This window comes from Pelmatolapia mariae, linkage group LG18, assembly GCF_036321145.2.
Source record: "Pelmatolapia mariae isolate MD_Pm_ZW linkage group LG18, Pm_UMD_F_2, whole genome shotgun sequence".
Lineage (NCBI taxonomy): Eukaryota > Metazoa > Chordata > Actinopteri > Cichliformes > Cichlidae > Pelmatolapia > Pelmatolapia mariae.
The window spans coordinates 9,267,605-9,332,192 of NC_086243.1; the positions used below are offsets into that span (position 1 = coordinate 9,267,605).

A 64,588-nucleotide genomic window follows, 5' to 3' on the forward strand; every position below is an offset into this window, starting at 1 on the left:
CTCAGTGGTAACATACTTCCTCTAATTTTTTCTAACGACAATATTTTTATTTACATTGTTTATTCTAACCCTTGAGTAGGCAATGGGCGGATCGCGGTCCGGATCTGGACCCAGATGACGTTCTGTGTGGAACCAGACCGTTTATATTTTACTCTGCGCAGCTTTCCACGTACTTACGGTAAGCTTATTTTTAATGTGCGCAGCTTTTTCTTTTGTATTTACGGTACTCGACGTGTGTACACAGGAAGCAAACGGGTTAATCGCGTACGTTATAAGCCATCCCACGTGACGTTACTCAACCAATGAAATAATTTCTTCAGTTGAATAGGCGCATTGCGTGTGTGCGAAAACAAAGTTTTGTACTGAATGTACACGTTATGACACTATCACCATAATATTAAAAAACTACCTACTGTTGTTAACATTTTGGAAATCACTGCTCCTGATAATTATACTTTTATATGAAAGGTGATTAAAAACTATTTGTAGTGAACCCTGCTACTGATAAATTAATAACTCAATAAATAAACACATGCTTTCTGTTTCAGTGCCACATGGTTGAGGACCTTCTCCCCTGCTTTTTTGTTTGCACAGATTAGCTCCAATGCCAGGAAATGTGTTTCGTATTTGATTCAGATCACTTTATTAAATTCATGCATATAATCAGGGCTTTGCGTTGTTTTTTTGTTTGTTTTTTAGTTTAATGCAGCTGATTATTCCAAATCTTTATACACTGGTGCTTCTGTAAAAATCTGAAATTTCTGTATCTATCACAGTATTTTCATATTTTAGCTAGTGATAAAAAAAAAAAAAGCTCAGGTTTGAATGCCGCAGCAGCAATAGTGGAAAAAAAACCCCAGTTTTCCTCATGGTAAACTATAGAAAGTCATTGACTTATTGTCATCATACGGCGCTTTTAACAAATGAACATCGTGAAAACAATATGATGACTTTGTAGATATCCGCTGAAAACGTGTTGATTAATCACAACAGCACTGCCAGTTGTAATAAGACGGCCACACCATGAACAAGGGAGGGCAAAGGACTTTTCTAGGTTTCATAATCCAGAGACCAGATGTCCCCTGCTAGGGAGTTGGCACAGGTCTGAATGGTCCAGGTCGCCTGGGCAAGCTGGTTGCAGAACAGCTCGGCGTCTGCGTCGAGGTCGGCAGTCGTCAAAGAGTCGAGGTGGTTGGTCAGACCTTTGAGGGTGTGGGGACCGGAGCCCAGCAGGATGTGACGGAAGGGGCTGTCTTTGGGAGAAACGTAGGGTGACAGGAAGTTCCTTTCCACCTATAGCAAGAAGACGGACATCATGAATAAGCTGGATAAAAACCAACAAATATATTGGACAACCCCGTAATTGAAAGGCAGAAAGCAGCAACTGAAGACTACCTACATCAACTATTACACTTTACTGTGATTAAAATGTGGTGTATCCCATTTAATATATGATCCAAAGGTAGCTAAACCAACACTAAAGTTGTAATTTCAGCTAATCAAAATCAGAGGTGGCAGCTTGTGAAATCAACTAAACTTGATGGGCTGAGTTTTTTTCCCTTACCGTCATGATGCGGTCATTGATCACGCGGCACATCTCGATGTCTTCCAGGTCGCTGTTCTGGATGTCGGCTGCCAGCGCGCTAGAGGCACGGCTGTAGGAGCCAGAGGCCATGATCAACCACCGCACTGTCAGAGCTTTGGGCAACAGCTGGGGCCGCATCTGCAAGCACACAAACATGCAGGGATGACTTTTCCCCCCTCAAACTCAAGTTAGTAAGCTGGACATTCAAGACCTGACCAGTTTTGTCTTCTACGATGAGGAGTAACCAGCCAAAACAAAAACTGATTCAAAACTGATCATTTTTAAGTTGAGTGATGAAAAACACGACAACATTCAAGTTGCTCCTGATTTCTGCAGCCCTGCTCTCAACAAGGTAAATACTACCTTGATTTACAAGGACACTGGTGAACACTCACCCTCTGAACATTCTTGACCCTCGCATTAATCTGAACCACGTGGCTGCGTATGAGTTGGTTGTACTTCTTCAGGTCCATCTGCAGCAGGTGGTCATGGACCAGCCTCAGCGCTATGTGACCTGCAAACTGGCCCGCTCTCACAGCCAGCTGAGGAACCTGGCTGGCTGTGACAGAGTTCAGGTTTTCTCGGGTGTCCAGGATTGTACCAAAGTACGGGTAGTCCTGAGGAGGAACACGGGATGTTTTCAGAATTACTCTCAGATCTACAAAGTTGGCATTAGTTAAAAGAGTTCAGAAACTATTTAAGAACTTGTAGTACAGAAGAATTCACTTACTGAACTTCCAGAGTGGAATCTGAAAGCGACTGAGGGAATGCCGGAGAAGGCGAGGAAAGGATACGCAGCACTGTCCATCCTCAGAGGCTCCAGACTTCAATATCAAACGCAAAAAAAGAAGAGTGAGAATGACAGCCTACTTTCAAAATAGAAGGCTGTGATAATCATCACTGGCTATACTTTGTTATCTTTAATTAGACAGACTCACATAGCAGACTCCCAGTTGTTCTTTCCAAACTGAGAAAGAAGAGACTTGTCCTTGTCATAGTTCACCTAAGAAGAAAACAAATGCTTTGATTAAACTCTTGTTTTATTTTACAAATAAAACTGACCAACAGAATTATTTCTACTGAAGAGATCAGCTGTGGAGTTACCTCTTTCAGAGCGTTTTGGACCAGGCTGTGCAACAACGGGCTGGCTGCTACTTTAAACCCATTCTGACCTAGAATAACAAGACCACTAATATTTAGTTATCCTGAAAAATAAGTGATGCTTTTTGCATGTGTATGTAAAAGTTTGACATTAAACAGCTTCATGGCTACAAGAAGTCTGCATCCATGGCAGTAAATACCTGTCACAATGCCGTCCAGGTTGATGTAGGTGAATGCTTTCATGCTCAGAGAGGACAGATAACCCTGGAACAAAGAAATATCCAATATATGAATGAGACAGAGCACAATCACTAATAATTATCCTCCTCAGAATAAGTGTATTCATTTACGTCTTCTGTAATGGGCATTTGTTTTTGGTCTACATCTTCTGACTTATTTGAGCTATCCTAAAATATCCTGATGTACGAAATAGAAGACATCCTGGGCTTTCCATTGACATCTCATGCATTTGGGGGGTCTCTTTTAGCACCAAAGACGAAGGAAATCGCAAAAAAGTTAAATGGGAAGATTTATTTTTGTTGAGTAAAAGAAAAATGCAGCTAATCTAAACCTTTGCCATGCACGTCTTACCTCCAACCACTCGGTGGCGCCAACACTCCCATACTCTCCCGCACTCCAGCTCGCAAACACAATACTCCTCCTCGGTTTGAATCCATCTATCAAAGTGGAAACACATTTAATAAAACTCATGAAGCCAGCACGTTCTTTAGCTGCTCAGTATCTGAGGTGAAGTGTACATCCAGCATTTTATTTGGAAATTAAAAACCAAACATCAGCTGCCAACAGCTGCTCACCGTTCTCCACCATGTCAGAGATGGAACGCGCCAGCTCAACGAGGACGCTGGTGCCCACGGTTGATGCTGCAAAGCCAGGGCCCCACGCATCCCTCTGGGCCCCAATGACCACGTATCGATCTGCAGACGGTCACAGGACATTCATCACTCACATCGTTTCCATATTTCCTGATCACAGGCTGTCTCAAAATTATTCATCTTTGCTGTACCTGCATCCACAAAGCCTTTGATGACCCCAAAGACATTATTTATCCTTTTCTCAGTAAGGACATTGTTGACTTCCACAGTAATAACATCGCTCTCGTCTCCGAGTTTATTGATGCTCCCCCAACCATTTGGCTGAGTTCTACCCCCGAGCTGCCTGTGGGATGCAGACAAACATCAACCCTTTATTGATGCCCTGTTTATTACAAGCTTCAACCATCTTTCTGATACCAGTATGATGTTTGTAAGTCTTACCTCAGAATCTTCATTCCCATGCCTGTTGTGATAGTCTGAGCCAAAATATTTGGCAGGCCTGAAGACTGCACAGGTGGAAACTGGGTGTGGTTGAAGGAGGGGAAGCCTGGGGTGTAGGGATCCCCAGAGCCCATGTGGACCTGTGGGAAACAGACAGATGGAAAGATGAGCTTTGAGTGGATCATGACATCTTTTCAAAGGTAGCTTTAATCAAACTAAACACATGAACCCCATTATTATTGTGGTTATCATTTAGATTATTGCACTGGTAGAGGAAGCACAACTACTTCCTCTTATGAACAGTGCTAGGTTTAAATGCACTTCACAACATGTGTATTGTCGACATGTCAAAAATCTGAGTATCTGAGGAGTAAAAACTGTCTTCACTCACATGTCCAAAGAGTGGAGTGCTCTCGCTGATCGAGTAATCAGCAGGGTCTGGGTAGATCAGCACAGCAGAGGCGTTCACTTTGGCTGCATTGGCTACCTATAAACAGAGAAACAAGGGAATGGGAAGCTAAGTTCACCAACTGTAAAACGCAGGTGTTAAAATTGTTGAAAATTCTCCTTTTTTTTGAATTCTCAGGAAAATGGAAAATTCTAATGGAATTCTACTGAAGGTTAAGAACAGATGACATCTACAAATATTGACAAGTACCGCAGGGAATAAAGTCCTGTTCAAATGATGTTCCATCTTATTTTGAAACCACCCACCTTCTCAGCAAAGCTGATCCTTCCAGCTCTGACCAGCATCACCCTGCCATTCATGTCGATGTTCATGTCCTTTAACTGCTTCAGGTCATCTTCCTGTCCATAATGGGCATACAGCACTGCACCCTGGAACCATCAGAAACAGAAATGTCACTGCAAGTGTCACTGTACATTTTTCCTACTCATAATTTAGCCTTCTGATTACCCTTGCTGTTCCACTGGCGCTGTAGGATAGGAAACCCGTTGGACGTTCCGCTGTTCCGTTCTTGAAAACTATTCTGTTGTATCCAGATGCTGGGGGATCCTGAACCTTGACAAAGTGCTCATCAGTCCAGGTCTTCATGCCGTACTCCTTAAACTTCTTGAGCACCTTGTTCCCCAGATCTTCATCACCAGGAGAACCAGCCCAGTGGTTGCTACTGCTCAGCTGACTGAGACAGGGAAAACAAAAAGGAATTACTTACTGTTAAAAATACAATACACATAACAAAATGTGTGCAGTGCTGCAGTGCATGGAGCTTCTATTCACCCAAGGACAGCGTCCATACTGGATGTAGTCAGTTTTTGAGCAAGAATCTTTTTCACATCATCCCAGTCCATGAGGGGAGCAGCACCGGTCTCATGGGCGACAGGAACATCTTCATAACGGAGAGCAGAGGATGCACAGGTGGGAGCCAAATCCTTATTCCGATGGACCAGGTAGCCAATCAAATAGCCTGAAAGTGGCAGTGATTCCAGATAAGGGATGGGAACAGACTCAACTGAATTAAGTGACTCAACTGAACATAAAACCACAGCTTCCTCTTTTAACTTGCTCTCTTACCGAAGATGAAGACGAGGATGATAGCAGCTGCTATGAAGCAGAGGACCTTGGGTGTACATCCACGTTTTTGAGGGACGTATTGTTTGCAGCTTGACTTGTGATTGAGGTGATCTCCAACCCCAAACAGCTCATTTATGCCAGATGACTCTATAATCTCCACATGCCTGGTGTCATCTTCCATATTCTGGGTAGGTTGAATCATATGTAGAAGTGTGGTTCACTGTTAAACTGACAAAAACCAAAAAATCATGGTAATCAGAATATATCACTTCTGTATTTTCCAAACGACATGAATGGTTTGTTGATGGGACCCATGACATCAGGACCCGGGTCACAATCTTTTCTTTTCTGTCAAGCATATTTGAAATAAAGGGTTTGTAAACCGTATCTAAAAGCTCTACCAGTTTAGTCATAAGACCAGCTTGTGATTTCCCACGATGTGAAAAATGTAATTTTCCTTCTTCATAAACATGCCTCTAATAAATAACTCATCATTTAAATGTGCCAATTGCAGGTGCTGTTTTAAAATCAGATGACAAGCTGTCAAAAATTATGAACACAGGAAAGCTGTCTCCTTTCACTTTCACAATCATCTACTCTTTCTAGCCCTTCTTTCACCTTCTCAGTCCTTTTCTTGAGGTAACTTGTCTCTTAACCTGCATATATTTCCTGTGTGCTCAAAGCACATCAGAGATAATGATGCATGAGAAAACCAGCAAAAAAAAAAAATTTGCTTGAATAGTGAAAATAAAGCAGAAAGATAATTCAATTCAATTCAATTTGATATAAAACAGCATCATATCAACAATTTGTCAAACAGTCTCCTCAAGAGTTAATAAACTGAACTTACTATTTGAGGTTCCCGAGAGCCTAAAAAAGGTGGATGGTCACCGTCTTTGGGGACAAACAAAAAGAAAGTGGGGATCTACTTCCTGGTTTTGCTGTATATTAAAAGAGGAGGTGGTGGGCAGGGATGGACCTTTTTACTCCTTCTGTTCTCCAGAATTGCAACAAGCTCCATTTCAGTTTTTACCGAAATGAAACTTGCCTTTCAGGTTTTTAATCTCCTTAGTCAGCACAAAGTTTAACTGTAGATTAATAGTTATCGGACACTGTGTGTGACTAAAATTGGCCAGGAATCTAAACAAGACGGGCTAAAATACACATTCAGGGGAAATTACCCAGCAAACAACAGAACTACCAGTAAAGTGTTTTTGTTCATTTGCAGACTTTGTCTCAGTGAACTTAACTGAAACCCTGACATTGTCTCCCTGCTCACAATGACTTGCTGCAAAAGCTGAACCATAGAGGGAAGGATGTTGGTGTCGTTTCCATGTAGAATAAGGATCTAGCGAGAGCGAAACAAAGCAAGAAATATAAATCAGATAACTGCTGCTCTGAATTCAAAATCCTGCTCCTCACATACAAGGTCTTAAATAATCAGGCCCCATCTTATCTTAACCCTGGAGAACCCTAGAAAACCAATGGGGTCGGCTCTGACCCCATGGGTTCTCCAGGGTTAATGACCTCGTAGTACTATATCATCCCATTAGAGCACTTCGCTCTCGCACTGCAGGCCTACTTGTTGTTCCTAGGGTATTTAAAAGTAGAATAGGAGGAAGAGCCTTCAGTTTTCAGGCCCCTCTTGTGTGGGACACCGAGGTTTCCTTATAATGGCATTCTGAATGTGAAGAAAAAAAACTGCACTTATGACATTTCAGCAGACTTTTAATTTGAAATTCAACAACAAAGTGATGTGATACTGACTGGGTAACACTGTAATGGTGTAAACATGACCTAAAGGGAAATTAGTCTGTATGCTTGTAATAGCTGTACATGCATTTTAAAAGACGGACCATTTTCTTCTACTTATCCAATTCAGGGTCGCAGGGGGCTGGAGCCTATCACAGCTGTCATGGGGTGAGAGGCAGGTTACACCCTGGAAAGGTCAAGGATTAGGGCCACTCACTTTTTTTCTCAGTGAATTCTGAAAAACCTCAGAAATGCCAAGAAATGTCAGAATTGTGAGATTAGTGTGAGAATTCTGACTTTTTGTTTTCAGAATTGTGAAAAGAAAAAAAAAACAATTTTCTTCAGCCCTAACCGTCTTCAATGGTACTAGGTACATTCTCAAATGCTTATTTTTTTCTCAGGACATTTGAGGCCACCAAACTGATAAACTCCTAATCAGAGAATGAGCTGCAGTTTTTGGTAATTTTATCCAGCTCTATCCCGGGACATAGACTTGAGTAAATTAATGCATAAAGTCTGTTTTTTGTTCAAACTCTGCTTTCTGCATCTCTGTTGTTTTTCATGCAAGTTGTGTATTGGCTGGCACACAAGTAGGTAGGTCAATCACCGAAAGCAGTTGCCTTAAAAAACAAAGCTACAAAGTTTTGCTGGGATTTCCCTTAAAAAAGTAAATAAACAAAAATAAAATGGAAATTTTTTTTTTTTTTTTTTACAAAAGAATAGTGAGTTGGTACACTTCTTTAATAAAAGGGTAAGGAACAACCAAAGTGTCACACATGGCCTGGGGTCAGCACAATGCACAGGCAGGCTTTATACCAACTGATTGGCTGCTACTTACAGACAAAAAGGTTTAACAGCAGGTGGTGGGGCTGCCGTGTAGCTAAGCTGACCATATACTGGACAGCTGCTCTCAGTGACATCATACAGAGCCAAAAGTAGAGCCTTTGCTGATAATCAGAGGTGGGTAGAGCAGCCAAAAATTGTACTCAGGTAAAAGTAGCACTACCTTAACATAGTTTTATTCAAGTAAAAAGTAGCCATCCAAAATTACTAATGTAAGAGTAAAAAAGTATTTATTAAAAAAGGCTACTTGCGTATTGAGTAACTGATCATTACATCTGATTTAATGTTAAAAAAATTGAGATAATCAGAGAGACAAGAACGTTTAAAATACCAAAATTTGCACTAAAGACAGAAAAAGAAATACTATTTATAAATAACATGATTACAAAATAATAAATCTAAGAAGAAACACTTTTCCAAATCATTATTAAACTAATATTTACAGAAGGTAATATAAATATATGGTGTTGCTTTGCCTCTCCAAATGGCACAACAGGCTCAGCAGATAGAATAATATTAAAACAACAAACTTTATGTACAAACAAGAAGTCTCATTTCGACATAAACTGTAGGTTTGTGTCTGTGTCTCATGCATTTTTGGTTAAAACGTGTTTATTATTCCTTTACTGAAGTTATTCACGCTGAGTAGAATGGCCAGAATTGTTTCTCAAGTAAGAGTAGTGATACTTCATAATAATATTACTCAAGTAAAACTACTCCGAAAAGTTATTTTTTTCCCAAAAAGTAAATGTAATTAGTTACTACCCACCTCTGCTGATAAGATGAGAGAAACCCTCATTGGGGGAGTTAGAGACTGAAGAGGACGCCAGACGACCATGAGAACCATGATCACCAGCACCATTAAGCAAGGCACCGAATAATGAAAAAGGTCATTGGTAGTTTTGTTTTAAGAACTAAAGCAATAAGCTAACGTACAATACAGTGCCAAATTTTATTAGTAGCCTAACAAACAAGATACAAAGTGTCCATGTTATTGAGAATGAATAATGAAACTAAGACTCCAATAGCTGTGATTGTTTATTGCAGCAATGAAACAAAACAATTGAAATAAAGCTAAGCAAATGTGCGCACAGTTTGAGAAAGGAAAAAGAACAAAGAAAAGAAAACCACGCACAATAATAATCGACCATTTTCAAACATTCTTTAACAAGGGTTACATTTTTCCCCTTTGATCCAAAACTCATCTGCTAATTCTTACAAGCCAGTGCTGAAAATGGAGTTGCAATTTCCAGAACTTGCCTCATTATAAACCAACAGGATTAAGGTAAAAATCACTCAAATGACGAATGGTTAATGCATCATGTTAACAAGTTTGGTGAACTACAATCAGTCAGATGGGTTTTGGACAGAATCCTGCTTTCAGTCATTTGAAATGGATTCACATCCATTTGTTTTCTGTCTAGCAACTCTGTTTTAACACCAGTTTGATTCTTAGAGAAACAGGAAAAAAAAATAAACTGAACCCTGATACATGAAAACTAAACAATCCAAGTATTCGTCAGCTCAGAAACAAAAGAAGAGGCACAAGGAAATCTTAGTGAATTCATCAAAAGAGAAGGTACAATGAACTTTAATTCATTAAACTAACTCCATAACACAGAGTGGGGGCTGATTATGGAGATACTGGACCACGCTGTTGTAACCACATTACGCATTTGTGCTTTCCTTAAAGCAAAGACACCTTCCATATGCAAAGAAAAGACCACAGCAGACCAGCGTTCGCTTCAAAACAGACCATCTCACTAAAAACAAGCACATCAGTTGCTTGGCCTCACTAATGACACAGACACTGATCTGTGATCAGGTGCTCGGGGTGCTAACCTGCCTGTCTAGAAAGGAACGCTGAAGAAGTTAGCATAGAAGGCCAGATGGGATTGCAAAGATGCAAACGTGTGCGATGTGTAGCTTTGTACTGTATATACACATTATGGGAAACACTGTCCCCGATAATAAAAAACATCCACCCCTACAGTGAAATATGGAGGGCACTGCCTCCGATACGGCACACACTGGTAGGCAAAAACTACCTTCTGTTTTTCACATTATGGAAATCACTGCTCCCGATAATGCCATCAAGATGAGAAGTGTACATGCGCCAAAGGACAGGTACGGGTAAATATTGTCAGGTGTGATGTGTGAGCTGGCATTGCTCAGAGACCAGTTCAGTGTCAGTTGAGAGAGGGGAAAGAAAAACTGTTGTGTACCAGCTGTCGGTGCACATGTACACTTCTTTTAGCAGATGCTGCTTTTGTCATTTCGACAGTATAACTGTCATAATTATGGAAGACACTGCCCCCGATAATTATACTTTTTTATATAAAACGTGATTAAAAACTATTTATAGTGAACCCTGCCACTGATAAATAAATAACACAATAAATAAACATACGGTTTCTGTTTCAGTGCCACATGGTTGAGGACCTTTTCCCCTGCTTTGACAGGTCTGCACAGATTAGCTCCAATGCCAAAAAAAATGTGTTTCGTATTTGATTCAGATCAGGTTTGTTTTTTTTGTTTTGTTTTTAAATTCTTGCATATAATTAGGACTCCCCCCCCCCCCCCCCCCCCCAATTTAAAGTAGCCAATTATTCCAAATCTGTGTGCACTGTTGCTGTAAATCAATCTGCACTTCTTTCAGCAGCTGAATGCCTGAATCTATTTTCTGACTGAGTTGTGTAGCAGAATCAGCACAGTATGAGATATTTTAGCTACCAATAAAAACCAGCTCAGGTTTGAACACCAAGCCGCAGCAGCAGCAGCAGAAATACCAGCAGTTTGCCTCGTGGTAAACAAATACAAAGTCATTAGCTTATTGTTATCATACTGCGCTTCTACGGTCTAAAGATCTGAGCTGGCAAACACAGTCTTTACTGTGATTCTGACCTGATACTGTTCTGGAATTAAAGAAAAAATCCAACTCCAACTCATTCAGAGGTAACACCAATTTAAAGCAGTACTTCCACATAACATTTGTTGACATTACTAGCACCATGGGATTTAAGACTGTGATAACTAAATACCACATGTTCAAATTCAAGATTCTTAGAGGGTTAAGTCCTTTTAAGGCAGAAGGCTTACAAACCACTTTGCAACATGTTTGGCTTTAAGAGAATTTTAGATAAAAGGAAAATGAACATCGTGGAAACGATATGATGACTTTGTAGATATCCGCTGAAAACGTGGTGATTAATCACAACAACACTGCCAGTTGTAATAAGAGGGCCAAACCATGAACAAGGGAGGGCAAAGGACTTTTCTAGATTTCATTATCCAGAGACCAGATGTCCCCTGCTAGGGAGTTGGCACAGGTCTGAATGGTCCAGGTCGCCTGGGCAAACTGGTTGCGGAACAGCTTGGCGTCTGCGTCGAGGTCGGCAGTCGTCAAAGAGTCGAGGTGGCTGATCAGACCTTTGAGGGTGTGGGGACCGGAGCCCAGCAGGATGTGACGGAAGGGGCTGTCTTTGGGAGAAACGTAGGGTGACAGGAAGTTCCTTTCCACCTATAGCAAGAAGACGGAGATCATGAAAGAGCTGGATAAAAACCAACGCTATCAACAAATTTATTGGACAACCCCGTCCTTTGAATAGCAGAAAGCAGCAACTGAAGACTACCTACATCAACTATTACACTTTACTGTGATTAAAATGTGGTGTATCCCATTTAATATATGATCCAAAGGTAGCTAAACCAACACTAAAGTTGTAATTTCAGCTTATCAAAAGCAGAGGTGGCAGCTTGTGAAATCAACTAAACTTGATGGGCTGAGTTTTTTTCTCTTACCGTCATGATGCGGTCATTGATCACGCGGCACATCTCGATGTCCTCCAGGTCGCTGTTCTGGATGTCGGCTGCCAGCGCGCTAGAGGCACGGCTGTAGGAGCCAGAGGCCATGATCAACCATTGCACTGTCAGAGCTTTGGGCAACAGCTGGGGCTTCAACTGCAAGCACACAAACATGCAGGGATGACTTTTCCCCCCTCAAACTCAAGTTAGTAAGCTGGACATTCAAGACCTGACCAGTTTTGTCTTCTACGATGAGGAGTAACCAGCCAAAACAAAAACTGATTCAAAACTGATCATTTTTAAGTTGAGTGATGAAAAACACGACAACATTCAAGTTGCTCCTGATTTCTTCAGCCCTGCTCTCAACAAGGTAAATACTATCTTGATTTACAAGGACACTGGTGAACACTCACCCTCTGAACATTCTTGACCCTCGCATTAATCTGAACAACGTGGCTGCGTATGAGCTGGTTGTACTTCTTCAGGTCCATCTGCAGCAGGTGGTCATGGACCAGCCTCAGCGCTATGTGACCGGCAAACTGGCCCGCTCTCACAGCCAGCTGAGGAACCTGGCTGGCTGTGACAGAGTTCAGGTTTTCTCGGGTGTCCAGGATTGTACCAAAGTACGGGTAGTCCTGAGGAGGAACACGGGATGTTTTAAGAATTACTCTCAGATCTACAAAGTTGGCATTAGTTAAAAGAGTTCAGAAACTATTTAAGAACTTGTAGTACAGAAGAATTCACTTACTGAACTTCCAGAGTGGAATCTGAAAGCGACTGAGGGAATGCCGGAGAAGGCGAGGAAAGGATACGCAGCACTGTCCATCCTCAGAGGCTCCAGACTTCAAAATCAAATGCAAAAAAGAAGAGTGAGAATGACAGCAAACAAGAAGGCTGTGATAATCATCACTGGCTATACTTTGTTATCTTTAATTAGACAGACTCACATAGCAGACTCCCAGTTGTTCTTTCCAAACTGAGAAAGAAGAGACTTGTCCTTGTCATAGTTCACCTAAAAAGGAAACAAATGCTTTAATTAAACTCTTGTTTTATTTTACAAATAAAACTGACCAACAGAATTATTTCTACTGAAGAGATCAGCTGTGGAGTTACCTCTTTCAGAGCGTTTTGGACCAGGCTGTGCAACAACGGGCTGGCTGCTACTTTAAACCCATTCTGACCTAGAATAACAAGACCCCTAATATTTAGTTATCCTGAAAAATAAGTGATGCTTTTTGCATGTGTATGTAAAAGTTTGACATTAAACAGCTTCATGGCTACAAGAAGTCTGCATCCATGGCAGTAAATACCTGTCACAATGCCGTCCAGGTTGATGTAGGTGAATGCTTTCATGCTCAGAGAGGACAGATAACCCTGGAACAAAGAAATATCCAATATATGAATGAGACAGAGCACAATCACTAATAATTATCCTCCTCAGAATAAGTGTATTCATTTACGTCTTCTGTAATGGGCATTTGTTTTTGGTCTACATCTTCTGACTTATTTGAGCTATCCTAAAATATCCTGATGTACGAAATAGAAGACATCCTGGGCTTTCCATTGACATCTCATGCATTTGGGGGGTCTCTTTTAGCACCAAAGACGAAGGAAATCGCAAAAAAGTTAAATGGGAAGATTTATTTTTGTTGAGTAGAAGAAAAATGCAGCTAATCTAAACCTTTGCCATGCACGTCTTACCTCCAACCACTCGGTGGCGCCAACACTCCCATACTCTCCCGCACTCCAGCTCGCAAACACAATACTCCTCCTCGGTTTGAATCCATCTATCAAAGTGGAAACACATTTAATAAAACTCATGAAGCCAGCACGTTCTTTAGCTGCTCAGTATCTGAGGTGAAGTGTACATCCAGCATTTTATTTGGAAATTAAAAACCAAACATCAGCTGCCAACAGCTGCTCACCGTTCTCCACCATGTCAGAGATGGAACGCGCCAGCTCAACGAGGACGCTGGTGCCCACGGTTGATGCTGCAAAGCCAGGGCCCCACGCATCCCTCTGGGCCCCAATGACCACGTATCGATCTGCAGACGGTCACAGGACATTCATCACTCACATCGTTTCCATATTTCCTGATCACAGGATCTCTCTCATTATTCATCTTTGCTGTACCTGCATCCACAAAGCCTTTGATGACCCCAAAGACATTATTTATCCTTTTCTCAGTAAGGACATTGTTGACTTCCACAGTAATAACATCGCTCTCGTCTCCGAGTTTATTGATGCTCCCCCAACCATTTGGCTGAGTTCTACCCCCGAGCTGCCTGTGGGATGCAGACAAACATCAACCCTTTATTGATGCCCTGTTTAATACAAGCTTCAACCATCTTTCTGATACCAGTGTGATGTTTGTGAGTCTTACCTCAGAATGTTCATTCCCATGCCTGTTGTGATAGTCTGAGCCAAAATATTTGGCAGGCCTGAAGACTGCACAGGTGGAAACTGGGTGTGGTTGAAGGAGGGGAAGCCTGGGGTGTAGGGATCCCCAGAGCCCATGTGGACCTGTGGGAAACAGACAGATGGAAAGTTGAGCTTTGAGTGGATCATGACATCTTTTCAAAGGTAGCTTTAATCAAACTAAACACATGAACCCCATTATTATTGTGGTTATCATTTAGGTTACTGCACTGGTAGAGGAAGCACAACTACTTCCTCTTATGAACAGTGCTAGGTTTAAATGCACTTCACAACATGTGTATTGTCAACATGTCAAACATCTGTCCTCTCATTTCATATTTAAACAACAGTCTTCACCTTTCCTTCAGTGTACTCATTTAAAGTATTTCCCAGGTGATTTACACCTGAGGAGTAAAAACTGTCTTCACTCACATGTCCAAAGAGTGGAGTGCTCTCGCTGATCGAGTAATCAGCAGGGTCTGGGTAGATCAGCACAGCAGAGGCGTTCATTTTGGCTGCATTGGCTACCTATAAGCAGAGAAACAAGGGAATGGGAAGCTAAGTTCACCAACAGTAAAATTATTTGAATCACATAATATAAAACGAAGTTTCATGCTAAAAAGGGGAAGCATGAGGCTTTGTTTACATAATTTCTTCTGCCATTAATAAAGTATGATTTTGATTCAGTTGGGGAGAAAGAGGATGAGATGGAGACGACAAGGAGAATGCAGTGATGGAGGAGGCAGAGGAAGGAAAGGAGAAGAAAGATTATGAGAAAAGTATGAAAATAAAAATCTGCAAATCTTAAAAAGGTCATATATTTCAGAAGGTCTCCCCTGTACAGAAAATACCACACACACACACACACACACACACACACACACACACACACACACACACACACACACCTAATGGAATTCTACTGAAGGTTAAGAACAGACGACATCTATAAATACTGACAAGTACCGCAGGGAATAAAGTCCTGTTCAAATGATGTTCCATCTTATTTTGAAACCACCCACCTTCTCAGCAAAGCTGATCCTTCCAGCTCTGACCAGCATCACCCTGCCATTCATGTCGATGTTCATGTCTTTTAACTGCTTCAGGTCATTTTCCTGTCCATAATGGGCATACAGCACTGCACCCTGGAACCATCAGAAACAGAAATGTCACTGCAAGTGTCACTGTACATTTTTCCTACTTATAATTTAGCCTTCTGATTACCCTTGCTGTTCCACTGGCGCTGTAGGACAGGAAACCCGTTGGACGTTCCGCTGTTCCGTTCTTGAAAACTATTCTGTTGTATCCAGATGCTGGGGGGTCCTGAACCTTGACAAAGTGCTCATCAGTCCAGGTCTTCATGCCGTACTCCTTAAACTTCTTGAGCACCTTGTTCCCCAGATCTTCATCACCAGGAGAACCAGCCCGGTGGTTGCTACTGCTCAGCTGACTGAGACAGGGAAAACAAAAAGGAATTACTTACTGTTAAAAATACAATACACATAACAAAATGTGTGCAGTGCTGCAGTGCATGGAGCTTCTATTCACCCAAGGACAGCGTCCATACTGGATGTAGTCAGTTTTTGAGCAAGAAGCTTTTTCACATCATCCCAGTCCATGAGGGGAGCAGCACCGGTCTCATGGGCGACAGAAACATCTTCATAGCGGAGAGCAGAGGATGCACAGGTGGGAGCCAAATCCTTATTCCGATGGACCAGGTAGCCAATCAAATAGCCTGAAAGTGGCAGTGATTCCAGATAAGGGATGGCAACAGACTCAACTGAATTAAGTGGTGCAAGCCAAACCCTGACTGAAGTGTCTTACTCAGATGACAGCTCAAAGCTAAGCCATGTTTTTCCAGATAAAATGACACATGGTAAGTCCCCTCACCACACCCACACACAGGAAAATTATATTAAAATAGCTGTTGGACAGTGAACTTCCACTTTTTCACAAGTAACATACAATCCAACGGGACAGATCCCCAAAGAACCACTCAAGTTACTGTGCACTAAATTAAAAAGAGTTTCTTCCTTCCTCCCTCTCTCTCTTACCGATGATGAAGATGAGGAAGATTGTAGCTGCCATAAAGCAGAGGTTCTTGGGTGTACGTCCAAACTTTTGAGCCACATAGGGTGTGCGATTAGAGTTGTGATTCAGGTGGCCGCCAACGCCATTTCCCCCAGTCTCCTCATCTATTTCAGATGACAGCTTCATCTCCACCTGACTGTTGTCACCCTCCATATTCTGGGTCAAGTTGAATCGTGTGTAGGAGTGGGGCTCCCCATTAAACTATCACAAATAGAAAAAGGGTAAGCAGATTAAATGATTTCAGTAACTCCCAAAGAACAGTAGTGGTTTGATTTCAGGATCTTTGCTTGGACTTACAAGAGGTTAAAGGTTTTTGCTTTTTTATGACCGAACAGAGATTTGACTGAAGAATAGTTTTAGATCTCAATTTATAATAAGTGCTTTACAAATCCAAAGATCAGCTAACTGGTGGACTTTCCAGTTTCAGTGTGGCTAGCCAAACAAGAGAAACCACCATTTACTAATTAAAACAAAATTTAATTATGCAATGTAACAGTTTAACATTTCAATGCATTTCTGAATATGAAACAACTGTATTTCTCAAGTTCTTCCTGTGTTTGTTCCCAAAATAGAATAAAAATTAAATTCTGGTCATGCAAGTTCTCATTTTTGCAATAACAGTCATTTCAGGTGTGGAAATGATGATGTCCCGTTTAGGATGAAAGCTTAAAGCAAAGCCTGTTATTGTTGGGTTTACACTTATACTCACAATCTTGGATATTGTTGACCTTGCTTGGTCCATTGTTGCTTCTCAGAATTCTAAAACGATAAGGAAGAAGAAAAAAAATAAGTTATACATTGCAGAGTAGGTGAATGCAGCCACAACTGAATCTATAAAGGGTGATGAACCAACCCTCTTCTTCACGTAGTGTGCGCCTTGAATTTTTTGTGCTTCAATTTCAGTTCCCTTACAGTGCGAGCAGTGTGTTACCGTTTTACTTGTGTGTTGTCCAAACAATACATCCCCACCTCTTGTCTAAACATCCACAGGGCTTCCTATCTTACTAACTAGAAAAACAGTGCCGTTTCCAGGCACAAAAGGCCAGTGTCCGTCAAAAAACACCATCTGAGACCCCTGTAAACTCCAACTGAATGCAAGACCACTGATTTCCCACAAAATCTTATGCCAAACAAAGCAAGGTGTCAATTTAACAAAGCCAACAAGGTTTGAAATACAAGTTCTCTACATACAATCTTAAATACTGGAATTCGCAGCATGAAAAAGAAGGACCTAAAAGCATAGCTTTTTGTCTTGCTATGCTTTACAAGGTAAAAAACTGACCAAAATGTAACTGAACAGTTTTAAAATCCAAGAAGTGGAGTTCCTCTTCATAGGAACCACATGCAGACAATGTGAAACAATGCTGCAACATTCATACTGCAATCACAATTTCAGGGGAAATTTCCCAACCATCAGCACCGCTACACAAAAGACATTTGTTGATAAGCTATGGCCACATTACAGAAACATTTTGAATACACACATTTTGATTGCCTAACATTTTTTCCCTGTATCAGAACAGGCCTTTGTGGGATTTGCTTATTCAAAAAATCCATTTAAACAAACAAATAAATTGATGGCTCAACGTCTCTTCCATTAGCTGTGCCCTCAAGAACAAAAAGACACCAAGCTAACTCAAATCTTGTCTCATCAAGAGTGGATCATTTTACTATGTGGAAATTTTAGAATCAGAGGGTTAAACCACTATCACAGTCACTGAACTTTGGCCTGATTAAAAACACTGAAAACATTGTTTTGTTGACGCCGACTTGAAATCCACATGCTCCAAGAGTTGGCATACAAATAAATTGTGCATTCGCGGGTTGATGCATTCTGTAATGGTATGGAAGTGTTTAACAATAACACTAAATACAAAGTCAAAACTAAAATAAAGACAATAGTGGTTATAGGTTATAATGTGTGCTGTGCACACAAATATCAGAAGAAACCCTATAATTATCCTTAGGACCGATTTGAAGCTACAGATGGGAGCTCGAGATGTCTAACTGGACAGTGCGTGTGGAAGGTCTGTGTGGGCAAATGCCAAGGGGACACAAACAGGCGGGCGGGCAGGCTCGGTCTAATTTGCAGCAGAAGAACACGACCTTAATAGACTTCGATGGCAAGCTTCCAAGACAGAATAGATAAAAAGCTTAATATTTCCACAAAGCAAATGAGAGCACAGGCAAGTTGGAACCTGCCCTCAGTAAGGTTGTTCAGGAAACACTGTCTATTCTCAGCACTATGAAGTAACTTTAGAGCATGGCTTGGCAGGACTACCTCGACTTGTACAACCTTCAGGGTAATAAACCAGAACCACACTGAAAAGCAGTAAAATCAGCTCTAAAAAGGACAACAAATGAGCAGCCTTATATTTTTCTTGCTCACAACTTTAAGTGTGACTGATGTGAGCTTTAGAAAGTAGAACTAGGCAAGGATTAGTTACCGTGTAAAGCTAATTGATCTCTAAGGTGGGTAGAGCCGTGTCTACAGCCTTACATACCAAGCATACCGGTTCTGAGCTAAGCCGATCCTTTAATCAGATTAGCTACTCTTTGAGACTTGGAAACATATGGATATTAATATTAAATAGAAATCAAGAATTCATATGTTCAATTTCAACAGCACTTTACTGAAAACAAGCGTTTTTACATCACAGGAGAAGTCCACTTCTGTACATCAGTTGCTGAACCATAACTATAGCCAAAAGGCACAAGCTGCATCTCCATTGAACAGGTTTTTGAACGTGTGTGTGTGTGCCCAAGAGATAGTGTGTGTGTCCCACCCTTCTGAGAAGGATACTGGCAGGCATGGTCCACCCCTCCTCCCCCCCACCAAGCTGTAACAGGAGATATTTGCCCCCTGTGAGCCCATGATCAAGGTTATTAAAACAAGATCTGGAACAGCGAGCCACTCTCACCAGTTATTTTGTGTTTTTCCACAAAATACAACACAGCATTTTGTCTCTTTTTACAAGTTTATCTTCCCAAAAAACATTCAAGCTGTCAGACACAGCTCCTTTTCGAGTATGCCTCAAGTTCAACCTTCAAGGACTGCACAGTCCTGCAAAAAATTGAAATGTCACTGTCAGGGTCAGAGAGGTGGAGTACAGTCTGGGTCTACAAATGCAACTTCCTCGTACAGAGTTCAGAACTGAACAAATCCCTTTGTCTGAAAAAAAGAAAAAAAAAGGGCTAACTGTTGCTTCATCATGAGGAACAATCTGGCAACAAGAACAGAACTGTTGTAAAGATGAGGGTGATTAAGAAGGACAAAAAGGTTGGAACACACCAATGTTTTACACAATAACTGAACCAGTCACTCTCATTCACCAGATTAACCGACCATTTTAAAATGCTGACATCACATAATTACTAGCCACTGCCACCTTAAATCTGACATAAGCATAACAACAGTCATTATGGAAATTAAAGCCCTCCTTCTGTGTGTCAAGGGCTCTTTATGCAACTTGTCTGTTTATGCGTATTCAGCTTCCAAAAGAAAAGAAAAAAAAAATCCCAATAGTAATCTAGTACTGGATCATTACTTAAAGCACAATTAGTTCATAAAATAATGTAATTACCACAATGCACTTGCACTACACCCCCTATGTTAATTACACATCCAAATACCACACAATTAGGTGGAAACCTCACCCAAGCACAGAGTTAACCTTAGCTGAAATAAAACCAGCATGTGAGAAACTTACCTGACCATTCACCAATGTACATGAAATGATGCACTTTATAGTTTAGACTGTATATATTGAAATATAGCTAAATGTTGCTTCCTAAGAGGAAAAGAACATGTGATCAACAAAAACAACCCCCCCCCCCAAAAAAAAAAAAGACAATAGTGGGAATAGCAGAGGACAAGGAGGTCAGCGGTGTATAGGAGTTATTGTAGAGTAGCAAATCATGTGAGAGTCACACTGGGGGAAAAGCAGGGCAGGCAAATCCTTTTTTTTTTTAAGAAGTATTTTTAAACAGCAGGAAATTCTGAATTCAAAGCATCAGGAGCGACACTGGATGCCCTTGAATTTACTGAACAGAGATTTCAGGAGAGTTTTGTTTCCTGTTCACTTTCACTATTGTGGGTTCTACTCTGATACCGCAGCGTGTGTCTCTTCGGCACAATTTAGCCCTCTATGCCTGTATAACAATCAGTACTACAGAGTATTGTCTGTAGTATTATGTTAAAACTGCACCCATTAAGATAATGACAGCTCGCAGTCTACAGGGCTGTCAAGTTCACCCACTGCTGCTCTGACAACTCATCCATAGCGAGAGCCAGCTCCACATGTTTTATGTGAGACAATTTGTCACCTTTATTTAGACCAGCGAGTTAGATTATCTGAGAAGTTCCTGAAAATCTTCCAAACATGTGCATCTGCATTATCTTATATTTAGCCGCCAGTTGCTTGTATGACAAGGTCAATGAGAAGGCTCGACACTGGCCCGGTTACCTCCACGTTACAGGAACGAGCCTGGCGTTAGCTTACACCGGAACAATACTCCGCAATGCTGGCTGAACGTGACAACCGGCCTGCTTCATTATGGCGCCCTGCAAGCTGCAGCGTGTAGCTCGCGAGACAAAGTGACAGGTGGCGTTCCCTAAGAGACCGGCTACCTACGTGCACGTGCTCGGATACGGAGCTAGCAAATTTGCTCAGAAGTTTGACACATCAGTAAACTGAATATGAGATATATAAACATTTTAATACATCGCACTCTGAGGAAAGCGACAGCTGGCCATGTGCCATCTGCATCGAGTCTTATTTATTTTAGCTACAATAAGCTTTAACACTTCCCCGACTTGAAATAGTGTAGCTAGGCCTTCATTTTTTTATTGTTATCGTTTCATTTCTTTTTTTAAAGCTCACCTTCTCTCCAGCACAACCCAACCTGAGTGACCTTCTGCTGTGTGACAGGACTAACACGCGGTTCCTTCTTCGGTCGGTGCTCTTCCACCCTCCAGCCGGGAGTTACACTGCACTCACCCAACTACCCCGCTTATTATTGGCCGTGCAGGATCTACGCACGCGTGACGTCACAAACCGGAAACGTCAAAGCGCCAATTTTTCTTTTTTACAGCCTTTATTACCATCAAATCAAACTATGAGCCAGTATAAAGCAAGGTATGGACATCAAAGAGGCAGTAGGTGTTGTGAAACAGAGAAGGAAAGGGGGCAATAAAGAACGACAGGACGGCAATAAGGTCGCTTTTTCTTTAATTTGTGACGAAATCTTCATCGTAAAGTACTGCTCTATTTCTTTCACAAAAAGTAGACCGTATTTTTTTCTGGCAAATGTACATTTGTGGATGTGGTACTTGGAAAAGTCTTTGTCACAACAATCAATGCAGCCAAATGAAATATCTTTACTATAAAGGAACAAAATGCCATAAAATAGCATCAACTATTAAAAAAAGAAGGGGAAAAAACCCAATAAGTAAATGACAAGACCAAAATAGAGGGACAAGGAGGTTATTCGCAGAACATGAAATTTGCTGTTCTGCTTCAATTTGCTTTTGTTTACACAAAAAGTATTTGGATAAAATCTATGGATCAGCTTAACTAAAATTTCAATGTGTATTCAATGTGTGTTTCATTGTTTTTATTAAGGTCAAAAATGCCACAAATGTGAGGATGGAATATATAGCATGTTTCTTCCTAAAAGAAAGGTAAAAGAAAAGAGAGGAGGATTTGCACTGCATGGCACATGAATAATGCCAGATTCTTTCTGCAAATACCAGCTGGTTCTGAAGGTATTCATCATGCAGTTGTGTTTATATATTTATAAGTATGAGGAGGCACTAACAAAGAATAACCTATTGTAGATGAGGGATTATGTGGTATAATAAAGCAACCAATCTTTAACTTAAACTAAAATGTTCCAAATCACACAAAACAGAAATGCATAAAGATGGAAGAAGGCCACTGTCAGTGATGGAGACTACTTGTTTGATAAAATATTTCTAGAAGCTAATGAACATAACCAAGTATGTGTGTATGAAAAGGTTAAATTTGCTCCACTTTGATAACTCATAATATTAAAGTTGTCAAAGAAGACTAATAATATTCTTCCAAGCTTCTCCATCTTTACTTGTACGTTTAAAGTGCAAATTATGGAAGATGCAAACCTTTACTGAAATCCAATCCTGAATTCTGCTGGATAAGCTTTTTTATAATAGCTTCAGCTTTTTTTTAAGAATCATAGTGTGCTGTGCTGTGGCCTTGTACCATATCTACCCTTCAAAATTATAGTTTATAAAGTCTAGAATGAATATTATAACCAGAAAATTAGAAATTACCATTTATATCTATGTAAGTAAATATACTTTTAAAATGTCCTAATAAAATATTATAACTGTACTTTTTTCCCTCTGGTATTTTTAGTATTTTGGTTGTGTTTAAAACCACAGTCTACCTTGAATGACCTTTCCAGATAAATCGTGGCTTTTCTTCCATCAACTGAAACCTTGAAATGAGGAACAGCAGACATGATAGCGGTCAGGACTGTTTTTTTGGGTTTTTTTTTTATATGTGTGTGTGTGTGTGTGTGAGTGTGTGTGTGTACGTGTGTGTTTTTTTTTTGGGGGGGGGGGGGGGGGGGGGGGGGGGTCATACACCCACAGTCCAAAAACAGTGTTGTCTTTGTGCTGCAGCTGTGAAAATGTCTAGAAGAAGAAAAGACGTGAAGGTCCATTGACTGTGGTCAGTGTCTGAAGTTTTCCCATTTCTGCTTTTCATTCCCACACAGCACAGAAGTAAAGACAATGCTTTATATTCAGAATTAATACAGAGGAGTATTCTACCACTAAGGCTTAGAAGTGCAACGTTTGGAAATTTCCACTGGAGCCAAAGTTGGTAAATAATTTAGTGCAAAGACTGATGCTGTCTGGCCTTTAGTAGCCAAAAAAGAAGAGGACATTGATAATTTGGTTATTATACTACTCACTGTCATGTTCATTCAGACAGGGTTGACCAATCAACAACCTCTGGGATTGGGCATTGGGGTGGGCAGCAGCAAAGCAGTCGCCACTGATGGTAAATTATTAGTAAATCTTTGTAAACAGGTCTTTGTAAACTTTTTTTGATGGCTGCTTTTGCAATCTCATTTATTTGCCATCACTTTTAATTATTGATTATTGAACCAAAACAGCCTTAGCGCGATTGTGAAATTGTCCCTGTAATTGCTCTTTTGGGTTGACTTAAGTAATTGCATGTTTATGCCCGACATCAGGCCGCTTACATGTATTTTGCAGAAAGCAGTCATTGGGTGACGAGAGTGCCGGCTTTAATAATGTTCCCACGGCATCATTTCCCCACATTTTTGTGTCATACCTGCTTTGGAAGTCCACTTGTTTGAGAACATTCAATGCTAGGACTCAGAAGCACACTACTGTGTATATATCTCTCTCTATACAAAACAGTGGACATGGGAAACGGTGCTTTCACGTTTAAGGATTTAGAGTTCTGAAAGTTCAAGAGCATTTATTACAGCAAGACGTCGTTGTAGTTCCGTGTTAGTGTAAGCCAAGAATGTAAAGTTGTTGTAAGAATTGTTTTCAGGCCGGCTTTTGTTGTCTCTTTTAATCATTACTTGGCACACTGATCCGTAGTGAGGCATCGGGTAATAATGCCCCAGCATGTGTGGTGTCTGTAACAATAATCCAACTGTGCAATAACAGAGGAGGAAATGTTTTCTCAGAAAAAAAGACAAGACAAAAACAAGATGTCTGGAATTTAAAAAACAAAACATTTACTAAGGCACACGTGTACAGTGTGCACACGGAGAGAGGCTGTAAGACTCAACCGCTTTTCTGAAATCATTAAGAAATGCCTAATGCAACTCCTTCCTTCCTTTCTACTCACAAAAACGTCGACTTCTGAATAAACAGAAGCAAATGAGGTTTCTTTTTGACACTAATGACATTTGATGGGTCCCTGACTTTTTTCTAAGTTAGAGAATATTTCCAAATAAGACTCCTGAATAGGTTTAATAGAGAGATCTCAGCAACTAGGCGTTGGGCTGCCAGACACGACATTCCTTGGAGAACAAATCCTGCAGACTCTGTTGAATATTACTGTAACTGCACAAGGCTGACATTTGTTTCTCTGAATAAAATACACCCATGTTTTCATGCACACCTGTACAATCAAATGGAATCCAAATCCAACCTGAGAGATCAGTTCTGTGTTTCTTATGAAGCTCATAATACTCCGATTTTGATGAAGCCGTCAGGAATGTTTGACTTTAATAATGTGCTTCTCACTGAGGTCACAGATAAAAATGGTGCTGTGCTGGCCTGTTTGCAGCTCATTGGCCCAGAAACACCTCTGAATATTATGTTACCCCATCATAAAAGTGCACTATGGTACAATAAATTTCTTTACCGCCATTTGCTCAGTAAACTAATTTGATATCTACTGATATGGATCAATGCCCATGTTTGTTCACACATCAATGGCTCCAAGAAGATCATAATGCATCTTATGATCCACTGACAGTTTCACCTGCAGAGGCTTGATTTCATTTCAGAGTTTGAATGAATGAATGAAGAGTTTGTTTTTTGGTGCATCACCGTGGCAAAATCGAGGTTTTGCCTCATACATTATGTTTTTTCCCAAGGGCTGTTTGGGAAATGCTAGCATGCAGGTGATTCAGGTAAATGCTACAAGCCACTAATATTTAGGATGTGCAGGTAGCAGGGACTTTTATTTCCTCCTCTAACATGCATCACCGTGCACACATTAATACAGACTTAATAAATTAGCCAGTAAGCAGAACAGTGAATGAGAGAAGTATCCTTTTTAAGTGTATTTTTTCCAAACTGAAAAGCAGCGCGGCTTTTTTTTCAAACTCACACACTGCTGCTAATGAAACCTTCATCTCAGGAGCTTCTTGGAAGCTTTCAGGACGATATGGGAAAGAATCATCCTGAGTTTCCCATATCACTGTTAAATCCCCTGAAAATAACTGCTTTGTGTCCTCTTTGTGCTTGTTTCTGGCTTAAAGTGAATTATAAGATCAAGCTTTGCAGGATGTACAGTCAGCAGTATTGATCCTTGTCTTTGAGAAAAGCAAATGAGGGTGGTCCCACAGCAGCTACAGCCCGACTTACAGCTCTTTATTCAGAGACGCTTGTGTTGTTGGATATGACAGAACAAACCTGTTAATGACAGCTTTGATGCCACGTATTGTACACATTCACTCAGAGAATAGAATCAGTTACACGAGTCTCCCCGCCAAAGCTTGGTGAAAGATACTTGTTTTTATTCTTTGAGTCCTCCAGTGACAGTTTGATTTTTATTACTTTATACCTTCAGATCGACAGGTGCCGAAACTGCCGGTGACTTCCAGACTTGTTGCTGTATTTGTAAGAGAGGAAGTGTAAGCAGAAGCACTGAACACCTGCACTCTGTGCAAAAGCAAAGTGAAGAAGGGGATTGATTTATTTTGCTGATATGTTGTTTCAAGCATGAATGAACTTTAGGAGTTCACAGTTAAAGATTGAAAACCTAGTGTAATATTTAGCCCAGGCACTGCAGACGTTCACCGCTTAATAACTGATGTGCATTACTTTAGTTTGACTCAAAGTTAAAGTCCAGCCATCTAGTTTATGGTTAGCTTGCAGTTCTGAGGGAATCAGCCCCAATGTAGGTGGCGGTGCATCTGTGTGACTGAGGGGGTGTTCCTGCAGAAACCTTGCTTCTGCAGCTGTTAACACACAGTCCAGCCCAACCATACAGTCACACCTCTGGCAAGGGTGAACTGAACCAACACAAACCAAAATATCCTCTGAAACCCTAACGGAAAAATCTGTTACAGTAAGTGCACAGATGAAACCAGCCATGGCCAGCATGTGTGGCAACATGGTGCAGCATAATTTTCTAATGTTAATTAGTACAACAAGAACGTATCAAATGTTGAAACTGAAATTTAATGGCAGTAACACATAAAAAAAAGCTGGAAGAGTCAGTTACCTATGAATTGTTGGAACATCTAACATCTGATGAGGTTAAATATTTGCATGATCGGAAATAGAAAAGCTATTTAATGTTGGCCAAACGTTCCTTTCTTATTTCATCAGGACAATGAAGACAGAGTGTTGCTAAAAGGAGAGGCGATGCCTTTGTACAATTTCCAGTAAACTACATATCTTGGAAATGATATGCGACATATCGCATTCTGCTATAATTTACATTTTTACCAAACCACACAACTTTCGTGTTAGAATACACACTAGAATGCAAAATCTGAGTCCGCCCGGCCGGTTTCATTATCATTTGTAGAAACAAAGCTCACACGCTCTTTCTCATCGATCCCGCCTTTTTAACTTTAATACTATCTCCGTGTGTCACCTTTGAAGGCCCAACAGTAAAGCATCATTTTCTAGGAAGAGATTATCCTTATCACTGCCTCCGCCCATGAGATGTGTGTGTGTGGGGGGGCAAACAGTCAGCACATGCATGAACATACTACAATCAGCATTAAGCTGTTGCAAAATGCATTTGTGAACTGGCTTCCATTTTGCCGCCACATGTTGACACTCTGTTGGAGCGGATTCAAGACTTAATGTCTCGTCGCACGTGTTCCAGAACGGAATGAAGGAAATCTAAGTGCACCTCTGTTAGCGCAATTCCAGTAAGAACAGAAAAGGAAGCATAATGGCTAACAATGTCAACAATACTGATCAAAATAACATGAATAGATTGAAAACTATTCACTTCCTTCTAAGCACATGCTATAAGGAAGTGAAGCAAAAATATTCAACCCTATCCTAACCTTTTGTTCTGTTAAAGGCACCCATTGCTTCTGCTATAGAGAAAATATCGCAGATGATGCAATTCTCATCCTACATGAGGGCAGCTGGGGTCTCTGAAAAGGGTGAGGTGCTGCAGTTCAATGATATGCTATCTGCCCCGCAACAGGGGCGAACTTATGCACACAGGGCAGGGCTCCAAAACTTCTGACATCTCCTAGTTATGCAATGAAGCACATTGAGTTTGGGACACGCCGAACAGTCTACCTTTACTCATTTGTCCACACTCTGAGTCAAGTTGCCTCTATGCCTGCACTTGCACATGTCATGTCATGTTTTAACAGGTGGTTTGGTTAATTCCTGTAATGATGATTCAGTTTCTAACTGTCCACCTGAAAATACAAGCTCAGCGTTTCCTGCTGGAAACAGGACAACAGTGACCACAAATAGTTGGTAAAAAGAACACCACCATGATGGAAGTAAAAAAATATTTATTGGACAAACATGTAAGCCTCACAGACTTTCTCAGAAGCAAATGTGCTAATAACATCAGACAATAAACCCTAGTTACACAAACACACATATTAATCCACGCACACAAACACTCACTTCATACTACCAAATGTCCACACGCACATCTGCCAGCGGTTTGAGGGATTTTTCTCTCAGTGGCTGGGTCGGAAGGGGAACGGCATCCCTGTCATAAAGGGCTGAGCTGGGTACTGAGGGTGAGAGGAAGGGTGTGGGGCAAGTGGCGCGTGCGGGGTGTGCGCGCGGTGTGTGGGGAGTGCAGGTAGTGTGGGGTGCGGGGCGATGGGTGAATGAGCGGCGTGCGGACTATAGGCCAGCGGAGATGTGTGGATGTTGTTGTAGTATATCACCGGGCCAGACAGCACCAACTGGAGCAGACTGGAAACACAAATACACAAAAAGATGAGAATGGAAGGTCCACAAAAGCCAAAACAAAAACAAAATTAAATCTGTAATCAAATTAAAGGCACAGATACTGCATTGTTTAAATAAAATGGCTTTAGCGGTAAAGTTTTTCCAATGGGGAAGTTCGTTCGATTTCACTTCAACACCTAAACTTAGTCCTTAACCAGCTTCCTATATAGTCTAGGGTGCTGGTTATAAGATGGTACATTTATGTAATTTTGTTAAAAAAAAAACAAAAACAAACAAACCCTGAAGCTGAAGCACAGTGTAGGCGACAACACTGTGCAAATATCACATTGTGAAGGGAAATGATGTACTAAACAACAAACTCTTGGATCTTACTTGTTGTGGGGGAGTCGGGAACAGATGGCCCTCAGGTCCTCTGTGAAGACAACATTATGTTTGAAAAGACACAGTGTGCTAAGACAAAGTACAACTGGTTACCTAGCTACTAAATTCTTTTCTAAAAGCTGAAATCTCCTTCATATATAACATTTGTTAAAGTTCCTTAATTTTCAAGGTGACATTTTAAAAATCAGTTTGCCTTTAAATACTAATGCACTCAATCTTTTTAGGTCTTTAACTTAAAAGATACGAGAAAAAATAAAGCAGTAATTGCAACACGTGGTACAGGTTTATGTACCCATCTACTAGGAAGAAGAAACATTTCACAGGACTCTACTCAGTCCTGTGAAAAACTAAGTACAAGACATGATCCAACAGCTTTTGGAAACACATTCAGCAGCAATAACTCAAAGTAATAATTTTCTGTATGACTTCAACAGTTTCTCACATTGTTGTGGAGGAATTTTGGCTCATTCTTCTTCACAACATTTCACTCAGATTGACATTTGGACTCTGACTGAGATGTTGTAACAGTCTAATTTTTTTTTGTTTTTCAGTCACTCTGTTGTAGATTTGCTGCTTTATTTGGGATCATTATCACATGACATGATGACATGACCCAGTTTGGACCAAGCTTTAGCTGTCAGACAGGTGGTCACATATTTGACTCTAGAATACTTGCTTAGAATACTATACAGATGAGTTAATGGCAGACTTAACTGTAACTACAGCTGTGTTTTTTGTTGTCATTTTGTTTCTTTTAGAAAATGAACTTAGAAGCCATACATGGAGCTGGATTTGAATAGCTGAATATTACATTAATTTCCAGTCCCAGGCACAACAATGTACAGGCACTCACGACACCATTTTTCCACACTGTTACCTCTTGAGCAGAGCAGGGCTCCGCTGGCCATGGCCACCTGCAGGGCTTGGGCCAGCCGGTCGAGGGCCAGCTGGGACAGTGCAAGTGTATCAGCGGAGGACGTGTGCGTGTGTTTGTCAGCCTGGTCCAAAAGTCGGGAAAGATCGGATGTCAGAGCAGCCAAGGACTCCATCTGAAGCAGTGCCAGGCGACCAAAAAGCCCCTTCTCGTTGAGTATGGTGGGCAAAAGCATTAAGACCTAAATAAGGAAGAAGGAGGAGATGGCTAATGACCTTCTCTGTGGATGTTGCAAGGGTTTACGTGTACAATGTGTCTTTTACTGAATGGATCTGAACACAAACACAAACCTGTAGGACACTTAAATGGAGTGCAGAGAAGAGAGTCCCTACTTCTGGCTCATTCTCAGAGCTTCCATTGGTCAGCGCCTGCTTCTTGTCTCTCCTATAGACCAGCGGTGCTTTTATGCACCAGCGCACCAAACCCCCTAACGGTGTGACATCGAGCGAGGTGATCGGTTGGCTGCCAGAAATGGGCGAGTTCAGGAAGGTGATCAGGACTAGACGAGGGTCATCTTGGATCCATGATACTATCATCTGGAGGAGTTCGAGTGGGGGGGTGAGCTCCTCTGAAAACACACACAAAAGTGTTAAATATCAGATGTTCCCCCAACAAACACAGGCAGTCTTTTTTCGAACTGTTTCCATGTTTTTACATGCATTTTTCTTTTTTACCTGAGGTGAAGTCATAGAGAGTGGTGACAGCAGTGATGAACTGGCAGCAGAAGCGCGGGCTTGCACTGTGGATATTCTGCAGGGTGGGCACAGAGCCTGGGACCATACTACAGTAATCATCTACCAGCACCTGCGCCAAGCGTACGCAGTACACACGATGGGTTCTCTGCACAGCACAAACATAATCAGAAGCCTACGATTAGTACATCCAAAGTACAGGGACACATACATGCAGTCCTTTCTTGACACATCAGGTCCAGACAGTGTCAGGAGAAAAACATAGACCTTAAAGCATCAAAGTTCCAACTGTGATAAGGGCTGGTGAAACTGGTCAAATTACACATGGCACCATCACTGAAGCAATACATCGTCCAGATGCAACAACGTCTGCTGTCAGGTATCAAAGTCTAATGTAAGAACAGTTGTTGTGGTTGTGTTTTTTTGTCATTTCTCCCTGACCTCTTGATTTCACCACTAACAACACAGGACTGTGTGATTGAGTCCTCACCTGCAACCAGGTAGCAGCACATTCCAGGATAGGAACCCTGCCCACAGCGATAGCCATGGAGACCAATTTGCCCAGCAGTGCCATGCGGCTTTCATCTGCCTGGTTGCCTTGGAGATTAAAAAGGGCAGCAAACATAAGTTGACGGACAGCATCACGACTCTGCTCCTGAAAACAGCTGCACATGATCTCCAACAGCTGGAGCTCCTGAAGAGCACTCATTCTCTGAAAGAAAGAAAAAACAAACCAAAAAACCAAAAAAAACCCACACTTGAGTTATTGACTGATTTCTTTAGTGTGTTTACATATTATACATTGATGCTTAAGCATTCTGGGGTCCCAGTTTACCCTGGCTGGGGTGTTTCTATCTTTGGGTGCATGTAGAATGAACTCTTCAACCAGCTCCAGGGTTTTTGAGTCAACCTGAGGAGGCTGCCTCCCAGACTGCACCAGGTTACAGATGTAAATGTCCAGGTGGTACAGCAGCTCCTTGGCTGCACTCAGCACATCCCGAGGCAGCAATGACTGACGGATGTCACCCATCTGTAACCTGACAGAGGCACATAAACAATGTGAAAGACGTTAAATATGATGATCAGAAGTGAACTGTATTAATGAAAAGTCCATGGTAACAAGGCTGTATCTCTTCCATCTGTGAAAGTATTAAACGGTTTTAATTCACGAAGTAACAGTGGCTCTGCAGGCTTTAAACAACACTGCATGGTGGGCTGTTAAGATGTTGCAGACTTTTGTTTAAATCTTGACACACTGTGACATGTGCCACAGAAAGAAAACAACACAACAAACAAAGCACATTAGATGTAACAAAAACATTAGCTTGTTTTATCATCCAAAATGACGGAACAGTGGACAGTGATTTTTTTTAAACTCTGGTTTCAAGTTAAATTATGCCTATGACTTTTGCCGTGTCTATAGTCTCAATACTTTTGGAGTGGACCAGCTCCACACTGAGTCTCCTCAATGGTCTGCTCCATCCTGCTACAGCTAGTGTTAGCTGGCAGCTAACACTAGCTGTTTCCTTCGCTACAGAGCTTACGCGTTACAGTTAACCCGGCAGTATTCAAAAAGCAGGAGTTAAGCACTTACCTCAGCAAAAGCTCTTATTTTCTTTCAAAAATTAGCTGAAAACAGGACCACGAAAGGTCTCAAAACGACGACGGAACTACTTCCTGCTCCTACGGAAGCCTGTGTGGCACAAAAATGACAGCCATTGACGTTCATTCATCGTCCTTAATCATGTGTATGTAAACTGGCAACGCATTAAATTAAATTAAATTAAATTAAATTAAATTAAATTAAAATATTTTTGTGTAAATTATTTTACCAAGCAAAAACCAGAAATATTTCACTCTCATAATTTTATCTTTAATTCCACATAATGACACACTATCTATTTTATTAGAATACATATATAAACAAACAAACAACCATATGACAAAATCACATCTACGGATACTAAAGCAAAGAGAGACGGGAACAAAATCCGTAGCAATATGTAGCAACTTTGCTATAAATATAATACATGATGGTTAAGGATATATAATACATCCTCATTAAAACATTTAACCATTTTAATCTACAGAAATGATTAAGCGCCAGTGTTTGCTGTCATAGATATTTTAAGACACAAAATACCAGTTTATTTCGAAATGACTGTAATTGCTGATATGCTAATATGTGTAAGCGGAGAAAGCATCTTTAAGAATTTTTGTTACGAAAATTTGTTTAACAGCAAATGTATTTCTTAGCTCATACATTCAGGGCCAGTTTATTGTTTTAAATGGCATAAAATGAAAAATACTAAGGTTGCTTGCTTATTCATCTATTTGTAGACTAATGTAATCAGTTCAATACATTTCAACAACCTGTCATGTTTTATTCAACCTTTTAGCTATTTAGCTCACAGCACACTTACTAATATGCAGTGTCTTTATATTTATTACCCTTATCAGGTCAGTACACAAGCCAAACACTCTCTGCAAATGTAAAACTTTTTTTTTTTTTTTAATATATGTATATATTCAAATAACAGCGAAAGAACTTGATATGGTACGCTTTGGTAAGGCCTACATTTCGTATACAGCTATATTTTTTCATTTTCAGTTCATCATATAGCCTATCTGTAAAAAGAAACAGAGAAAAGCTAGTTGCCTCTTTTGTGCCGAAACTCTTGAGTAAAAATTTGACATGTAATCCTCTCTAATCTACACAGCCGCGCGCGCGCCCGGCAGGCACGGGACAGCCTGATGTTTCCATCTCTCTCCCTCTCTCTTCTCTCGCTCTCTCTCTTCTCTCTCTCTCTCTCGGACGCGCTCTCCCGGTAGCACTTTGCTTTTGCACTTTGCCGTCCCGTCGAGTGATCCCAAGCATCCCGCAAGATGACCATCAACACCCTGGCTAAAGGAGGGTGTCATCGGGAGCAAATGGCATGCTTTCGAAAGGTAAGACTGCTTGATCACGTGCTCTTTGGTTGTATTTATTTTGTCACAGAATATCCTGGAAATCCAGCGCTGAACAAATCCAACACATTTCATTGGATTAAAGAAGAAAAACAAATTAATGTAAAATTATTGTTGTTGTTGTTGTTATTATTCGTGTAGTGGTCCAATTCTTGTTGCCCAGCTGCATGTTTACATGTGTGTGTGTGTGTGTGTGTGTGTGTGTGTGTCTCCCTTGCAGATGGAGAAAGTGATAGTGGCCATGCAGGACCCTGACATGGGCATGAAGATGAGAAACCAGAGGCTTCTTATAACTGTCATTCCACACGCCATGACAGGTGTGTGTGTGTGTGTGTGTGTGTGTGTGTGTGTGTGTGTATGAGTATGCTCCTTGTGTCAGTATGCATTAGAATCAGTGCGCTTGGGTGGACAGGTACATTGCAGCTTGACTTTGTCCCAGCAGTCATACATAATTCAGCATTCATTTTTTTTGGAGAATCCCGTGTGCTTTGCCAAGATTGGAGAGGAACTTCTTTCCTCACTTCCCCTCTTGTTTCTTTCCATTCTTTTACAGGCCATGATATAATTGCCTGGTTGACACACAAATACAGAATCAGCGAGGAGGGTAGGTGTACAGATGCATACAATGTGCGCTTGATGATTGACTGTTACGTACCTGCTGTTTTTCTCCTGTCTCTGTGTGAGCGGCATGTTGTGTGTCGTTGGTGTGTTGCCAGGATATGGTGCCTGACGCGGTAGGTAGTTATTTGTGTGTGCATCGTAGGGGAGGATGTTTCCAGTAAACAGGAATGGGGTTAGCCCCTGTGGGTCTGGGTCTGATTAACTCACCTGATGATCTGAGTTTGATTAGTGTCCCAAAAGAGATCTTCACCTCAGGAGATTTTCAACTAAATTAGACGTTGAGGGGGAAAAAAGTAGCCCGCTGGTCCCTTTTGCTTCCGAGCAGCAGGAAAGAAAAGAGTGGAGTCAGGCAGAGAAAGACAGAGAGAGAGTGGTAGGAGCTGATTAAAAAGCATCCCACGGCTTTTTTTGGGAGCTGTCACTCAAAAAAGTAGGGCTCTTTAACAAATGAGGAGAGACTGAAGATTGATGAGGCATTCCATCGCTGGAGCAAAGCCTTGATTTATGAGAGATGGTTGACAATGCTCGCATGTTTGATAAAGAAAAGTGCAGTGCCAACAGCTCTTTTCCAATCACAGCTACTTAGTCAGTTCAGCCTAAAAGCTTTAGTCCTAATGAAATCAGCATCCCCTCTCTGGTGCCATCAGACATGACACGGTGATAAATAAAAAACCTGAATAACAATCTGATGAGATGTTTGAGACTTCTTCTGTGGTGTTCGACAGAGGCTCTGCACCTTGGCAACATGCTGGTGAAATATGGATATATTTACCCCCTCAAAGAGCCGAGGTGCCTTGTGCTACGGCCCGATGAGTCACCCTACCGCTTCCAGGTCAGGCCGCTCAGTCTGTCCATTCTGCCTACTCTCTACAACCCTGGCCCTTCCTCCATCAATCTTTCAGTAAAACATCACCTTCTCTCTATTAGTGTCCATCTCCCATTTTCACTCTCACTCCATTAGCCCACTTCCTAATCCCTCATCCATCTGCCAGTCTGCTGCTTTTTCATCAACTGCTTCAACATCAGTTTCAGTGAAGAAAAAAAAAATACGAAGGAAGAAGAAAAATGTTGCTTTTAGTTAGTTAGTTTTTTTGTTTGTTTGTTTTTTTACAGACTCCTTATTTCTGGACTAGTACCAGGTGGCCCGCATCAGAGCTGGACTATGGTAAGAAAAAACTCAAAATATACATGTGATCTCTGAGGGACGATGTCCACTTCCCAGTGGACATGTCATATATAAAACATTATATAATCATGATTACAAACATGTAAGCTCTTTTTTTACATATATCCTACGATTCCTGTCTTTTTCACTCTTTTTAAAAATTTATTATATGAAACACTTTGCGAAAAAATCCTACACGACTAAGAGTTTTTATACTTTAGTGGTTTATACATTCACCTGACACATAAGAGAACCCCAGTTTGAGACCAGGAGGAGACCCAGGAAAAAAAATCCCAAATCACATATATGGAGCTACCTGCTGTGAAGACCCATGTGAATAAGTGAGCAGCTGAAGGCAGAAAGGAGCCTTTATAACATATAATAAACACAGGTACAGGTCTTTGGACCTCTGATTTCACCTCATTCTCTTTGTTTTCTTTCTTATATTCCAACAGCAATCTATCTGGCTAAAAAGAATATAAGAAAACAAGGCGAACTGATGGAATATGAGAAGGTGAGGAAATCATGTGTGTGTATGTATGTCTGTGCATCTAAAAGACAGAGAAAGTGTGTGTGTGTGTGTGTGTGTGTGTTTGTTTGTGTTGTGAAATATGCAGCAGGAAAATTTGGGCCAAGAAGTCTCTGTCATCATTCCTCCTCCTCCCCTCCCTCTTTTCCTTTTCCTTTTTAGGAAAGGTACAGTCTGTTGCACAAGAGGATCAACCACACCTGGGACTTTGTTGTGATGCAAGCCAGAGAGCAACTCAGGTGCACTCTGTCGCAAACATGCACGCACACACACATGTGCATTTACCAGCGTGCACAAACTAACCTTGTGATTTATGTTCAGAGCGTCCAAACAGAGGCGGAAGGCTGACCGCATTGTTCTGGAGTGTCAGGAGCAGGCTTACTGGCTCATCAACAGACCCCCGGTACGCTCAATAACACTGTACTGTATTCAACTGTACTGTGTTGTACATGCTACGCTACAGCACAACTACATGATCACCTCTATACTTGGCAACTATTAAAGCTGTATCCCAGCATAAAAACAGACAGCAGTCCCACTAAAGTTCACCCACAGTCCCTTTTCCCTTCTGCATGAAATATTCAACCTATCCGGTAAGAGCCTCAGTTGACATAGAGAGAGTGAGAGCAACAGAGGGAGAAACAAGGAGAGCAAGAAAAAAATCATCATATTCCACATCTGTTTGTTAACTGAACACCAGCTTTGTTTGGTTTTTTCTTAGATAGAGGCAGGCAGGCAGAGAGAAGTACCAAAGGGGAAGGAAAAAGCGTGCACGTGCGTGTGCATGCCGGGGGAAAGAGGGGAGGGGAAGATGAAAGGGGTAATGGGAGGCGGGTGAATAAGAGGACAAGGGTTTTGGAGGAGGGACTCCATCCTGTCTCGACCTTATGAATTAGGGACGAGGGCTTGGAGAAAAAGAAAGAAACCTGGGACTAAAAGTCAGAGCTAGTGGAGTGGAAACTTCTAGGGAGGCTAAGTGCTCGCTCACACGCATCTCATCAGACACACACCCACACACACAGATATTGTATAGACACATGCATCAAATACACTGTACTTAGATTTTACTTTGTGTGCTCATATGTTATTTTTTGTTTTTCTCCTTTTTTTTTTACAGCCTGGGGTTAATAACGTGTTGGACACAGGCTTGGAGCGACCAAATAACTTCAGCTGCAGAGTCACACTGGTCAGTGACTTCATTGTATTTCTCTACTGCCTGCTTTAAAAAAATCCATTAATGATGTAACTTTTCACTCTGTGTTTAATCGCCTCCTTTTGTTCTTTCTTGCCACTGGGATCGTTTGAAAGTAAGTTTACCGCAGACCTGCAGTGTATTAGGAATGATTATAATGATCATGATTGTAAATCAAGGTTAAAAAGTCGAGGACCTGAGATGACAGGGTAGAGTCAGTCGCGTCTGTTGTCCCAAATGGGAAATCTAATTTAGTATGTTAGTCTGTAATCTCATACTGGGCTGTCATTGTTTGTAAAATTATATATTTAATGCTACTGTTTGTGTGTCTGTGACACATTTGGTCACAAGGCAGCTATCCTCAAATGTATATGTTTCTATAACTGTAACATACATTATATAAAGGTTTAATGTGTGACCTCACATGATGACCCTGTGCTACTCTTTACAGAACTAGAACAGTGACTACTACAAAAGAGAGGTACGTACAGCATGTAATTTAGATGCCATCAGATTAAGTACGAGTGTATAGAGCACATACAAGGTTCTTCTTCCTGCCTTTGTTTGCAGATTGAAGCCTGTAGAAAGGCTCTTGGAAGAAACCGTGTAAAATCATCCATCTGCCTAGAAGGGTATGTGTCAGTTTGCTAAAGGCTCACATGCAGACACGCACAGATACACACATAATAGACGTCTGATTGCCCGGGTCAAACTCGGCGTCTTCTAGTACGCACACACATGCACATAAAGCTTAGTGCTCCCTCTAGAAGAGCCACTAATGGATGCTTCCCGGGGCGAGTTGGAATTAGTGGCCATTAACTCTTATGATCTGCAGGACTAATACAATAATACCGTGTGTGTGTGTGTGCGTGCATGTGTGTTCTTGTGTGCGCGCATGCCATTGCACTTGTGCGTGGATGTGCAGTTTTCTGAAATACAGCGAGCAGTACCTGAACCACGATCCTATTATGCAAGGCTGCCTGCCCAGTAACCCCTGGATCTCTGATGACACCGCGCACTGGACGATGAATGCAGAAATGTGAGACAATGCAGAGATTATAACCAGTCCACACAGTACAGTACTCCACACGTTCAAGACTTCATCGAGTCATGTAGCAGCAGCGTGTTAGATCATATATATTTTCTCACAGTTGAAGTACTGAACTTATCATGATTTTCCTTATTTTACACTAAGACACTTTGCACTTATTTAACACTAAGTAGTAATTGAGACTATGAAAGCGCTACAGAAACATCAGCATGTTACATTACAAATGAGCTCAGCATCATACATCAAGCGTAACATTTCTGTTTTTTGTGCGTTTCTTGAGCAGAGTGCCGGTCCCGACGCGTCTACGAGTAGAACGCTGGAGCTTCAGCTTCATGGAGCTCCTCAACGATGCCATGGGGAGGAGGGAGTTCATGACCTACCTGGAGAAGGAATTCAGTGGTGAGAAACAAGAGCGAGGGAACCAATTACAAATATGGAGCATTCAGCTTTGAATACTGGAGGATAAAAAAACAAAATGCACTTGTTATACCATTCATATTATTATGTTCACTATCACTGTTGTGGTCCATAATTTCTTGGACAAAGATACAGACTTTGTAGTTTTTTTCCCCTCTGTGCACCACCATGGTGAATTTTAAATCAAACACTCTTTCAGCTTTAATTCAAGGAGTTTAACAAAAAATTCTTTTTAAACATTATCCCTCATTTTCAGAGGCTCAAAATAATTTGTACAAACAAAAATAATTGTAAATATTAGGATTGTTTTTGTAGGGCAGCACGGTGGTGCGGTGATTAGCACTGTTGCCTCACAGCAAGAAGGTCCACCATCAGGCCTGGGCCTTTCTGTGTGGAGTTGTGGATGTTCTTCCTGTGTTTGCATGAGTTCTCTCCTGGTACTCGGGCTTCCTCCCACAGTCCAAAGACATGCAGTTAGTGGGGTTTGGTTCATTGGTAATTCTTAATGTCCATGGTTGTCTCTCTCTATGTGTTAGCCCTGCGACAGACTGGCGACCTGTCCAGGGTATACTCTGCCTCTTGCACTGCGGTAGCTGGGTTAGGCTCCAGCTCCACTGTGGCCCTGACAAAGATAAGTAGAAGAGAATAGATGGATTGTTTTTATTACATGGATTTAGTCAGTGACCACCTGAAGTCTTGAACCCATGGACATTATTAAATGCTGCCTGAGCAATGAAGACCTGGCACTTTGGTGGTTTGCAGAGGCAAACCTGCAAAACTTTGTGTCTGCATAGCTGTGTTTAAAGTGATCCATAACCCATTTTCCCAGTAAAGCAGGTCTGAATGTCTGTATCCACCTGCACTTTCAGTTCATGTTTGCATCAATACAACACAATGTTGGCGGGCACCAGAGGTGTCCTCCCATACCCTGTCTTCAGCCACGTCCCTTTCGAGGCTGAAACTGCAGCTGGAAATGAGCATAACAGGTGTAAAATATGCATGAAATACGAGGAATATAGTATAGATTGTTACAATATTACACATGGAAAATCTATTTAATTGTTTTCACATCAGCTTTATTCCGAATTTGATTATCTCTCCTAATGATATTTTCCAGTCCCGGCGGTGAGAGATGGAAAAGACGAGACAGTGGAAAAAGAGATTCAGTATATTTATGTGCCCTGTATAAACACCAGAGACGTGGGCCGAAGCGCTGCGCAGCAATCAATTAAAACAATCTTTTAAATCATTAGAAGAAGAATTCAAATACAGAAAAGGTCACAAACAGATGTGGCAAAGTTAAAAGGTAGACGAATGGAGGAGAGAGGAAGGGCCACATTTAAGAGTGAGATGTGGAGAAGAGGGAGGCATGAGCAAAACACAGGAGAGGGATTTGCTCACCCATGCATGCGTACAGTATGAACTCTTTCCACAGCTATAAAAAGTCTCTTGCCATGTGTCACATTTTCCTGCATCAGTGTGTTTTACCACACACGCAGCTCCTCACCGCATGTCTCTCCGCTCTCAGCGGAGAACCTGTATTTCTGGCAGGCGTGTGAGGATATCAGACATGGAGAAAGCTCCAAAATCGTAGAGAAAGTGGAAGACGTCTACAAGTAAGTGGACAGCCATGCGATACATGCACGTGTTACATATTCATAAGATGAGCGCCTCATCTTTTATGGAACCCAGGAATTTCCTGGCTCCTGGAGCGGCCCGCTGGGTCAACATCGACAGCAAGACAATGGATAAAACCTTAGAGGGGATTAAACGGCCGCACCGCTTTGTCATGGACGACGCGCAGATGCACATTTACTTCCTCATGAAGAAGGTCTGACCTCTGACTCACCCACCCACACACTGTACCTTTATGTAACAGCACTTACCATTAACCATAAAAAATGCATTATAAGCAAGCGTGAGCCATGAATATGGAACACATATCCTTCTTATACTTTTTCACCTGACGTGGGTTTTCTGTATTTATTAAAGGTTATCTCTTTCCTTTGTCCCACAAATTATAATAAAATTATGCTATGTTATGAAGTCATGTGCAAAAGTCTTGAGCCACCCCTCATTTCTCTATACTCAGCTTCTAAGGAGCCAGACTCTTGTCATTTTTTAAAGTGGTCTTCATCAATCGTTCTTCTAGGCTTTCTGAAGGTCTTGTAGGGGTTTTCTTTGGACATTGGCTTCTTACTTATTTTCAATCTAGTCCTTGTACCTGACCATTTTCTGAGAAATGTTGTTTGTTTGTTAAGCTGCTTCACACTGACCTGTGAATCATTCAAGCATCACAAAGGCAATTTCTCAAGCGATGACCAGTGTTTATACACATGACAGACAACTTAGCAAAGAACCTGTTTTAAATTGGTCTAAATTGTTGCATCTACAGCAGATGAACAGTATCTGAAAGCCATGCCCCTGAGGAGTAGGGAAAAAAATCCAGCAAAGACCCAACACAGGATCCGAGAGATGCATCTGGCCATGTAGTCGATCATTTACTATTCATTGAAGCCTTTTCAGCACAAGCCTGGCTGTCAATAAGCCTCAAAAGGCTGAGCTTTGCTAAATGACGCACAAACTGAACTAAAAATCAGTGAAAACTTAATTTTCAAATAATTTTATGCAAAAATTTTGATTCACCTTACAATTCTACATGGGAAGCAGCTAATTGGCAGTGACTTCATTTTTCAGCGTGACAATGATCCCAAATGCTGCCCATGTAGCAAAATTACACTTGCATAGAAAAACACAAACTGTATAACAGTATCAGGCATGGACTGGCCTCCCCAAAGTTCAGACGGTGTTGGAGATTAAAGGTGGACATACCAAAGAATGACTTTCAAGCTTGTTAGAATTGTCTGTTTTCTGCCTTACATACTATATTACCTACTTACATTAGCAAAATATATTTAAAAAAATGAGGGGTGGCTCAAGATTTTTGCACATTACTGTATGCACAGTTTGTTTTTTAGATTGTAATGGTGCTTTTAGGTGAGTCCTGCTTTACAGGAATACAGTTTGGGAAAAAAGCTCATTTGCTTCCTTGTCAGACGAGAGGATCAATATCAGTTTCATACCAGTGAGCTTTAGAAATGCTGCTTCACCTTTGGTCAGAGCCAAGCTGTTTCATTGTGTATTCAGTATTTATGCTAAGCTAAGCTGGATACCTCTTTGCTCCGGCTTCATATTGCATGACATATGAGAGTGTATTGATCTTTCCTCCTTACCCTCAGCAGGAAAGTAAATTAACGCATTAAAAAGAAGCCAGACAGCAATTTTTATTTTTCTACTTTTTGCTCTCCTAATCTTTGGTTGGGTACAATAAATGTGTGACTTGCCTTTTCCTGTTTCTGAACATCAGATTTAAACAAAAAACATACTTTTTTGACTCATGTGGAAGTCCATCTTTTCTTTCCCATGAGCTAAAAGCTTCTTTTTGTGTATGTGTGTCTGTTTCCAGGACTCCTACCCAAGGTATCTCAAATCTGACCTGTACAAGAACATGCTGGCCAAAGCCATCGTCCCCCAGGAAACCAAGAAAAGGTTACATTTTTATACTCATCCCACTTTTTTTTCTCTATCCAAATTTAAGCATGTATTTAATGAGCGCATTTTCCTTTTCTCCTTCCCGTCAGTGTGTTCCCCTTCATGAGACGCCAGAGGCACTCTAGCCCCTCCCCTGCTCAGACTGCCACCCAGGCAGCAGAGGAAGAAGGCCTTGCCAAGGGGGCAGGTGCCAACTCTGCAGCTGGCTCGCATTTCTGATCCAGGCCAAAAAAAAGAACCCAAAAAAGACTCGGTCACTTTACTCTCCATTGTCTGAGTTTTTTCTTTAAAGTCAAACAGAGCTTCTCGTACACCGCAGCAACAGCACTAGAGCTTTGAGAAACAGGTGTCATGGCACACCTGAGCAGCATGACACTGAAGGACGACCAGTGAACCACAGAGAAGAGCTTTTTATACACCCTTTATTGTTGCATCCTCATCCCATCACAGTGTGCTGAATAGTTTTTCCTATGATCCCTATATCAGGTGTTCTTTTTCTATAGAATCCTGAGCCGGTTTAGGTAAAGGCGTCGGTAACATGATATTTCTTCAGAGATCTGCCTCAGTGTGACTGTGATTGTTGTGCAGTTTGCTTGTGCAGTTGGAGCTGCACATTGCGTTTGTCGTTGCGGTTCAGTTTTCTCAAGCATGCTCTGAACTCAGTAAAAAGTCACAACAGCAGTTAGTGTGGTGCTACGGCCTCAGCCCTGCATGCTGTGAATACCTGTGAGAGTGTGTGGATCAGCGACCAGCTTTTAGAGCACCTTTTCTTTCCTCTTTTTCTACCACACACTGCTAATCGATTTCATGGTTTAAGTTTTTAAATCCCCAGAAAAAAGTAAAGTAAAAAAAATAAATAAACAAACGTTCCCACTGAAATTTGTACTTCGGTCATTTAACCCTTCCTATGGCTACCTGCAGGAGCTTTAAAAGGCTCATTATTTGCATTATTTATTGTAACACTTCTGTTGCTTCTACTTCCTTATAATTATAACCGTTCTGTGCTGGCTCCCTCTACTGGCTGCATGTGACCAAAGCAACACGTTTTCAAGTTTCCTGGAAAAACTACAGCCTGTGATCCTTTGTGGCAGGTGTGATCCCCGAGCTGTGAGCACCCTTTTCCTTCTCAGAACATTTTATCTGAAGTCTGAAGATGTGAAAGTAATGTGTGAAATAAAATCTACATCTTAAGACTCTGGAAACAATCGTAGTCTGACTCAGGCTGACTCCAATCACTTTCAGGTCAGTCTGCACTGATGAGTGGAACTAGTCTGATATACAGGACTCAACTCGGCTTGATGCCAAATGCTTGCATTTCAAGCACTGAAGCTATTTTGTGGTTATTATTGGTTTTTGCACATTTATCAAGGTTAATCAATGTAGTATGACAGATTGCATGCAGTTGCCTAGTTCGGCTGCAGACTGATAGACTGGCTTTGTCTCATTACCAAAAGACGCCAACTAACTGTAAGTGGTCACAGACGTGGTCCCCAACTATGAAGGAACCATTCATGGGCAACAAGATCACAAACACACAGTTGCAATAATTTTCTTTGTGTTGTGCATAACCACGGTTATCCGTAGTGTGACTGTAGTGTTTCTTTCAGCCTGTGAAAGCTTCATTCAGCTCTATAGATCTGAACCAAGCCTCCAAAGTTTTCAGGATTACAGAGAAAAAAGTTTATATTACAGAAAGTGTAGATTCCAGAGTTTTTGAAGTGCAACTCAACAGCAACAACGTGTTAACAAAAAACAGGCTTTTAAATTCTTCACACTTTTTTCTGAGGTAGGCCTACACGCACGCTAACCACACCAAAGCAGTTCAGCTTAATGTTGTGATCTCTAAGCTTTGCAGGACCATCAATTTTACTAATGGAGGGAAGCTATTTATGGAAAGGGGGAAATACTTTTTCTCTCTCTCTTTCACACACACACTTTCAGCACAACCACTTTCAGCATTTTTGAGGATTAGGATAATCTGCTTCCCTCTGTTCCCCATCCCCTCTCTGCTATCCAAGTATAAGTGCTGGCGATGGCGTGTCTTCGCCTTAGGAATAGAAAAGAACAGCCACATAAAAAGCATTGACAACAATGAAATTATGTTCTTTACACATGGATTTATTTTTGGTAGGTTAAAATGCTGTTTGGGTTTTTGACAGACTAACAGTACAGGGAAATAAAATCACTTCTGATGCCGAACATTACATTTTTTCCATGTTTACACATAAAGAGAGCAACAGTGTGTTGCGATTGAAGAAATCCTATTCATCCTCCTACTTATTCAACAATGTGATTCGTGCTAATACATGAGAGAAAAAGAGCATTACAACAATAAAAGAAAGGGAATGCAAGAGTGTTAGTAGGAAACATTCAATTTAAACCATGTGCAAAACCCTTACAGTATGCAACACACTAGACAATGTGTAAAGTAGTGTCTACATCTTACATAAAACAGTATGGAAAGTATTCAGCAGCCTTATTGGTAGAAGAGACAAAACACACATTCAGGCATACAAAGTACACAAAGAGGCACAAGACTAAATTCTGAATATACATTCAATGAGTTCCACTTTGCACACTATGAACACTGGATTGCTCTGCTATGTAATATCGGTAGCTATATACATTGCATCTAATCATAAAGTGCGTCAGGTGAATACAGGAAGTGGTTTTGGAGTAGAATTTAACGGAATTTAAGTTTAAAAGAAGGACACGGCGTTACTTAGTTCACCAATGATTATGGAAATCAAACGGAATATGGAAACAAAACGGGGCCGTAAGTATGCTGGCTGTGTATTACCGTATCTGAATGTGTTAAACATTTTATATGCAAGACCTTCTTTGTATCAGCAAGCAGATCTGTAAACAAAGAAAGAGACTTGCATGGATAACTTCCAATAAAAGACGCATTTGTTAGTGAACTCAGTTTTACCTGTGAAACTCACATTTATAGTTATGAGTTGTATCCCTAGCCCATAACTAGGGACGACTTTGGTTATGATTTTAATGACATCAATCCCATTGTCAGGTCTGCTTGTAGGCGACATCCTTTATCAATGTTCTTACTGATTTTGACATATCGTCTGAGGGGAACTATGTAGACCTACACAGGATTTTAGCATCAGTAAAGCTGTTTTATTATCACTGTGAATAGTTTTTAGAAACAGAATAGCAAAAAGAGTCAGCCATGTGACTGGTGTGGAAAGGTTCCACTGCCAAAAGTCTGACATCATTGTTTTGCAATGTGCACATGTCAGAAAAATATGTGAGTAACGATAAAAGAATAAAAAGGTGAGTCTTCTGTGCTGTTACTGTGGTTACAGGGAGGCTTCAGCAAGCACTAAAAATGACAGTGTGGTCTGCTCTCCGTTTATATCACTTTATAATCTAAGTTAAACTGGTAGACTGGAGAGGAGTTCTGAACTCAAACGTGTGCAACTACAAAGTTGTGCGCAAATCTTTTTCATTAGTTCACAAAAATAACACACACTGCTATAAACATCCTTAAGGGTAAAAATGTTCAGATACACTTTACACATTTGAACATTCAGATATAGTGATGTAAAGCTGCAATGCTAACATTTACTACACTGCTTTACACTTACATTTCCCCACCTGTTTATATCATCTAACTCAAAGTCTGTAGGGGTGACGGCAACCCCGATAAGGGTCAAGACAGTTTTTACTTGGACAAAAACTTAAGAGCAATTTAAAAAGGAATCACACTGACTTTATACATTAAAGTTTGTTTACAGTACCATATTATATATTTGTGTATGGAGTCAAAGATAATCTCTTTACTGGGACAACTGACTGTGCAAGTGTTGCACTGCATTGTGGGTAGTGTAGGTGCTAGAAAGAAGAACGGGCAAATAAAAAGATGCTGTTACCTGTGGTTTTAGCTGTGGTCATTTTGATACTATAAAACTGTCAATTGTGAGTCCAACACCCTTTAGGAGACTGAATTGAACATTAAGGCATGAGAAATGTAATAAGCAGACTTTGGCAAAGGTGTTGTTTTGTTTTAAATGGTCTAATAAATTTGTCTTCTTGCACAATAGAGCTTAGCAGCCCCGAAAAAAAGCTAGTATTAAAACTACCTGTTAATTAAAGATCAAGCATGCGTCGAATGGATCTCAACATAGTCATGTCAATAGACTAAATATAAAAACTTAAAAGAGTTCTTTATAAATATTTCAAACATTAATGTCCTACACTAGTAAAATATACACAAAGTACATAAACTCCTGGGCATAAAGTCTAAGGTTTTGTTGCTCAACCTTACATTAAGCTGGTGCAATGAACCGCTGATCAAATAATCCACTGTGGAGGTTTCAAATGTGTTTGTGCATGTTTTGTTTAAGACTTAATTTAATGCAATTATGAATAAGAAACCTGCGGACCCAAGAGAATATAGGTCCACTTTGATTTTTAAAATACATTACTTGGAAACTTTTTGTAAAATGTCAACACCAGCAGGGATCAGATGCTCGCGTAAGGGTGTCAAACAGCCACTATCTAGACATAGCATCTCCTGACCTACTATGTGACAGTGTAGAGTTCATCTTTGCTGCCTTCACAGAGAGTGTATCCACAAACCCGGGGTCTCCAGCTCCAGTTCAGGCTCCAGCCACTGCTCCAGCCAAACATCTCCCTGTTTTTCTTTTTTGGTGGCAGCAGTAACACAACACAGCTCGCCACCAGGATGTGCCACAGCGAGTGTGTGTAATAGTAGTTGTCCTCCGTCTCAGCAAAAGTGTACAAACACAGGCCGATTAAGGCGCACAACACCCCGGGGATCAGGTAGAAGACCCAATGCCTCCAAGAGGGCGGGTAACAATGCCGTCGATGGACCCCTTTGCGCACCTGTAAACAGAAAGGAAGAGGAAAAACAGTTTTATTACTGTCCAAAATATAATCAACATCTGCAACAGATGGAAAATGCATCTCTTACCCAGGCAATGACCATGATCAGTATGGCACAGAGGATGGGGCCCAGCAGGTTCCACAGGCCCGTGCGGTCCAGTTGCATTGACATGGCTATCAGCAGAGTCCCGAGCATGAACAGAGTCTACACACACAAAGGGGCGAGAAAAACCCACACAGGCTTTTATAATATACCAATCCTTAGCAGAGTGTGTCAACAGTATGAAAGAAGAGGCAGGAATCAGCATCTTACATATTTGAATGCGTTTCTGAGGCGAGCCATGCACAGGATGGTGACCCAGAAGGAGCAGATGGATCCTAGGAAGTCACAGTACTGCAGAGTATTATAGTCCATTATACACATTACTGCAATGCCCGGCTGGTCACAAGCATGGTAGAACTACAAACAAGAGGGAGGAGGGAAAAAATGACAGTAAGGGCAGATATCAACGTTTAAACTAAGATTAGTATTATTTGCTGATGCTCATCTTGTTTTTTTTATTACTATTTTTGCATCATCTTTATTGGTGACAGGTTTACTGAATATCTCAGTACCACCTACACACTATGCCAAAAATGATATTAAAGCTATAAAAGTTCAATGTGTAAGAATAGTGCAGAAACAGGAAAGCTCACCGTCTCCTCTTTTACACAAAACCCACACCATAACAATCGACTCTTAAACCTATTTATGTATCAGAAACACACCCGTAAGTATGTCTACATGTATAAAAAGGTACATGCATGTTCCTGAATGTTTTACCGTGGAGAAAAACATGCTGAAGAGGTAGACAGAGGCCTCGGTGATGTAACCGTGTTTGACTGCAACTACGATGGCAGGCAAGAAAGCCAAGTTGCTGAGGGTAAGCAACAGAGTTGCTAACAACTGGTGACTATACGATTGAGCTGTTGAATCATCTGTGCAGCCCCAACCACTCCAACCTGCACACACAGTGAAAATAAATAAATGCATGACTGTAATTTTTTAAGGAGGAGATCTTGAAATATTTTAATATTAGTGAAATATAGGCTGCAGTGACACAAGTTGATTCTGTTCACTCATCCAAGTGACTTCTTCAGCTGACTGCAGGTTTCCACACCCTTATAAACACATTTGCACAATGACTGAGACTAACACCACCGATGAACAATGGCTGTGGGGTCAGTTTCTGGATCATTTATATACAAATTATCACGACTATAGATCAACAACTACTGATCAGTGCCAATGTTCTTCTGCTTCCCTGGCCGCTGTATCTGTGGGGATGGTGTTGGGTCTGTGTTGTTGCATCCTAATGACAGCCAGTTTGTGCTCCAGTGGATGATGAGAGTCAAACAATTAAATGCTGATCCGCATGCACAGGTTTACATCAACTTTTAAATGTCCCCAAATACTAATGGAAATCTCACAGCCTAAGAAGGCTAACCTGCCACTTTCATATCCTCCCTGGTCAACTTGATGTGTTGGTCCACTGAGTTAATGTGATCCGTGAACTGTGGTACGTCTTGAGGTTTGATTTTCACCCAGGTGTCATCCACATACCTGAACCAATGGCTTGGTGGTGTTCCAGGATAGGATAACAAAGCCCTCTTTTCCACTTCTTCCATGTAAAAGTTGGCCACAATGGGTGAAACTGGGGAACCCATGGCACACCCATGTTTCTACCTGTAGTACTGACTCTTGTATGTGAAATAGGTGGAATTAAAACACAGTTAAAAAGCAAACACACGTGTTTGGTGCTGAGAGTGGTCCTGTTGCTGAGGTTGGGGTCATCCTGTAATCTCTTATGAATTACCTCCACTGCTTCAGTGAGCAGTGACAGTATTTTCTCACGATAGTCTTTCTGCTTTAGCAAAACTGTGCACCTACCCTTGAGATGATGATGTTGTTGATGTCATTACTAAGCGATATGAGTGCCTTCCTCTCCTCTGTGCTGATTTTGGATGGTGGGGGATTTGCGTTGCTGAGACCAGCCAAAACTTTAGTCCGTAGCTGCTCTGCTTCCACGTCTGCAATGTTGTTGTTTAGAATGGCTGTTTCTGTGGCTGTGATCAGTCCACTAGCGGGATTTCTCTCTGCGTCACAGCAAAAGTTCAACCCTTTTGCAAGGATGTTTTTCTCTGCTTGAATGAGTTGTCTGTCAGACAAATTTTTTCACCCACTTGTCCACATCCTCAGTGTGCGTCCTCCTCTCTTCTGGCCACTGAGGACACTCTCCATATTTTGCTCTGGTTTCCGACACACAACAAGAAGGTCAAACGTCCTTTGTTGCCTGGTCTTAGACTTTTCATGCTGTCAGTGAATTCAAACACCTTTTGAAGAATTTTCTTATCTAGAAGTAGAGCTGGGCGATAGAACGATAACGATATGTATTGCGAAATAACTTTTTCTCGATAGAAAAATTTAACTATTGCGATAGGCCTCATCTCTCTTGTCCTCTTAAAAAAAAAGAAGAACAGCCAATCCAAATTAAGTAGCGCAGAGCCGAACCAATCACAGCCGCCAGCGTCACGTCACGTGACTTGTTACGTACAGCACAAGTGCCAAGCCGCACATGTGTATTTGTTTGGGAAGCAGCCAACCGCCGTGCCGCCCGGGTAATGGAGGAAATGAGTGTGCCGACTAGAGAAAAATCAACCGAGAGCGTGACCGAAGGTTACCGAAGAGAAAACAGATGGTTCCAATGCCGGAGAGATTGTCGAACGGAAGGGCCATAGAAGTTCCGTATTGTGAAGGTATTTTGGCTATTTCAAGTCTGACAGAAAACAGAGTAGCGCGCACTGTAAATTGTGCCGAAAGCAAGTCTGGAAATACAATAAACCGGTGCGTACTCAATCTCTGACTGAAAGCGCTAATTCGTCATTCGGCTTTTGTCAGACTAAAGTCACTGTTAAAACTGTTTGAAAAGCTAAGCTATACAACAAGGAGAGATTGAGAATTTCCTTTTAGTTCTCAGTTTATTTGATATTGACAAAAGTTAGTCAATTTTGTCTGTTCTTCTGTAAAACGAACTAAGATTTATTTTTAGAATTAAAATTTTGTTTCTAAGTGGAATTGACAATTTAGTAGTCTGTTTTGTTTGTTCTATTTTGAAACTTAAACGCTTTAGCGGCTGCCTTTTGTGTAGTTTGCAATATTTGCCTTTATTTATCTGAAAGTCTCATGCTCCTTAAGTACATCTACCCTGTTGAACTTATTATGGGAAAATAAATATTTAAATCAAAACAAGCTGCTGATTATTTCACATTTTACTTGTGAGCAACGGCACATTTAAATCTTACAAATATAGTTATTTGGCTTATATCGTGATATATATCGTTATCGCCTGAAATGAAAAAAAACATATCGTGATATGAAAAAATCTTATATCGCCCAGCTCTATCTAGAAGCATTGCAAATCTCTATCGGATCTGCTCTTCTGTTGATTTTAGCACATCAATGGTAAAAATCTGTTTGTCTCACCCACTCATTGAGCAGCTGGCTCTGTGCTTTCTGGAGGATTTTCAGTCGAATTGCTCAAAACTGAATTGCTGAAAAACAGTACCTTAAGAAATTTACTGTTTATAAGATTGGGGAAACCTGTAGTCAGCTGACACTGAAGAAGTCACTGGGATGAGTGACGAAACGTTTTTCCCACTGAAAATGTCCAGACGAACAGAATCAACCTTTTGTGATTTCCTTACCTGGATGACTGAGCATGCATCAAGACATAGGTTGATTTTTTTAATGCTTCTACTACAACTTTAACAAGGCCTTTTCTTAGGGAAGAGGGACTGTGTGTGTCTGTGTGTGTGTGGGCGTACCAGCCTTGCATACACATCCAGCGTACAGGTAGCTGTAAGATCTCAGAAGTCTACATTCACCGTATAACCCACAGTCCTCTACACAGGCACTGAGGAACACCTCTGGGGTCACAGACACCACTGATGCGTTACCACAGCTACTGCTGCAAGAAAAAGCACAAACACATGCATGTAATATTATACATACATTACACACAAAGTATGAATAAATGAATGACACCTCATTTCATCAAATTTCAAACTTCTAAAATGCTAATTAAAATGGTACATATTTAGTGTACATTTCAAAAATATCTGAAGCACGAAAAGTTGAATAACTGAACACAGTCTGCTACTGCAGTGTGTGTGTGTGTACTTTACCTGTTGCATATAAGCTGCAGGGTGAGGTACCACGTTGCTGACTGAGGAAAAGGCAGCCTGACCACAGCTTTAGGAACGCTGGCATTCACAGCAACACCATAACCTCCAAATAAATCTGTCATCAAATCAACAACATACTGTTTTGTCTACAGGGCACATTGTCATCTAAAAATCAGACCCACTGTGAATTCTGAAATTTATACCTTTTTTGTGTTAGATTTTGTTTGAAATAATAAAAGAACTGGTATTGTATAGAACTTTTCAACAGTAATAGAGTACTCAAATTACTTTTTAGTCATTCACCCAATAACAAAACCGCTTTTTTTTCCTCTATACCTAAGAATCTTAGGCAGCTCAGGATTCAGTACCTTGCCCAAGGACACCTTGACATGCACCACAGCTATGACAAATGGATGAAACACATTTAAGAGATCCCATAAAGCTACACTAAATAAGCCATGATAACAAAGTGAATTGGAATAGAAAACCACTTGAACTTTATGTAAAAATAATTTAAACAGAAAATTTTTCAGCTGATTATAATCCATCTACAAAAATTAAGACCTTTGTATGCAATTCTTCATCGAAGCGTTCTGATCAATTAGGCATAAGCAATGTTTTCTGATGTTTGATGTGTGTGAATTTGAATCAGTGCTACTGTACCTGTGCGACACAACTGAGAGTGGTTCAGTTCAAGGACTGGAGTCCAGGGAGAGAGACAGGCAACCACACTGCTGCTGTTCCCCAATGTCATGTTAGTCTATAAAAACAAGACACAGACGCATGTATCAATGCAAATCTCCACGGAAGCTCAACTCTGTGACTTTCCAATCTGTCTATGCAAGTACAGCGATTCAATGTTACTCACAGAGTTGAGTGTGAGCTGCAGGTTGAGTGTGCCACCACTGGCATGCGCGTGCAGGGGGTATGTGAGCAGCGTGGGGTGTGTATTTGTAACGCTAACATTGGCTCCACCAACGGGGGTGAATCGCAGTGACAGGACATCCACCTCCTCATACAGCACAGGGATGCTCCACACACACGCCGACCCCAGCAACCGTGACATCCATGAAAACGATTTATTGCTGAAGACACCTGTGTCTGCAAGCACCGAACTGTTGATTGATGATGAGGAGTTGCTATAACTGCTGTTGCCATGGAGATTAAAGATCTCATCATCTGCTTTGAGGCCAAGACTTTTTGGCTTACATCCCACTGAAGCAAAATGGATACACAAGAAAATGTGTTAGAACAGAAATACAGGTTGTGTCTGGAATCATGCACTTATTCAACACTTATTATTTAAACATTTGGAGCTCACTGTCACAGTGGAAGAGAAAAGAAATGTGGGTTTATTTTGTGACAGGCTTCTTTTTTTCTTTTGATTCATGATGATGCAATGAGAGAGTGAACATATTTTAGACTATTTTTCTTAAGGTACTGGGGGATGTTTTGGGCCCACAGCATAGTTTATATATTGTAGTGAGTAAAGAGTGATTTCACACACAGGTGTAATGTGTGTACATACTTCAGTGTACATATTTCTGTATTCACCTGTGTAGTTTGAGACAACGCTGAAGGTAACAGTACGGTTGGTTCGGGTGCTCTCAATAACAACTCGTATCCAGGTGTCCCAAGGTGGATTAGAGAGAGCTGCAGAGCAGCTAAACCCTGAGCAGTTCGTAGTTATTGGGCCCTGCTGCAGAGAAGCTGAGCCAAGCCTGAGGACCAGGAAACAGTTTCCCATCTCCGTTCCCTCCTCTGATGAACAGCCAGCCACAGAAACCGAAAGGGAAGAGGCAAACTCAGGAACATACAATCTAAGAGCAAGAGAACAAAATACACTCACTTACGGTCTTCTGACTGATGCAAAGAAAAAATGTGCAAAGACTGGAAATACAGGAAATAAAACATGCACTTCTTACTTAAGGCGTGCAGGTCTGTCAGGGGCTGCAGTTTGTGTCAGGAATATGCCGTTCTGCAAAACAGGTGTGTCCACTGCTCTCCTGACTGACAATTGAGGCTGGAAGAAATAGGAGCAGGACGGAAAACCCTAACAGATAAAGACAGACAACAAAAGTCTATAAATAAAGACATTGTGGTGCACACTTCTTCTTATACAGATGGGCGCCATTCAGAGTCTGAATAAGTGAATAAGAGGAGGTGATTACAGGAGAACGATAGGAGACTAATGGACACCAACACAATGCAGAGATTTAAGATAAAATGTAAACAGATCAAATGATAAGTAAGAAAACACTTTTGCAAGAGGAACAGAGCCAAAGAACGTGGTTCAGCTGGTTTAGCATGAAAACAAAAAACAAAAAAAACCTGCTCCCATATATCAAGTTAGAGTGATAAAGGAAATTTTGAGTACTAGTGTAACATGACCAGAATACTAACAATGTACATTGCCTGCCTGCCTGCCTGCCCCCCCCAGCCTCAGGCAAGTACAAAGGTTACATAATTGTTAAAATTAGATGACAATTTGAAACAGCCAAGAAAATTTAAACCAGTTCTTTCTTCCATATACTCCTGGTACGGTCACAGAAATTTTAATGCACTGGATCAGGGAAGAAAAATGGTGGCTAACCTAACTGTGGAAGCAGCAGGAGCAGCAACATGCACCATACGCTGCTCTATACCAACCTTCTGTTCTATGCGGCCATCATCTTCAGGCAAGTGAGCAGCAACATACCAATCACCTGGGGCAGGGTCAGAGAGGTTAAAGGTTGTGGAGTTCTCTGAGATTACAGGTAAAGTCAGAGACAAACAGGGGGTCCATAGTGTCGTATTGGGAAACTCCTGCCCTGTGGGGTTTATAACAGGAGGGGCACCCCATCGAATATAGCTGCAAAATGGTTATAACATAAGGTTAGGTTAGGGGGGATAAAATACATCATTAAGAGTCTCAAAAGGTCATTATTAATAACTTTATAGCTTACATAGTGACATTATGCCTCCCGCAGTGGAAACTGTGGCCCTTTGTCACAGAAAAGAGCCAGCGAGCGATGGCGGTTTCCTCCGGTATGTGAAACCTCTGCAGCCTCGCATTCCCGTACCAGCCATACTTTGACAATTTCTGGGCAGGTTTGGATGACAGCTCTGACACAAATGTCACCTGTCCATCTGCAGGAAAAATAGTAAGACAGTCTTTCACCTTATCATCTTGGAGTTTCTCTCAAAACATGGAGACGCACACTAAAGCAGTGGCATTCCGTCAGGACAAGCAAGGCAAGCAGTGCTCCCCTTGTCCAATCAAAAATAGGCATATTTAAAATCTACCAATCATAATTATCTCTCCCCTTTCATCTCAAAGTGCTGTCATAAAGCTCTTCACGTGTGTGCATCCATCCTTTACATTACATCTTGTGGCTGCACTAAACTATTACAGGTGCGCTTGTTTCGTGTTCTTAGGAAACTGTAGCTGTCTCCATTTTATGCGAGTTCCCGTTCCCCATTAACAGTGACTGGAGCTGGACAAGTTGAGAGGCCAGCAGCCTTTTTTTATAGTCATTTGCACATAACACATTGTGGATAAATCTCTGGTCTTTGACTCTAAACTTAAGGGAGACCAGCATCTTACTGCTGCTGGCCCAGCTTTCACTGCTCTGAGACCAGTTACGATATGCTTTTTGTGTGGAAACACAGCTGGCATGGGCAAGTAAACAGGCTTCAGTGATGTAGCATCATAACAGATAAGTTTTGTTCTCTTAGGAACTTTGGCCAACATGTGGGATGTAGCTGGGTTATTTTTGTTATTAATATATTTAAATATACATTTTTAATCTCAAGAAGTAGACATACGTTTCTGAGCTCATGAACAACTGTTCTTACTACCAAGATATGATATGTGGCAGTATAAGGAAGGGGTTTTGTGTGTTTATTTGTTTTTTGTTTATTAAGTGTGTGTGTGTCTTGGGGTGGGGTGAGGAGTAGGTTGTCGTTGTTGACCTTATATAAAAAATAAATTACACTATATAGATAGCTATACATTTCCAATATGAAATATTTACATATTCACATAGTTGGGAAAAGGGAAATGCATACAGGACACTTGACAAGATAAGACTAAAAACAAACACAAAAAACAAAAAACAAAACAAAACAAAAACAATGAGGGCTAAACATGTCTATACACCAGTAGAAACAAAGGGCTTTCTTTGACCAAGGTAAATAACCAGTTAGTAGCATCGTTGCATAGATATACTGTGAGCTCACTGACTAGCGCTGGCAGCTTAGTGCGTCTCTCATGTGCTTTCACGAGTTAACTTCAAGCCAGCCATGACCGCTAGCAAAAGTGCTAATACGTCGGACTTTGTGTGTGACCTCTGCCCGAAACACTTACCGTCGTCTCCTGATGTCCAATCCGTCAGGGCAACGAAAAGGAGACTACATAGAAACCAAACTTGCATGTTTCCTCCCCAACTATCCGAGTCGTTACATCTTCCGTATTCACCTGCACTTGCAAATTTACCTTCCCCGAGAAGACATCCCTACGTTTTGAAACACTTCCTGTTTTCTATACATGACGTCACGTTGCGTTTACTTCCTATCGGAAAGAATAACACACACATACTATGTAAAGCTTTTGTTTTTCCCTCGTAATTTCATTAGTTTTTGGAGACAATATGTAAATATGAAAAAGAAAAAAAAAATCAGATTTTTGCTAAGAAAGCAAAAAAAAAAAAAAAAAAAAAAAAAAAAAATTAAAATAATCAATTGTGGATTTGCGTTAACACGTATTACACCACTAAAAATGGACATATGATTATCACGATAAATTAAAGAAAAACAAATAGAAAGACTGCTGACTTACTCGTGGTTCCCAGGATATTCAAAAGTAGAATGGGAGGCAGAGCCTTCAGTTTTTAGGCTTAAAACTTAATCCCTGCCTCTGCTCCACAGTATGTCTTTTGCCCCATCTTTCTCGCGTTGACCTCCAACTGGTTATGGCAGCTGGCTGCCTCTGCCCGAGCCTGGTTTCTTCCTGTTCCTGTTGTTCTTTAAAATATGCTGAGGTTAAACAAATTGATTAAAACAGTAAGAGGGATATAGCAAAATTAAAAAAAAGTGGATTTCTAACTTATATGAACTGTCACCTTTGGCAATTAAAATTAGTCTTTTTGTAGCCACTTTTTCCACAACCAAGTTTACATTTAGTCTCAGGACAGGTGTAATTTGCGCAGGCGGGACCAAAAAATTCCTGTGATCCTAGATTGTCCCGCCTCTGTTATGCTGTGAAGGCATTTTGTGAGTAGTTTGGATTGGTTCATAGGGGTGAATCACTGCAGATCACTGTGAAAGACCACCTGTCCTTAACCTTTGAGGAAACATGTCCTGATGGCAGTGAGCTCCTGGATGAAAATGCCTCCATCCGCTGGGCAAAAACGTGTCCCTGAATGGTTTGATGACTTTGAAAATGATGTCAAACAGGCCGCAGCTTTAGCAGTCACCAAATCTAAACTCACCACAGTACCTATGGGAGTTCTTTTAACAAGTTAGACGATGCTTTTTACCTTAAAAAAATGTATTCCCCAACTATATAAGGAAACAACAGTTATTTCACCAATAATGCCGTTTAATATTCATGCTTTTCTTCTAAGAAACAAACAAGACTATCAATAAATTACTTTTATTGTCTTGGCAATTATATAAAAAAGATATATTAGACTCATAAATACAAAAAAGCCTTACTCTAAATTGAAAAAAAAAAATCACCTTCTGCTATTTTTCCCCTATCTTCAAGAGATTTAAGAAAGCACAGTGTCCATAAAATTCAAGATAAGAAAACTGCTAAGCAAAGTTATTTAAACAAATACAAAACATAAGACCCGATGGTTACACAACAAAGACACAAAATCTGATGCTCAGATCTCATTCAGGTGTTTGAAACCGTCATCACATCATTCATTTCTAATTATTTAATATTTATAACAAATAATTTAAAAATATCAAGTCAAACACAGAGTATAGTGACACACAGAGAAACAGTCTTCACAGTCAGTGGCTTTAATCTTATTCTAAAAAGTGTGCCAAAGTGCTTTAAGTCTCAGATCGCTAGTTAAAAAGCTTTAAAGCAAAGATCATAAATCAAAGTTGTGTTCAGAGGTCGTCATACATATGTCACATCATCTTCTGATTCCACCCAGGACCACTGGGCATCATAGCCTAGGAAAACTTCCTCCTCACTGGTTTCACTGTCTTCCTTTTCTATAATATTGGTGTGAGGTGCTGTGAAACTCTCCTGAGATTGATGTACTGTCTGTGTCTCTCGTGGAAGTGGAGCGGGTTCAAAAGTCTCCACGTCCAAGCTTTTTCTTGGTTTGAAAGATCTAAGCAAAACTCTTCGGATGGTGTCGCCACGATTTTTTACTTTTGGCGGTAAATACGTTAGAAAAACGTCCTGTGGTTGTTCATCATTCGATCCACTGGCTGGACTAAATGACGTCTGACCGAAACTTCCAGGAGCAGGATGATTGATCAAAAATTCGGAGGCGGAAGGACTCGGAGATGTTCCTTCACTAGAGTCTGAACTGAGAATGTCAGCATAGCTTTTAGGGTTTGAATTCTCTGAATTCTCACCCATTATTTCAGTCAGTTCCTCAGGGTAGCCTGGGTTTTCTCTGTGGGGATAGAAATAGAAATGCATCAGTCACAGGCAGGATTTAAGTTCATTTCTCTCAAGGAAAGTCTATTCTGATGGGTCAGAGTTAATCAGCAACACATCATTTTTGACCTCTTCTGCAAAGGCCTGAAAATCATGGCCAGCATTTTATGTGCCAATTTTGTGATTTATGCCTTTCCAGTTGAATTTTCTAATTTGCCACAAACCTCCTTGACTACCTTTGATCCCCAACTTCTCCATTTAACCGCTTTTAGAAAATCTTGCATTATTTTGCCAACATGCTATAGGCTACTAAATTAGGAAACTGTCGCTTGTGTATATTTGCAGGGATGCAAGAAAATTCTAGTTCAAGAGCTTTAACTTACTCCTAGTGTATCCTCTTAGCAGCTGTATGCTTATTTAACATCTTCATTTAATCTTCAAAAGACTAAATAGGTAACACGCTGGGTGACCAGAACACAACAAGTTAAACGTGGGGCAAAAAATATGTTTGTGTGGGACACATTAGTAACACTGACACATAGTTTTAAAATAAAACATGTCAAAGGTATGCAGATTAAACTTTGGTAAAACAAATCACCTGTAAGCATAAATAGAAGTTTTTTTTTTAACACCCTGATCCCAACAGTCTTTTTGCAAGGTTGTGTTCTCTTTTGAAAACATTAAAGCTGTTAAAGCTGCCTGCTTGCAGCAATCACAATAAAAACATTAAAAAAAAAAATCATACTGTATGTCTCTGTGTTCTCTTTTGCAGACTAAAATGTGAGACATTGCCTTAGTATGTGCGGCATGGAGACAAGAGAGTGGGACACCTGGTTACCCACCTGCAGGGAGACATCAAAGGCCCATTCTCCAGGCTGCTCAGGCTTCCTGTTAAACTGCTGCCACGACTGGTTAAAGGACCCCTATCCTCCAGTAGCCAGCGCATGGTCTCGATCCCTTCGTGCAAAGCCACCAGTTGCCGTAGGATCCTTACATCGGCAGAACGGAGCCATCTCTGATTAAATGCCACAGAGTTAGTGAGTGTTAAGGTGTAACTGAAGAAACAGGTGTGTGTGTGTGTGTGTGTGTGTGTGTGTGTGTGTGTGTGTGTACTATGAACCTTTCCACTCCTTCCACCCCACCATCATGCTCATTTTAATTGCATTAGAGTGGAACAAAGGTGGTGCGAGTCAACAGAGGAATCCAGTCAGAATGTGGCACTGACAGGTGTGGTGAGAACACAGGTAAGAGTGGCTGCCTGTGAAGTGGCTCAGATTGGCACTTCATACATGTCACAGTGATTGCTAAACAAGTTGTACAAGTTGTAGCTTAGCTTTGGCCAAGTAAGGAAAAATACACAGGTAATGGTGAGTCACTAAAACGCATGATGGAAACTCCATTTGGAATCTTTTCTATAAATATACCTATATCATATAATACACACACACACACACACACACACACACACACACACACACACACACACACACGAAATAATTACTAGTGAGCACAGAAATGTTTACCAGCTCTTTTTTTAAGTTGTTAATTTTGTCAGACAAAGCCTCGGGGAAATCCGCGCTGTGGTTTTCCCTGCCGGTCACTTCAGACCTCCGGCCACCTTCACAATTTGGAGCATCTCTCATCCAGGTCAGAAGACTTTCTGGTGTCTTCATCCCGATCTTATTTTCCAGCTCTGTTAGATCCGGGAAGTAATCCCTGAATAACTCCTCTGCCATCCCGATCGCTGGTTTTGGATGGGAAGGAACACTTGCGCGTAAATTCCCTTTAAACCTCACACGCGCGCAAACCAGCCCGCACTCGTCGACTTACAGCACAGTCCGAGCGTTATATTCCTGAACGCTCCACAGTTCATCATGACCGCGACTGGAAAACAAACAAACAAACAAACAAACAAAAACTTGTCACGGGAGCGCAGAAAAAGCCACGAAAACGCTGGAAGTATGAACGAACAAACCAAGTGCGGCAGCTGACTGCCGTCACCATTCACAGCCTACTACAGAGGTATGCAGCCCGGAACATGACGGCGGAAAGTGGAAATGCCCTTTGTGCATTCCTCAAACAATGGCAGGAATTTCACACTGACAAGCTTCAGAAACACCTGCGAGCACCGAGCTGCCGCAGACCAGAGCGTGCCGGATACCCTGTAAATATATGGAATCACGTGACTGACTTTACTGGCCTTTTTAGTCTAATCATAAACACACACACACACACACACACACACACACACACACACACACACACACACACACACACACACACACACACACACACACACTTCCAGGTTGAGTTTTAAATTGGTAGAATGTATTTTACCTGTTAATCCAGATTACTCGTAAACTCAGAGTGCGGTCTGGTTTCGCTTTCTTTTAAGCCTTAAGGTATTCAAACTTGACTGTTGTCCATCTGTGGGAAATTCCACTGACTAGTTTTCCCAGTACACAGTGCACACCAGAACGACACAATACTTCAGTAATCCCAGAGCAAATTATGTGGTCACACGTGCTCCAAGACAGTAAGTACCATATTAAATAATGCAATATATTACAAAATAGCTCTAATATATAAATATCCCCGATATGTTACGCACAAAATATAAAATATAAAGCTGAAATTGAGGTGCCCCTCTTATAATACTGACAATTCTTTTCTTTTTCCTGTAAAAGATATTAGGATGTACAAATTTCGCGATGTGTAATTTTTGAGTTTTTACATGAGGGATACAGAAAGATAACCACAGGCAGGAATGATCTCCTGTGTTTTTCAGTGGTGCATTCGGTTAATCTCAGTGTACATAAGACAAAAACAGTTCATGAGCTCAAAGGAAGTGTCTGAAGACCTTGCCATCTTAGATTATGGTATGAAACCAGTGAAAGCTGGTTAACCAGTGAAGTATAAAATGATAAACCTTTGAAACCATCAGATTATTTTTTATGTTATTTTTCAGCCAAACTGTCCTTCCCTATAAGACACCCAGATAAGCGAGATTAGTGCTAGATGGAAACAACTCTAAGTAACAGCTTTTACTCACAAGACTCCCCATAGTTCTCTAAATTACATTTAAAGATCTATGGGAGCATGGCGAAAAATGTGCTCTGATAAGAAGAAAATGAATTTACAGGCAAGTGCAGGCCTCTTGATGGTGAAGGATGGCAGACGTGGCACTGGTATAATGCCATGAGGATGCTTTTCTAAAAACGAAGGAAACGTTTCTTCTTCTTCCTTCACTGTCACACCCTCTGCATGTCCTCCTTCACGTCAACCTCGTCTAAGCTCTTTTCCTCCTGCCTTGCCGTATTCATGAACGAACATGAGGAAAGAATAACGGAACCATACAGATAGAAGAAGCACTTCAGAGTGCAGGGGCATGGGGAACTGGAGTTCAAGAAATTAAGATAGTAAGATATGAACTCCTCCATCTGTGGAGGAACCCAAGGATGACAGTTAACAGGTGACTGACACCCAGACTAACAACGGCTGAGCAGATCTGCTGAGAAGAATGAGACAGATCTCCCAAAATGCAAAGCTTGTGGAAACCCCATCACTGCAAAATGTTTGCATTTGTTGTAAAGCTTGGAATAGTTTGGTAGGTAGGTTCTGACTTACCTACCAAACTATTAGTTAATCCGCCCACTGACCTTCCTCTGGCCTCTTCTTTCACTGTAGTTCAGTTTTCGTGGCAACACCACCCACTCTGAAAATCGGATCGCCCACAGCTGTACTTCATCGGGCTGTTAATGGAATGCTAGTGAATGCAAAGCTTAGTGTTGCTTACCATTTTTTTCCACTGAGCATGTTGTTGTGTTTCTGCTAGTATGAACTTGTTTGTTTTGAGTGTGTTGTTGGAGTGAAGTTGATCTCTTTTATCATCATTGCTGTCTTAAGTGTTTTGCTCAAATAGATTTCACGCAATTAAAAAACCAAAACCAAAAACCCCAAACCTTTGTATGGGCTCTTTAAGTGCTCAAGATTTGCAAAGCCCCAAGTGGAAAGAATCACAACCTACTTTTTTAGACTCATAGATGGGTCAAACAAGCAGGGAGGAAGCTGACATCTGCCAGCTGCTAAAATAGTTGATTTATTTTTGTTTGCTGTCATTTTGCCCCATATTCATGCCTCTTTAAAACTGGACCGATGGTTAAATGCTTGTTGCTTTTTTGCATCTAAGATTTTGTGCAGAAAATGCATTGTTTAATACCTGTTTAATATGCAATGATGATACAGTGTCACCCTAACTAAAAATGTGAAGCAAAGTGCAGAAAACATGTTTGTGGTGCTTCATAAAACTTGACCTGGACCTATCACAGGCCTGCGAGGGACTGCCAATACCTCATAATTAACAAGATCCAAGACTTCAGAAGGTTTCATGTATGATAGAATCAAGGTAATGATGCAATGATGGTGCTGAAATTTAACAAAATACATAAACATACATACAAAGCAGTAGCAGCAGTTCAAAACTTTTGGAGATCTTCATTTGAAAATAAGTATCGAAAAGTGTCCACCACATCCAAACAACTAATGTTCATGTCTGTGCATGAGCTGGGAGCACAGTGTTTATGTTAAAGAATGAGTCATGATCTCATGCATGGTTTAAAAGATGAATTTCTTCTGCCCTTTAGCTTTACCTCCCTCGGTGGCTTACGCCACGGTTTAGAGGCTCGTAAATTTCACTCACCTTTACATTTAAATCTCAGCAGTGGAACAGAAAACCTCGACTGGTTTTACTGGAGCTGCTCAGCGGCCACCAGGACGATGCTGTTGTTATAGTAACCATTTCAGGTAAACTTTATATAGGAGTCACAGTAGTTGCTGTTGGGGATTACTGCCCTCATAGAAATTGTATAAATGGATCAAATTCAATATCAGAACTATGTTTTTAACATCCAAGTATTCTGGTGTGCAAAAGTCTTGAGCCACCTCTCATTTCTTAACATTTTGTGAGGAAAATCAAGAAAAGATGCAACAATTTATTGAAACTTAAAAAAAATAAAACTCAACAACAAAAACACATTCATATAAAAACAGGGTAAGCACATTTCTAAGGAGTTCGAAAGTTAATATTTAGTATGACTACCTTTATTCTCCAACACAGACATAATTCTCTTAGTCAAGCTTCCTTGTAATTTTTCTCCAGGTTTCTTGAAGGACATTCGCAGCTCTTCTTTTGATGTTTTCAGGATGATTCCACTTTACTGCAAATTACTGTAGATGAGATTTACAGTAACTGTGCTGTAAATAGAAATTACAACAAATTACTGTAAATTTCAGCAATGTTGAGCTCTGGGCTCTGGGGAGGCCAATCTACTGCATGACTAACCGTGTGTGTCACTGTGTGTTTGTGAAGCCATTTCCAATCAGATGGTATCCAGGTGGGATTACATGGGGGATGGGAATCTAATGATTATAATGAGTATTTATGCTTGAATTACTCATAGGTCAGTGTTAAGTGGCTAACAAACAAACAAACAAACAAGCAAAAAGTACATAAGACATATCTATAAGAAGTCAGGTATAAGGACTGGACTGAAAATGATTGAAAAACTTCATGAGGGCTGGATTAAGACTTTTTGTAGAAAGAAATGTGTTGCTGTCATTGTTCCTAATTTATTTTTAGAAGCACGAAGCATAAATGTAAGAATTTAATAGCTATTTTGTTTTTCGTTTAGTTGCACTACATAATCTTCCTTGAAACATGAATTTTTGCACAGATAAATCCATCCATCCTCTTCTGCTTATCCAGTCTGTCACAGGGCTAATAAGATAAATGCACATGTTTTTTTCCCCTGTCCATGTCGTCTTAAAAAAGAAAAAAAAAAGATGTTGTTTAACCTGCAACAAAATTAAAAAATTAACATCTGGCATTAACCATGAGTGCAAGGTTTATATCAAAGATTAAAATTCCTGTAGAATGGTTTGTGCCATCTTTGAGCATTACTAAAGCAAAAAGTTATGACCTCTTCTCACCTTCTAAACCACTTAGTTGCTGTATTTTTACAATGTGCATCAGTTAAACACTTTAATTCAGTGAAAATAATAAGAACTATAAATAAGACCTTCTTTTGACCTTGGTAACAGAGCTTCAGCTGAAGCTCAAATGTAAACTAGATTTTCTGAAATGGCCTGCAGATGGCAGCATGTATTCAACATTTCCAAGCTCTCCGTAAAAGGGTGACACATTCTGGTCTGAACAATCAAGTCATATCTTTGCACTTCAGGGATTTACAATCACTAGTTTTGTTTTCTTAAGAGTACGGATCAAGTTTCACCACTGAGCCTGTCAAATCCTGAAAACTGAGCCTAAGTCAACACCGTGAGGTCATCGCGTATACCAGGAGAATGTGGTTGTTGTAACTTTATAGGAAAGCTCGGCCATTAAATGTCCAAGTTTGTTGACAAAGGTGCTCGACTGCTGCGAGCACGTTTCAGTGACTTCATCAGAGAGAAGCATTAACACTGATGATAAATTTGTCAAATGTGACACAGCATTCTGCAGCTTCCTGGACTGGCAAAAAAGCGTGAAGCTGAAGTGAGGAGTGAATAAAAATCAGGTTTCACTTGGTGTACAGGGGCATAAATTACTACCCACCTCTTTCAGGAAATGTGCGAGTGACCCTAAAGTCAGCGTTACATGAGGCAGTGGTTAATCATAAAAAAGTTGCTCACCGAAGGAATTATGTTGTTTTTTATGAGTCAGGGCCTCTGACTTCCAGTTTTAGGGAAATTATAAAGTTGCGTAAACATTAAAAAAATGGTCAAAATGTGGATATCATTGAAAGGGGGACATTACGAGCAGATACGATTTTACTGCTTCTGCCAATGCAATTAAACGTGATTTACTGTGGATCATAAAGAGGGCAGGAGGTTTGTTACGGGAGTTACCCTACTTTTTTTTTCTCAAACACCTGAAACATGTGAAGAGCAGAATTAAAACCGCATCCACTGGACTGCAGAGAGTCACCCTGATCATTAAAAGAAAGAAAGAAAAAAGATAGATATATTAAGATCCTTAGAGCCCAAATCTCCAAATAATGAACATGAACTAGGGCAAACATGTTTGAGTCAAGGGTCAGAAAAACAGCATTACAAATGAGGCGAGCGAGCCAGGAAATCCTGCTGCTTCACGTGCTCTGTGGAAGGCAGTCACTTGCAAACAAAGCCAATCACTGAGGACGAGGATCCCTGGATTCCTACAGCGCAACAAGACCAGGAAACACTCAGCCGTTCGTTCAAGTTTGCAAAGAAAAATAAGCTCGAAAGTGTGGAAATCATCATATGTCAAATATGTAG

General features: G+C 40.9%; 6 protein-coding genes across 6 annotated transcripts; 1 reads left to right on the forward strand and 5 right to left on the reverse strand.

Moving 5' to 3' along the window:
• Nucleotides 1-1,035: 1,035 nt before the first annotated feature.
• LOC134616480 (transferrin receptor protein 1-like) lies at nucleotides 1,036-5,378 on the reverse strand. The gene is made up of 15 exons (XM_063461302.1): nucleotides 5,201-5,378; nucleotides 4,877-5,102; nucleotides 4,675-4,797; nucleotides 4,352-4,447; nucleotides 3,961-4,100; nucleotides 3,711-3,862; nucleotides 3,502-3,621; nucleotides 3,278-3,363; nucleotides 2,887-2,950; nucleotides 2,690-2,757; nucleotides 2,524-2,588; nucleotides 2,316-2,409; nucleotides 1,981-2,202; nucleotides 1,565-1,723; nucleotides 1,036-1,293 (listed from the first exon to the last, which is right to left on the reverse strand). The coding sequence occupies exons 1-15, from the start codon at nucleotides 5,269-5,271 to the stop codon at nucleotides 1,051-1,053; spliced, it is 1,929 nt and encodes a 642-aa protein (XP_063317372.1). The 5' UTR covers nucleotides 5,272-5,378; the 3' UTR covers nucleotides 1,036-1,050.
• A 5,287-nt stretch (nucleotides 5,379-10,665) lies between these two features.
• On the reverse strand, nucleotides 10,666-21,392 carry LOC134616599 (transferrin receptor protein 1-like). Its single transcript, XM_063461491.1, has 18 exons — nucleotides 21,286-21,392; nucleotides 17,112-17,161; nucleotides 16,366-16,603; nucleotides 15,860-16,046; nucleotides 15,536-15,761; nucleotides 15,334-15,456; nucleotides 14,744-14,839; nucleotides 14,277-14,416; nucleotides 14,027-14,178; nucleotides 13,819-13,938; nucleotides 13,595-13,680; nucleotides 13,204-13,267; nucleotides 13,007-13,074; nucleotides 12,841-12,905; nucleotides 12,642-12,735; nucleotides 12,307-12,528; nucleotides 11,891-12,049; nucleotides 10,666-11,609 (listed from the first exon to the last, which is right to left on the reverse strand). The coding sequence occupies exons 2-18, from the start codon at nucleotides 17,142-17,144 to the stop codon at nucleotides 11,367-11,369; spliced, it is 2,316 nt and encodes a 771-aa protein (XP_063317561.1). The 5' UTR covers nucleotides 17,145-17,161; nucleotides 21,286-21,392; the 3' UTR covers nucleotides 10,666-11,366.
• A 6,266-nt stretch (nucleotides 21,393-27,658) lies between these two features.
• ints15 (integrator complex subunit 15) lies at nucleotides 27,659-31,781 on the reverse strand. The gene is made up of 8 exons (XM_063461894.1): nucleotides 31,678-31,781; nucleotides 30,919-31,120; nucleotides 30,574-30,795; nucleotides 30,066-30,231; nucleotides 29,682-29,959; nucleotides 29,335-29,572; nucleotides 28,449-28,488; nucleotides 27,659-28,079 (listed from the first exon to the last, which is right to left on the reverse strand). Exons 2-8 carry the CDS (start codon nucleotides 31,111-31,113, stop codon nucleotides 27,836-27,838), a joined length of 1,383 nt encoding a protein of 460 aa, XP_063317964.1. The 5' UTR covers nucleotides 31,114-31,120; nucleotides 31,678-31,781; the 3' UTR covers nucleotides 27,659-27,835.
• A 1,062-nt stretch (nucleotides 31,782-32,843) lies between these two features.
• rgs11 (regulator of G protein signaling 11) lies at nucleotides 32,844-42,768 on the forward strand. Its single transcript, XM_063462836.1, has 17 exons — nucleotides 32,844-33,032; nucleotides 33,271-33,367; nucleotides 33,604-33,654; nucleotides 34,397-34,503; nucleotides 34,785-34,836; nucleotides 35,292-35,350; nucleotides 35,528-35,604; nucleotides 35,687-35,768; nucleotides 36,483-36,551; nucleotides 37,015-37,038; nucleotides 37,128-37,189; nucleotides 37,483-37,596; nucleotides 37,892-38,007; nucleotides 39,554-39,641; nucleotides 39,718-39,856; nucleotides 41,492-41,574; nucleotides 41,667-42,768. The coding sequence occupies exons 1-17, from the start codon at nucleotides 32,970-32,972 to the stop codon at nucleotides 41,794-41,796; spliced, it is 1,413 nt and encodes a 470-aa protein (XP_063318906.1). The 5' UTR covers nucleotides 32,844-32,969; the 3' UTR covers nucleotides 41,797-42,768.
• A 102-nt stretch (nucleotides 42,769-42,870) lies between these two features.
• Nucleotides 42,871-55,179, reverse strand: pgap6 (post-glycosylphosphatidylinositol attachment to proteins 6). Its single transcript, XM_063462835.1, has 13 exons — nucleotides 55,016-55,179; nucleotides 53,613-53,796; nucleotides 53,317-53,518; nucleotides 52,593-52,720; nucleotides 52,222-52,487; nucleotides 51,536-51,882; nucleotides 51,331-51,427; nucleotides 50,668-50,782; nucleotides 50,308-50,450; nucleotides 47,267-47,445; nucleotides 46,757-46,903; nucleotides 46,532-46,648; nucleotides 42,871-46,443 (listed from the first exon to the last, which is right to left on the reverse strand). The coding sequence occupies exons 1-13, from the start codon at nucleotides 55,080-55,082 to the stop codon at nucleotides 46,120-46,122; spliced, it is 2,316 nt and encodes a 771-aa protein (XP_063318905.1). The 5' UTR covers nucleotides 55,083-55,179; the 3' UTR covers nucleotides 42,871-46,119.
• A 1,210-nt stretch (nucleotides 55,180-56,389) lies between these two features.
• LOC134617426 (leucine rich adaptor protein 1-like) lies at nucleotides 56,390-59,271 on the reverse strand. Its single transcript, XM_063462669.1, has 3 exons — nucleotides 58,801-59,271; nucleotides 58,120-58,292; nucleotides 56,390-57,293 (listed from the first exon to the last, which is right to left on the reverse strand). The coding sequence occupies exons 1-3, from the start codon at nucleotides 59,011-59,013 to the stop codon at nucleotides 56,783-56,785; spliced, it is 897 nt and encodes a 298-aa protein (XP_063318739.1). The 5' UTR covers nucleotides 59,014-59,271; the 3' UTR covers nucleotides 56,390-56,782.
• Nucleotides 59,272-64,588: the final 5,317 nt, after the last annotated feature.

Coding starts and splice junctions, on each gene's coding strand:
- LOC134616480 (XM_063461302.1), bottom strand. CDS start 5,271: ATGGACTGGGATGATGTGAAAAAGATTCTTGCTCAAAAACTGACTACA. Junction 5,103..5,200: donor AGTATGGACGCTGTCCTTGG/GTGAATAGAAGC, acceptor TCCCTGTCTCAG/TCAGCTGAGCAGTAGCAACC. Junction 1,294..1,564: donor TCAATGACCGCATCATGACG/GTAAGGGAAAAA, acceptor TTCTTGCTATAG/GTGGAAAGGAACTTCCTGTC.
- LOC134616599 (XM_063461491.1), bottom strand. CDS start 17,144: ATGGACCAAGCAAGGTCAACAATATCCAAGATT. Junction 13,681..13,818: donor CTCTGACATGGTGGAGAACG/GTGAGCAGCTGT, acceptor CCACTTTGATAG/ATGGATTCAAACCGAGGAGG. Junction 12,736..12,840: donor AACAACTGGGAGTCTGCTAT/GTGAGTCTGTCT, acceptor TTGATTTTGAAG/TCTGGAGCCTCTGAGGATGG.
- ints15 (XM_063461894.1), bottom strand. CDS start 31,113: ATGGGTGACATCCGTCAGTCATTGCTGCCTCGGGATGTGCTGAGTGCA. Junction 30,796..30,918: donor ATAGAAACACCCCAGCCAGG/GTAAACTGGGAC, acceptor TCTTTCTTTCAG/AGAATGAGTGCTCTTCAGGA. Junction 29,960..30,065: donor TCTCTATGACTTCACCTCAG/GTAAAAAAGAAA, acceptor GTGTGTTTTCAG/AGGAGCTCACCCCCCCACTC.
- rgs11 (XM_063462836.1), top strand. CDS start 32,970: ATGACCATCAACACCCTGGCTAAAGGAGGGTGTCATCGGGAGCAAATG. Junction 36,552..37,014: donor TCAGCTGCAGAGTCACACTG/GTCAGTGACTTC, acceptor TTACAGAACTAG/AACAGTGACTACTACAAAAG. Junction 41,575..41,666: donor CCCCAGGAAACCAAGAAAAG/GTTACATTTTTA, acceptor CCTTCCCGTCAG/TGTGTTCCCCTTCATGAGAC.
- pgap6 (XM_063462835.1), bottom strand. CDS start 55,082: ATGCAAGTTTGGTTTCTATGTAGTCTCCTTTTCGTTGCCCTGACGGAT. Junction 53,519..53,612: donor GGGAGGCATAATGTCACTAT/GTAAGCTATAAA, acceptor ACCATTTTGCAG/CTATATTCGATGGGGTGCCC. Junction 46,649..46,756: donor TCAGAAACGCATTCAAATAT/GTAAGATGCTGA, acceptor TTGTGTGTGTAG/ACTCTGTTCATGCTCGGGAC.
- LOC134617426 (XM_063462669.1), bottom strand. CDS start 59,013: ATGGCAGAGGAGTTATTCAGGGATTACTTCCCGGATCTAACAGAGCTG. Junction 58,293..58,800: donor ACAACTTAAAAAAAGAGCTG/GTAAACATTTCT, acceptor GCATTTAATCAG/AGATGGCTCCGTTCTGCCGA. Junction 57,294..58,119: donor CCTTTGATGTCTCCCTGCAG/GTGGGTAACCAG, acceptor CTATCCCCACAG/AGAAAACCCAGGCTACCCTG.